Genomic DNA, 72,089 nt, shown 5'->3' on the forward strand with positions numbered 1-72,089 from the left:
CTTCAATAAGCATCCAATTTGTACCTGCATCATTAGTCATTTTGTTGGAAACCAGTTGGATTGAAATTTTGAGAGAAAGATTGGAGTGTGGTTGAAAGTGTTTATACCATATTTAGGGCCTCGTATTTAGACCTCGTATAAATACTCGAGGGACTTAAATGTAATTATGTGATAAAAGAAGGGGCAAATATGTAATAAGTAAGGAGTCCTTATTCTATAAAATGATCCATCACCCTCACAATTAGGGGAGGTCAACTCTTAGGCTTGAAACCCTCTCACATCCCCACTCATATTACAGAGGCTCTCTTCCTCACCTCTCAGATAAATACATAATCAGTGTGGACATAGCCCAAACCTTGGGGTGAACCACGATACATCTTGTGTTATTTACTTTACTTGCAGATTCACGGTTGGATTTACGTTGTTCCAAGACCTCCGGTTTGTGCATCAACATTTGGCGCCGTCTGTGGGAATCGATACGAAAAGTTGTGTCGGTTCTCTTTCATTTTTTCACATCTGCAGTGAATCTGCGAAATCACAGAAACCCAGGAACCATAGTCACTGCAAAACCCATATCTTAAAATGCAGAAATGAAAACTCTGAAACTCAACCACAGTTTTCTTTCTTTCTCTCTCTCTTGTTTCTGGGGTTGTGTGCTTTTTAGTCATTGAGATCTGGGTTGTCCTGTTTTCTCCCACCTCGCTAAAAAAAAAAAACAAAACAAAAAAAAAAGGGTAAGCCCAAAATAATGGGCTGCAATGTCATATGGAGGATGAATGCCCATAAGCCCAAAATAGCACCAACCAAGCGACCAAAAGTACGCCCAATACTACCAAAATTATTTGGCAACCTGCCGCTATTACCACCAACCAGGTGATCAAAAGTATGCCCAGTACTTTAAATTATACATGAGCATTACTCATGTCATTCATACATAAACATTCATGAGCATCACTCATGACAATCATACATAAACATTCATAACCATCATTCATGAGCATCACTCATGACAACATCCATGAGCATCACTCATGTCAAGCAACATAAACATTCAAGAGCATCACTCATGTCAATCAGCTTCAAAAGCTTCATTTACAGAGCTCTAGCTTCAAAAGCTTCATTTATAAAAGCTCCAGCTTCGAAAGCTTCATTTATAGAGCTCTAGCTTCAAAGCTTCACTTGTAAAGCTTCACCTACAAAGCTTTAATGCAGGGTATACAAATACAGCCTCCGAACAACCGCCACTTCGGCCCATACATAGATTCAATTTGAAGTCTATAGCCAACAGACTCTATTGACCGAAGACTTAGGGGACTACATTATGTACCATATATTGGGCCTCAACTGGGCCTCATAAAAAATACTTTGGGGACTCTAGCCCATCACTTATGTATTGAGGAACGAGCCCTTATTTTATTAAAAATGACTCCCTCACCATCATTAGAGAGCATCGCCGCCTACTGAGCAACCGCCTTGCCGCGAGCATCAACTCTAGCCCATATTTATGTATTGAGGAGCGAGCCTTTATACTATAAAAAGGACTCCCTCACCTTCAAACGCCACAAGCCGAGCCAACCAAGGCAACATAAGCCACGAGCCGAGCAGCCTCGTAGCGTGTGCTACTTCTAGTTGAGCGTCATTTTAGATTAAGCACTGCCTCATATCGAGCATCAGTTCAAGATAGCATCTAGTTACTTCGGCCCACACATGGACTGAATTTCAAGTCTCCAGCCAAAAGACTCTCTTGACTGAAGACTTGGGGGACTACTATTTATACCATATTTAGGGCCTCGTATTTGGAGCTCGTATAAATACTCGAGGGACTTAAATATAATTATGTGATAAAGGAATGGGCAAATATGTAATAAGTGAGGAGTCCTTATTCTATAAAAGGACCCCTCACCCTCCCAATTAGGGGAGGCCAACTCTTAGGCTTGAAACCCTCTCACATCCCCTCTTATATTACAGAGGCTCTCTCCCTCACCTCTCAGATAAATACATAATCAGTGTGAACGTAACACAAACCTTGGGGTGAACCACGATACATCTTGTGTTATTTACTTTACTTGCAGATTCACGGTTGGATTTACGTTGTTCCAAGACCTCCGGTTTTGTGCATCAACAGAAAGTATTTGAGAAAATATGAAATTATGGTGTAAGGTAGAAGATAATGAGAATGTATTTATAGAAAAGTAAAATCTTTTTATTTTTTTCGGATTTTTTATTAATTTTTAACATTTTTATTAACTTAATTTATTTATGCCGGTGGATTAAAAAAAATTTAAATCCAATCCTCCAGATGGTGCCACGTGGCACAATGGTAATATATCTGATTTTTTTTCCTTTTTAAAAAATTTTTAAAGGTGAATAACGTGGACCATTAATTTGAAATCCAACAACTGATATTATGTCACGTCATCTAGCCGTTTGGGGGAAGTTTGAATTTTTTTTTACCGTTGGAAATCCAACGGTCCATAAAAAGTATCCGTTGAAATCCAACGGACGAGAAGGTCTCACCTGCCCAAGGAAACAGTAACAATTCAGACACCATTCGCCGGAATGTTGACCGCCACCGATTTACAGCTACATCCAGGCTAGAGGTTCGATCGGACGGACGAGGAACTCGTGAACCACTATTTCTGCCGGAAATGAAGTCGCCGTTGACTTCTTTCCCGGTGATCGCCGCAATCGAACTCTACCATTACAAACCCTGGGATCACCCCGGTAAAATTTCCCCCAAATTTTCGTCAAAATCTAATTTCAAAATTAAAATTTGGGGTTGTACAGATTTCTTCATTTCTATGTATTTGTAAGCGATTTCTTGTAATTAAGTTGTTTTAATGATTAATTAATTTATAGATTTCTTACGATTCTTCCTCATTTCTTAATGTTTTAGGGATATCTTGTCTATTTAATTATGTTAATTTATTTGCGGTGCAGTTTTGACGCTAGACGGAGAGAAAGAGTGGTATTTCTTTACGCAAAGGAACCGGAGGTACAAGAACTGTTCGATGCCGAACAGGGCGGCCGGAAGTGGTTAGTGGTACGCGAGCGGATGCAAGAAGTTGATTGGGCATCCGAAATCGCTGGGGTCCAAAGGCCTTTGGTGTTCAAAATCGGAAAACGACCGGGAGGCGAAAAGACTAACTAGCTTATGGACGAGTACAGCCTCGCCGCCAGGAACCGCCCGACTGAGAAGAAGAAAGGCCAATGGGTACACTAACCTCTCTCTCTCTCTCTCTCTCTCTCTCTCTTTCTCTAAACAATTAGTCCATTGCAATTGCATGGCCGCGAGAGTTCAATTAGTCCATTGGAAAATTTACAATTAGTCCATTGCAATTGCATGGCCGCGAGAGTTCAATTAGTCCATTGGAAAATTGATTTAAATTTTGCAACGGGCACGAAGGGTATTAGCATAATTTAGCATTGATTGATCAAGATTTAATTCGTATTAGCTTAGTTTAAGGATTGATTGATCAAGATTTATAATTTCATATTGATGGGCACTTATTTTCTTAATTTAACATGGATGGACGGTCTGGATTTAGTAATTTATCTGAATTAACAGTTGTTTAATTTGATATGGCCGGATGGTGTGGATTTACTTAATTTTCTCAAGAGTAATATTACTTTTACCATTTATGTATACCGTTTTTCTAATAAAGGTGGAAGTGTCAATGCATGTAGATCTTATCTCTATTAGAAAAATGATACATATACACGATAAGCATAACATTTTTGTTTTCTTAATTAGCAAACGGAAGTGGTTCGGAATTTTTTCATTTATAATAGGATCGATCAATATTATATTGATGAACGGTCTGGATTCATTTAATTTTTATAATGAACAGTTGACTGATCAAATTGATATTGATGGACGGTCTGGATTTTGCAGCAGGACGACTGGGTTCTTTGCCTGTGCACAACAAGAAGGGCCGTGGCTGCGGAGCTTCAGCTGCGGCAGCAACAAACGAGGAGTCGTAACATGAGCAGGGGCTCGGAATTCCAGCAGTGGAGTCCGCAGAATCTGACGTGTCCTTTCTATCCGGCGGCGTCGAGCTTCTCGGAGAAGGTGGTGTTGCCGGAGCGCACGGGGGAGGTGGAGAAGGAGGACTTGTGGGATGAGTTGGAGAGGGGGCCGGGACTGTCGTATGATAATTACATGGATGCCACTGTTGGGAACGGGGTGCCGGAGAATCCGACATGTCCTCCCCCTCCGTTTACCTAAAATGGCTCATAGCCTTTGTATAAATCAATACCTTCTGTATCAGTTGAAATATACAATTCCACAAATTGTCAGGAAATTAGTAAATTTCAGCACCCAAACCAACACGTACAATCCCTTCAGAGAGAAAGTTAAGTCAAATTCTACATGATTCAGTACTTCACCTGGGAGGGTAAGATCTACCGTTGGTTAAGATATAATTAAGTCAAGGATTAATCATTAAAGCAAGGGGATAAAAGATAATCCCACAATACAAGGGGTGGTTTGGGAGTGAGGTGCTTAAAAAAAAAGCACCTATGAAAACAAGCTGTGAGGGTTTTAGGTGTTTGGTAAACTAAAAAAAAAGGGCTTATTTTAGAAGCTGCTGTGAGAATAAGCTGAAATCAAAGGAAAAAGCTGAAGCTGCTATTTGCAGCTTTGGAAAACTGGCTTTTTTTTCAAAGTACACAGAGCTACAGTTCTCCTTTAATGAAAAGATCCACTATCAGACTGTTTTTTTTTTCCAAAAGCACTTTTACAAAAAAGTTTACCAAACACTCTGCTAATTTATTTCACATCTGCTTATTCTCACAGTACAGCCGCTTATTCTCACATCAACTTTTTTTCATAACACAGTAATACCAAACCAGCCCAAAGAAGCCTAGAAGGACAGCTTTCCACATAAACTTGCAATTGTCTAAATTGCTTTCCGGGAATCATATCATTCACCACTAGTCACAAAAAAAGATGAATGAATGATGCTGCCCTTTTAGTGGTTTTAATGACCTTCACTTCCATCATTACTTCAACATATTTCTGGTTTTTAGTGGTATTAATCGACTCATCATTCCACTAATTGGGACTTTGCTCCCACTCAACATATAAAGATTCAACCACCGTAGAAAACCTTTTTCTTCTTCTTCTTAAAATTACATCGCTCATGAAATTACGACCCATTTAGTACTATGGTTTGGTGGTATTCACTTCACTTGTAAGTGAGAGGTTTTAGACTCGAATCTCGTACATGGCGAATTCGATAATAAATTAGGTTGTTTATTGTGTGGCTTAGCTTAACTCTCCCTTCTCTTAATGTAAAATATATCATTGTACTAAAAAAAATTACGACCCTCATAAAATTATTCGACTTTTTTATATTTTTAGTTTAAAGTTTAACATAAATAAGCTTATTACTCTTTTTTTTTTTAATACGTGCGGCATTTTATTTTAAATTAATTTTCTCATTTTCTCTCCCTACACTACACACTTTTGTTGTGTTTTGGCCTTGAACTGGATGAATCAAAAGAAAACCTACATACAAATGTGTAATAGAGATAAGGTGTGTGAAAAACACTTTTCTTTCATCATATGATTAACTACTATAAAAATGCAAGATAAAAACACGAGAGCTTCAACAGTGTATCACTACCATCACATTTTATTCAAAACGAGAGTCATCTTCATCAATAATTTATCTCATTTAATCATTCAACCAAAAATCATACATTTACAAAATTGTTCGTGCACTGGCAGAACCACCTTAAAGGCTACCATGGGCTATAGCTCAGGTAGCTTTCGGTGAAAAATATATTACAGTTTACAAACCATCTCTTTTTCTTAAATTATTTTTCTCAAATTATTTTTCTCATCACTTCTTGTACATATATATTTCAAGTTTGAATTTTAACACCTATTTGTTTAGTAATGAAAAGTTATTGACTCAACTTGTGAAAATTTTCTTAAACTAGCCAATACTGTAAAAAATACATTATCAAGTTTCTTTGGTTATAAAGATTTAAACGTTTAAGCTAGCTCACTGGATGACAAATTATTAACTCGGCTCTTGTGTCCGTAGAGACCAAATAATTACATGAACGACAAATGGAACTTTTTATTCTTTTACCTTAACGACTGTTTGGTCACGATGTTTCAAGAGATAGCAAGATTTGGCTGTTGAATAAACAAATTGTTTTGGTGGAATTAACTAATAATTATATTATATATATTGGAAGATCTGTGGTCAGCTTCCTTCCAACAACAACGTGTAATACTTCGTTGTATCAGGTTAATTAACCTCCCCTAGTAATTAACCATTAATTATCATGCAAAGCATGTCTGTTATGTCTTGTATTCCAGACTGATCTACCAGTCCACTCATAAATTCCAATTAAGGTCGATGCAGAAAAGTAATTTTGCTTGGACAATCATCTATATGCGCGGGTAGGGCAATCTTCAGCTGTTGATACGGAGCCAACAATTAATTAATGCAACTGCTTGCGCATCAGCGATTGTCTCTAACGTGAATGTAATTCTATCGTTTTAAGTGGGAATAAAATAGCTTACAATAGTAACTCGATGAAAGTACCACAAGATATTGGTCATTTGTGGCAACATGAGATTAAGACTACAATAGCAGTTCAACAACCAAACTTTTAAAGATTTCTTTTTTAACTAAAATAAATCTAATGGCAAATAATATCTATCTTATTGAAAAATTTAACATGTTATCAAATTGTTCATCTAAAGTATTGAAGAGATACATTTTTATTTATTAAAGGAAACTTTGAATGCAGTCCCTAGCTATAAATATTCTTTGATTGAAACTTTGTTGGTTTTCAATTTTTGATCGAAGTCTTTGAAATTAATGTGATAATTTATTTCTATGTACGTTACTATATTTTTAAATTAAAAATTAAAATTTTAGCTGTTTATGTAAATGAGATTTTAAATAAAAAACCATAATTTGTGGGATTAAAAATATTAAAATATAAATATACTATTGTGTGTGTGTGTATGTGTGTGTGTGTGTACATGAGTACATTCATCAAAATTAACCAAAAAATTATTGTACCAAAACATGGGTACATTCTTCAAAATCACAACAAAAAAAAAAGATATTAGGCTTAAAAATGGATTAGAAAAAAAATTTCTTTGATTAAACTTGACATGGATACATTTAAAAAAAAAAAAAAAGAATGTACCCATATAAGTTTAAAAATGGATTAGAAAAAAAAATTGAATAGATTACATATAAAAAAAAGGGTACATTTTACACATAACAAATTTGTATATTTAAGAATGAGTACATTTTAAGATTAAAAATTTGAAAAAATTACATGAATGGGTACATATAACTAGCATGGGTACATTTGGCAAAAAAAAAAAAAAAGGGAACAAATAAATTTAAAAAAAAAGGGTACAAATACAAATAAAACTTAAAAAATATGGGCACAAAAAGAATTTAATATATGGGTACAAATTAAATGTAACATCCCACATCGCACAGGGGAGTGATCCTTAAATGTATATTTTCATCCCTACCTAGCATGAGGCATTTTGGGAGCTCACTAGCTTCGAATTCCATCGGAACTCCGAAGTTAAGCGAGTAGCACGCGAGAGCACTCCCATGATGGGTGACCCACTGGGAAGTTGCTCGTGAGTTCCCAGAAACAAAACCGTGAGGACGTGGTCGGGGCCCAAAGTGGACAATATCGTGCTACGGTGGTGGAGCGGGCCCAGGAAGTGATCCGCCCAGGGCCGAGATGTGACAAATGGTATCAAAGCCAATCCCTAGCCGGAAGTGTGCCGACGAGGATGTCGAGCACCTAAGGGGGGTGGATTGTAACATCCCACATCTCCCAGAGGAGTGATCCTTAAATGTATATTCCTATCCCTATCTAGCACGAGGCATTTTGGGAGCTCACTGGCTTCGGGTTCCATCGGAACTCCGAAGTTAAGCGAGTAGCACGCGAGAGCACTCCCATGATGGGTGACCCACTGGGAAGTTGCTCGTGAGTTCCTAGAAACAAAACCGTGAGGGCGTCGTCAGGGCCCAAAGCGGACAATATCGTGCTACGGTGGTGGAGCGGGGCCGGGAAGGGATCCGCCCTGGGCTAGGATGTGACATTAAAACTGAAAAGAAAATTGGTATAAATTAAAAATGGGTACAAACTAAAACTAAAAATATATGATAAAAAATTTAGTCATAAATATAAATATACTAATTGTAACATTTTTAACATTAAATGAATATATTTAGAAATAAAAAATATTTTATTATTCAAATAATTAATGATGTTATTAATACTAAAGGACCCTGATAAAAAATTGAAAAGAAATAAGATTTTAATCAATGGAATAGCAAAAGGAAGGATGAGAACCTAATTTCTCCTTTAATAAATTATATAGAGCTCGTTTGGATGTGCTTTTAAAATGGCTAAAATCGCTTTTAGAGAAAATATTTTTTGGTTCCAAAAGCACTTAAAGTGCTTTTCCAAAATTTACTTGCATTTTTACTAAGAATTGATTCAAAAAACATTTTCACCAAAAGCGCTTTCAGTCATTTTAAAAATATATCCAAACAAGCACATAGTGTTGTTGTTGGAGATTGTAGCTCATGGGATGGTTGTTCAAGATTGTATTCTCCTTGGGTCACCTAATGCTTGACCAAATGGGTGATTAATATATCCACATTATTTTATATATTTTATTTATTAATTTATTTATTCTTAACGAATGTTTTATTTTCTAAATAGAATTTTATGAGCACCAAGTATCTTATTTACTACATCCTATTTATAATTATAACCATGTGTTGGCGTGTTTTATTAAGATGAGACCAATAAAAATTATAACTTACTATAATATAAAGTTTATTTCAATACACAATTGATTCTAAGTTGAAATCGAAATTTTTTATGAATTTAAAGAGGTTATTTCATTATAGAATATTATTTTAAAAGAGTTTTACTGTAATATATTATGTTACATCGCCAAGATTCATTCCCTATATATATATAACTGTTATTAATACGCTAAAAATCTCAATTTACATTCCTTACAACTGTATTTTTCTTTCTAATTATTGAACGTTTGGAGTGCAAAATAAGAGTTTTGGAGTGTCAATAATATTTCCCTATATATAACAATTACATATTTATAATATTAGATATTATTTTAGTAATTTTTATTAATCATATAGTAGATTCCGGACAATTTTATTATATTTATCATTGATCTCCAGGATTAGATTTGATCTTGTTGTGCTTAATGAAGGTTTAAGGCACTTGGCTAACACTATGAAACACCAATTAATTTGTTGTAAAGTGGAAAAGGAAACCCTTATTAATCAAACACTAACCTTTACTTGGATTAGCAATAACTTCCATCACACACAAGAAAACTAGACAACTCACAAACCATCCATCAAAGTGTTTTTTTTTTATAAACAAACGATAATATCTCCATTAAGGAGGTGGAAGAATGGTACAATAGGCTTGCCATAATAATGTGTTTCAACTTTACTTTTAGTGAGAATCGAACCTAAAACTCTCACCAAGTGAAGAAGAATAACACTAGACCGTGTGGATGCAAATTTCCGTCTTCTTCTTCTTGGACAAAATTGCACCTACAAAACAATTAACACCTTAGGGTCAAGGCCAAGAGCCTTACACACCCACGATAAATGGGGGAGTTTTGGACGAAGAATCTCCGATGCCAAAATTAGAATTTAGAGAAAAAAAGTGTTTAGAGAGTTTTTGAAGTTTTACAAGAGTGTCGGAGCTCCCTTTTGGGAGAGAATGGTGAGCTATATATAGGGATATGGCCGGCCCTATTAGGAGAATAGGGACCGGCCATTTAGGTATTTTTTGGGTGTAAATTGTGGTTAATTAGCAATTAATATATTGATTAGGAATATATATATATATATTAATTGGATAATTAGCATAATAAAGGAATGTTTTTGGGAGGTTATGTAATTTATAGCTTAATTGATTAGCTAAAAGAGGGAAAAAGAGGTAAAAGGGATTTGATGAGATAGGTTTTGGGAATTATCTTGTAAAAGGGATTTGATGAGACAGATTTTGAATTGTTACCTTTTTTGGGCATTTTTGACTTGGTTGAAGGATGATTGCCTGCTGTTCGCGCGTAGGAATCCCGATATGCCTCAAGGGTATTTTTGTTCTCTTTTATCCAAAATCCACGTGTCGCCTTGTGATTATTTTTGGCTTAAGAGACCGTAGTACTAAGTGACTCCATCAAAGTATTCTCAAACTCCTAACCATAACAAGTGATTCAGTGATAAGGACGCAGACTGCGGCTCCCCAATAAACCAAAAAAAAAAAAATTCATGATTTACCACAAATTGTTCCCTTTTTGAAAAGAAAAAGAAAAAAGTATTCTCAAACCCCTTACGTTTACCATTTTATCCTTGTCCCACGTAGGGAACATTTTACCATACCGGTAACTCAAAACAAAATTTCACTAGACGACAACAACATGGTAACTGAAAACAAAAGTATCCCCATCAGAATTAAAAGAAAAAAAAAATACAAACAAATTATTTAATTAGAAAAATCCAAGCTAGCACAAATTCCGAAGAGCAAACAATTGGCTTAACTTACCGGCTGAGCCCCTCACCCAATTGCTTTCTTTCTGTTCTAACCAACCTTCCTTTTTTATTTTCAAAAACTTCTAACCAAAACTTCTAACCAACCTTCCTATTACCAAAAGATCAAAACTTTAGTATGCACCCCTTTATAATATAAATTAATATTCAAGTGCCACATAATTTTTTTTCTCAAATAAGTCCTCAAATTTAAAAAAGAACTGTTATTAGCACTTTATAATTCTTATTTTGCACTCTTTTGAAGTGTGTGTGTGTATATATATATATTTTTTTAAAAGGAGGACAAGTGGTGTCAAACCACGATTATTCACCCATTTGGGCCCCGGAGAGGCTATGGGGAATTTTACCCTGTCCGTAGCAATATTTAAGTAGACTTACTAACTCGGGGTATCGAACCCAGACCTCCCACATTTTTTTGTTTATTGGGAACCTCCCACATTTTTTAAAGTATATTTTCTTTCTAAATATAAAAAATTTAAAATGCGAAATGAAAATTTTAGAGTACTAATAATAAATTCACATTAAAAAATAGTAACATTTTGTAAATTTAGAGACTCACTGTCCCACTTCTTTTTATTATCATAATTAGCCTTTCTCAACTTTTTTTTTCAAAGTTAAAATATTAAAAAAAGCTCACATGATGGAAAATAGTAAACAAATACTAAGATTTGTTGAATATGTTGGAGCAAAATTGTAACAAATTTTAGTTTTCAAATTGAAATTGGCATATGGTCCAACAAATTTGTATTTGTAGAAATTGTTGGAGATGATATAAAGGTTCGTTTACTTACTAGTAATGCGATGAAAAAAAGGAATAGGTTCCTTTCATGATTTTTCTTGTGTTTACTTGCATGTAATTGGATTACCTAAAACTCGTTATGAAAATAACCCAATTTCAAGAATTTGATTAGCTAGAGGGAGGTGTTTATCCAATTCCCTTTCTTTACTTTTTCTCATTTCGAAGATATTTGGTTTGTTAATTCCCCATTACTAATAAGTAAACGGGGCTTAAATTTTTAGCAGTTAAATATTCTCTGATTGCTAAATGTTAACGCATAATGAAATTTATAATAGAATGTATTGCACATTGGCATAATCTTATTGGGTATTGAATTCCACATATATTTCAGGAGACGACATATAAGTTTTAGGGAAAAAAGAAAGTCCACAAGTCAAAGTTAAACAAATTTTAAATTTCAAAAAATAAAATAATAATTTTTGAGTTTAATTAAAAAAATTTCAAAAAGTGTAGCTAAAAAAATAAAAAAAATAAAAAGGGTTTGAAGACTTTGAGTTTTAACGAAAATGACAAAATAAAAGGTAAAATGTATAGTACTGAGATTGATTTTTTAATGTAAAAATATAATTTTTCGTTAAAATAAACAATACCAAGATTTTTTCGTTAAAATTGTTTAAAAATAATCTATCTACAAATCGAAAAAAAATTGGGTAAAAAGACACAGGACAAAGAAAAAAATAAAAAACCAAAAATGCACACACATGGAAAGGAAACGAAAAGACTAAAGACTCTCTCTTACTCTGTCCTCCCACCATTTCCACACTCACTTTCTCTCCATCGGCTTCTTCTTCCTTCTTCGCGTAGCTCCCGCGTCCAGGTCGTTCGAGGGCACTGAATCTATTTCTAGGTATTTTTGTTTGGAGAATCACAATTTTACGCATTTTTGTTTCGAACAATTTGTGTAAAATTTGATTTGCAAATGGACGATTTTATTGCCCTAGATTCTGTGATGCTACTGTGATCTGATCTTGGAACTAGTCCTTAATTGTATTTAATTCTTGTGTTTCTGTAAATTTGCAATTAGTTACGTTGTTTGTACTGAATTTTAGTTAATCCAATTGGTAAATTTTGCTAACTGTGATTTGTGGGCATGAAGATCTGATCATTTGGTTCAATTTTGGATTGTTTTTTTGGTGTGCAGAGAGTTGGGTTCGATTTGGAGTGGGAAGTGAGTTTGCATTGTGTGGGGTTGCACTGTAGCATTGTACCTTTTTGAACAGTGTTAGTGTGTTTGTAAAGTAAATGTGTTTGTGTTGAAGGAGGGCTGGTATTGGATGGTGAGGTGATGATGTGATGCTACTTAGGCAGAGAAACTGGGTTTTAGGATTGTCGGAAGGAGGGGAGTTCTTCGACATTTGCATTATTGGTGGACTGAGGTATTTTTCTTTGATCTCCATAAGTTGTATTTGTTTCGTATTTATCTGGTTTTTGGAAATTTTCTTGTCGGGCAAAGTACCTTTTTTATAATTCGGTTGTGATCTTTAAGGGCCATGATGATTTTCTTTTTCGTGCTTTTCAATAGGGATAAAAATCAAAGAGAGGGAATAGAGATGAAAGGAAGGAGAGGAGAGGGAGCAAGAGAGCAAAAATATATATAGAATGAAACCAAAAACCTTATAGTTGTTTTTAATTTGTGTTAAAAGTCATTAGATGTATTTTCCTTATTAAAAAAAAAAAAACCATCACCATAGTTTTGATGAAATATTGTGAAGTATTTGCAGCTTCAGGTCACCCAATTTTAAGGTTGTTTCATTTGATGAACAATTAAAATATTTTAATTTTCAGGTGGGCAAGGAGAAATATGAAAGTGGCATACGGTGCAAATGTCAAAGTCTCCCTCCCCTAAACTGAGACCCATATCTTCTTCTACTTCACAGTCTAGGTTAGACATGTTCTATTTGCTTGGTCTCTTTAACTGTGGTGACAAATTGGTCTTTGATAGTTCAGAAAATGAATGATGCACTGATAAATTTACTTGAGTGCTCCTTAAGTTTTTTATTTTTTTTATTTTTATCCCAGTCTTTATAAATAAGCTGGAGAAACAAAATCGATTCTTCTTAAACTCTTTAGTTGCACAATTGTTGATTATTCCTTTGCAATATATTCAAATGGTTCATATTTCACCCAGGGTTTTAAAGGAACCAGCAATGGATGATGAAGAAGGTACAATGGCAAGAGTTGCTCAATTTGTCGAGCAACTACATGCCAGCATGTCTACACCGAAAGAAAAAGAACTTATTACAGCTCGATTGCTTGGTATTTCCAAAGCAAGAAAGGATGCAAGAGCAATTATTGGTTCGCATTCCCAGGCAATGCCATTGTTCATAAGCATTCTCAGGAATGGCACCCCTGCGGCAAAAGTTAATGTGGCTGCAACTTTGAGTGTCCTGTGTAAAGATGAAGACTTGCGTCTTAAAGTACTTCTAGGCGGATGCATCCCCGCTTTACTCTCACTTTTGAAGTCTGAATCAATTGAGGCTAGGAAGGCAGCAGCAGAAGCTATATACGAAGTTTCCTCTGGTGGGCTTTCAGATGATCATGTAGGCATAAAAATATTTATTACAGAAGGTGTAGTACCAAACTTGTGGAATCAACTCAATCCAAAGAGCAAGCAGGACAAAGTGGTTGAAGGTTTTGTGACAGGGGCTTTGAGAAATCTTTGTGGTGACAAGGATGGTTACTGGAGAGCAACACTTGAGGCTGGTGGAGTAGATATCATTGTGGGTCTTCTGTCTTCTGACAATGCTGCTGCCCAGTCCAATGCTGCCTCCCTTTTGGCCCGTCTTATGTTGGCTTTCAGTGATAGCATCCCCAAAGTAATAGATTCTGGAGCTGTCAAAGCTTTGCTTTGGCTTGTGGGTCAGGAAAATGATGTTTCTGTTCGTGCTAGTGCTGCTGATGCTTTGGAAGCCCTTTCTTCAAAGTCAACTGGGGCTAAAAAGGCTATTGTGAATGCAGATGGTCTTCGAGTTCTAATTGGGGCTATAGTTGCTCCATCTAAAGAATGTATGCAAGGTGAGTGTGGGCAGGCTCTTCAAGACCATGCCACACGGGCTTTAGCAAATATTTGTGGCGGGATGTCTGCTTTAATTTTGTATCTTGGAGAACTTTCACAGTCACCTCGCCTAGCTGCCCCGGTTGCTGATATTATTGGAGCTCTTGCATACACACTGATGGTCTTTGAGCACAATTCTGGTGTGGATCAGGATTCTGTTAATGTAACAAAGATAGAGGATATTCTTGTAATGCTGCTAAAGCCTCGGGACAATAAGCTTGTTCAAGAGCGTGTCCTTGAGGCCATGGCTAGTCTATATGGCAACAACTATCTCTCCAGTTGGCTCAATCATGCACAGGCAAAGAAGGTGCTCATTGGACTTATAACAATGGCTGCTGTTGACGTGCAAGAGTATCTTATACCCTCTTTGACAAGCTTATGCTGTGATGGTGTTGGAATATGGGAGTCCATTGGCAAGAGAGAAGGAATTCAGTTACTTATTTCACTGTTGGGGTTATCCAGTGAGCAGCATCAAGAATATGCTGTTCAGTTGCTGGCCATCTTAACTGACCAAGTCGATGACAGCAAGTGGGCTATTACTGCTGCCGGTGGGATTCCTCCTCTGGTACAGTTATTAGAGACGGGTTCTCAGAAGGCGAAAGAGGATGCCGCTCATGTGTTGTGGAATTTGTGCTGTCACAGTGAAGATATCCGTGCATGTGTTGAAAGTGCAGGAGCCATCCCAGCATTTTTATGGCTTCTGAAAAGTGGTGGGTCAAGAGGACAAGAAGCATCAGCCAAGGCACTCACAAAGCTTGTCCGGACAGCTGATTCTGCCACCATTAATCAGTTGTTAGTTTTGCTCCTCGGTGACTCTCCAAGCTCAAAGGCCCACACTATCAGGGTATTGGGTCATGCACTCATAATGGCCTCACACAAGGATCTTGTGCATAAATGTTCAGCAGCTAATAAAGGGCTGAGGTCTCTTGTCCAGGTTCTCAATTCATCAAATGAAGAAACTCAAGAGTATGCTGCTTCTGTCCTAGCTGATCTATTCAGCACAAGACAAGATATTTGTGATACTCTTGCTACTGATGAGATCGTGCATCCTTGCATGAAGCTATTGACCAGCAACACACAAGGTGTTGCAACACAATCAGCTCGAGCATTGGGTGCTCTGTCCCGTCCTATGAAGACCAAACCAAGAAGCAAGATGTCTTATATTGCAGAAGGTGATGTCAAGCCCCTTATCAGACTTGCTAAAACTTCTTCCATTGATGCTGTTGAAACTGCAGTTGCCGCACTTGCCAATCTTCTCTCTGATCCCCAGATTGCTGCAGAAGCCCTGGCAGAAGATGTTGTTTCAGCTTTGATAAGAGTACTGGATGATGGAACTTCAGAAGGTAAGAAGAATGCATCCCGTGCGCTTCATCAATTGCTGAAGCATTTTCCAATAGGTGATTTGCTCACAGGAAATGCTCAGTGTCGTTTTGCTATGCTTGCTATTGTTGATTCCTTAAATGCATTGGATATGGATGGGACTGATGCTGCGGATGCTTTAGAAGTAGTTTCCCTTTTGGCTAGAACAAAACAGGGCGTGAACTTCACTTACCCTCCATGGTCTGCCCTTGCTGAAGTTCCATCAAGCTTAGAACCTCTTGTTCGCTGCCTGGCTGAAGGGCCTCCCCCGCTTCAGGATAAGGCAATAGAAATTTTATCTAGGCTTTGCGGTGAGCAGCCACTTGTGCTTGGTGATCTATTGATTGAAAGATCAAGCTCTCTTGGTTCACTAGCTAACAGGGTAATGAACTCATCTAGTCTAGAAATCAGAGTTGGAGGAGCTGCATTACTTATTTGTGCAGCAAAAGAGCACAAACAGAAGGCACTCGAAGTACTTGATGTGTCAGGATATTTGGAACCATTAACGTATGCTTTAGTGGACATGGTGAAGCGAAAGTCTAGCTGCTCCTTTCCAGAAATTGAAGTCAGAACTCCTAGAGGTTTTATTGAAAGAACTGCATTCCACGAAGGTGATGAGTTTGATGTCCCTGATCCAGCCATTGTTTTGGGGGGTACTGTTGCCTTGTGGTTGCTATGCATAATTGGTTCCTTTCATGCCAAGAGCAAACTCACCATTATGGAAGCTGGTGGTCTTGAGGTTCTATCTGAAAAGCTTGCAGGTTACACTTCCAATCCACAGGTATTAACTAATTAGCTTCATAGTTGTAGTTCCATGTTTAGATACTTTTTGGTACAGATATTTGAAATATAAATTTTTGTAGCTTACTAGATTGGTCATCTTTATGAACAGGCAGAATATGAGGATACAGAAGGTATATGGATTAGTGCCCTGGTCCTGGCTATTCTGTTCGAAGATGCAAATGTTGTTCTGTCACCTGTAACAATGCGCATCATTCCTTCACTTGCTCTTCTTTTGAAATCGGATGAGATGATTGATAGGTTCTTTGCTGCCCAGTCAATGGCCAGTCTTGTTTCTAATGGTAGTAAAGGAATAATTCTTGCCCTTGCAAATTCGGGTGCTGTTGTTGGATTGATAACTCTTATTGGTTATGTAGAGTCCGACGTGCCTAACCTTGTTACTTTATCAGAAGAGTTTTCTCTGGTGCGAAATCCTGATCAAGTTGTTTTGGAGTGCCTTTTTGATTTTGAAGACATAAGAGTTGGATCAACAGCACGTAAATCTATACCTCTCTTAGTGGATCTCTTGAGACCAATGCCAGAACGGCCCGGTGCCCCTCCAATTGCTGTTAAACTCTTGACTCGTATCGCCAATGGAAGCGATACAAATAAGTTAATTGTGGGTGAAGCTGGAGCTCTGGATGCTCTGACAAAGTACCTGTCTCTGAGTCCACAAGACTCCACCGAAGCCACAATAACTGAATTATTCAGAATTTTATTTAGCAATCCTGATCTCATTCGATATGAAGCATCAGCTAGTTCGTTGAATCAACTCATAGCTGTTCTGCGACTGGGTTCAAGAAATGCAAGATATAGTGCTGCCAGAGCTCTTCATGAACTATTTGGTGCTGAGAACATTAGAGATTCTGATTTAGCCAGGCACTCAATTCAGCCATTGGTTGACATGCTTAATGCTGCATCAGAGAGTGAACAAGAGGCTGCCCTCATTGCGTTAATAAAGTTGACTTCAGGAAATTCTTCTAAAGCAGCTTTGCTGACTGATGTGGGGGGAAACCCAATGGAGAGTTTGTACAAAATACTGTCTTCTGCTTCATCCTTGGAATTAAAGAGAACAGCTGCACAACTCTGTTGTACTTTGTTTGTTAATACTGAAGTCAGAGGAAATCCAATTGCCTCAGAATGCATAGAGCCCCTTATATCACTGATGCATTCTGATGCTACTACAGCTGTAGAAGCTGGAGTTTGTGCTTTTGAAAAATTGTTGGATGATGAACACCGGGTGGAGCTTGCAATGGCCTATAATGTTGTGGATCTCCTTGTTGGATTAGTTTCTGGAACAAGCATGCAGCTCATTGAGGCCAGTGTCTGTTCTCTCATAAAGTTGGGGAAAGACCGGACCCCATGCAAATTGGATATGGTAAATGCTGGAATCATTGATAAATGTCTTGAACTACTACCTGTTGCACCCAGTTCATTATGCTCTTCCATAGCTGAATTGTTCCGCATTTTAACAAATAGTAATGCAATTGCTAGAAGTTTGGCTGCTGCACAAATTGTAGAACCTCTTTTTATAGTTTTACAACGTCCAGATTTCAATTTATGGGGACAGCACAGTGCATTACAAGCACTAGTAAATGTTTTGGAGAAGCCACAGAGCCTTGCAACGTTAAAGCTTACACCTAGCCAAGTGATCGAGCCTCTTATTTCATTTCTGGAATCCCCATCTCAAGCCATTCAGCAGCTTGGCACAGAATTGCTATCTCATCTTCTTGCACAAGAACATTTTCAGCTAGATATTACAACAAAAAATGCAGTTGTTCCACTCGTTCAGCTTGCTGGAATTGGAATATTAAACTTACAGCAGACAGCGGTAAAGGCATTGGAAATAATCTCCACAAGCTGGCCAAAGGCAGTTGCCGATGCTGGTGGTATATTTGAGCTTGGAAAGGTTATTATTCAAGATGACCCTCAGCCACCTCATGCCCTGTGGGAATCAGCTGCTTTAGTTCTCTCAAATGTTCTGCACTTCAATGCTGAATACTATTTTAAGGTTCCTGTGGTGGTTCTTGTTAAAATGTTGCATTCAACAGTGGACAGCACCATCACGGTGGCCCTCAATGCGTTGCTTGTTCATGAAAGGAGTGATAATTTAAGTGCTGAACAGATGACTGATGGTGGTGCTATAGAAGCCTTGTTGGACCTTTTACGGTCTCATCAATGCGAAGAAGCATCTGGAAGATTACTTGAAGCTCTATTTAACAATGTCAGGATACGACAAATGAAGGTCTCTAAGTATGCAATAGCACCGCTATCACAGTATCTGTTGGATCCACAAACCAAATCAGAGTCTGGAAAACTTCTTGCTGCTCTTGCTCTTGGAGACCTTTCCCAACATGAAGGGCTTGCAAGAGCCAGAGATTCCATTTCTGCATGTCGTGCATTGGTAAGCTTGCTTGAAGAACAGCCAACAGAAGAGATGAAAATGGTGTCAATTTGTGCATTGCAAAACTTCGTCATGAACAGCCGAACGAATAGGCGAGCTGTCGCAGAAGCAGGGGGCATACTGATTATTCAAGAACTACTACTGTCTCCCAATGCAGAAACTGCTGGGCAGGCAGCATTGCTTATCAAATTTTTGTTTTCTAATCACACACTCCAAGAGTATGTATCAAATGAACTTGTCAGATCTTTGACAGGTAATTAACGTTTGCATCATTATTTGGTTTCGAATGCTGATTTTTCCCCTATAAACTAAAAGACTGACATATGATATTCATCAACTTCCCTTTATTTCTTTCTTCTGTTGACTTTTTGGATCCCATGCCGTGTCTTGCAGCTGCATTGGAGAGAGAGTTGTGGTCCTCAGCAACTATTAATGAAGAGGTCTTGAGAGCCTTACATATGATATTCATCAACTTCCCAAAGCTCCATATTTCTGAAGCAGCCACTCTCTGCATTCCCAATTTGATCGGAGCTCTTAAATCTGGTAGCGACACAGCTCAGGATGTTGTTTTGGACACCCTTTCCCTGTTGAGACATTCTTGGTCAACCATGCCAATAGATATTGCAAAGTCTCAGGCTGTGATTGCTGCTGAAGCCATTCCCATCCTACAAATGCTCATGAGAACCTGTCCTCCAAGTTTCCATGAGAGAGCAGACAGCCTGTTGCATTGCTTACCAGGTTGTTTGACGGTTACAATTAAGCGGGGCAACAACCTTAAACAGGCCATGGGAGGCACAAATGCTTTTTGTCGATTGACAATAGGCAATGGCCCTCCTCGACAAACCAAGGTAATGGTTCCATAAACTAGTTATGTACAACATGAAAAAAAAGAAACTGTCTATTGCATAACCTACATGTATGGATTCAATCATTTTTCTTCTTTTCATTCTTTTCCTCCATTTACGAGGTACGGTTGAAGCCTCTTTAGAGCACCTGACAAATCTTAGGGGTACCCTTAATCCCATAAACACTGGATATTGGATATTTATACTATTGCTACTGCAATGACTTTGCAGCATCTAAAATCTGCAATAGAATTTTGATAACATAGCAATGCCTGCAGGTTCCCTACCGTATATTGGTTTTGTGAAAATTTACCGATTATTATTTTTATTTGAACCAAAATTTTATTTTATTGGTCTATTTATAAATAGAAAGAGTGAGCATAGTGCATTTGACTACAAATCTACTATTTCAAATCCTTTGATAAAGAAGTTTCATGTTGTGCATATAATTTGTGATGTTTTATTATCCTCTCTATGCTTACAGCTTTACGTTATACACAATGTTGTTTTGACACTAGGTAGTGAGCCACAGTACCTCTCCTGAGTGGAAAGAAGGCTTTACGTGGGCATTTGATGTGCCTCCAAAGGGACAGAAACTCCACATCATTTGCAAAAGCAAAAATACCTTCGGAAAGGTAATTACTTTTCTTTTTAGATTTGCAAATCGCAAGCAGGATGAGTTAATCATTCTATTTTGTTATTTAATTTTTAATTATCATGAATTGTTTGTGTTCGATCGATGAGAAAGAAGTTAAATGCTCTTGTTTCCTGTAAGGCTTTTGATTGTTGACCTATAGTTTTAATAGGGTGGGATTAAATCTCACCAAACAATAGTGAACGGGCGATAACTCTGGTTTAAATCTTACACATGATTAGTAAACTTTCCTGCCATTTTTGCTTTTCATTTCATGATAGTGGTTGGTGAGCCTTGTGTTTTTCTTTTGTTTCTCAGACAACTCTGGGAAGAGTGACGATCCAAATTGACAAAGTCGTTAGTGAAGGAGTATACAGTGGATTGTTCAGTCTAAATCATGACAGCAACAAAGATGGTTCTTCCCGTACACTAGAAATCGAGATTATCTGGTCAAACAGAATGGCTGATGAAGAAACATGAACGAGTACTGAGGTCTGGTGCGGCGCAGTCTCCTCATAAGGCCGGGAATGCCGGATTGATTATCCAAAAGGGGGAAAGGAGGCTGGCTTGCTTGTAATTAATTAGTTTTTGTGTTTTGAAGGTCCAGTTTTGTAGTTTGAAATATTTAAGCTGCTTCAGGTTATTGTAAATTAAATATGATATAGCTTGCGGATTTGATAAGAGTGGAAATGCATTCCCACGTTTTAAGGGAAGCTAGAAGTTGAATAGAAGTTTGTACAGGTCAGCCTGCAGGTGCTAGCAACTCAAAGATTTTAATAAGATTGGAGTTCGAATTTCAATGGTTTCCCAGGATTCTGCTCAAGTTTCAAAACTAGACACCAGGTTATATTACATCCTGACATCCGCCTGACGTTTGCATTAACGGAGTAATGGACCAAATGCCGGCATCTCGTAAGTACATTGGCAACATGAAGCAAAACCCGCAGATTAGACGAGCACAACTACTTGGCAGCAGCAACAAGTGCCGATCGAGCTTTTGTGAAAGTGGCTATCAGTGATCCGAGTTGCAACTTATCGTTGCACCCAAAGGTCAACCTGTACCTGCAAACGTATAAACACTGATTAGTGTAAATTCAGCTTATAGCCAGTTCCAGTTTTAAGTTTTAACAGTCAATTTGCAAGTTGAACAAAATTACAATCTTCGGTATCATATATTGGCAAATAATTTCCACAAAACGCATTATTTCCTTCTCCACTTTTCTGAACAAAACCGATGCACCCTATTGTTTATTATGTTGTGACCAAGTACGGCCAGTACCATGTTGCAATGAACTTGGCCGCCTAATTTGTAGAGTCCAGAACGAATAAGCAAATGAAAACAGTGCAAGACCAAAATACTTACTCTATGTCAGCTAAATCATTAATCAACTGAACGCGAACACCTGCTGGCATCTTAATCTTAAAAATGAACCTGTTCAAAGAAAGCAATGTAGGTGAGAGACGAAGCAAACAAAATGACATGAGAAAATGTAGAAAAATGTGTAACACTTACATGGTCACTTCTCTTACAATATCTATCAAAGCCAATCCTTTTCTTGCATTCATATCAGATATTGCTGCAATACATCAAGTGTGCAAAGTAAATACTAAATAACTTTTCCCAGTGACATACTGTTCCTGCCTTGAGAATAGAATTATAAGTACATAGATAAATAAGACGGTTGAATACTTTTGAAACTCCCAGCAAATGAATCGTTCAAAAGCCAGTAAGACATTTGCTCAATATCTTTGGGCAATGGATTTCCTGTGCAAAGATATACTGCTTCTTCAGTTATCTGCTGTGAAGCCATATGAGTTGACTGCATACATTGAAGTAGGAATGACGTCAAGATCTATTCGTGAATTTAAAAAAAAAAAAAAAAAAAAAAAAAAAAATCAAATCCATGTGACAGGTAATTTGAGTTTCTGCTCAAATATATATTTTACTTCTAGAGTCCTAATATTGGAGACCATTTACAATGCTCATCTGAAGGCATCAAGTAAAAAAGGGTTATTTCTCTATCCCGCCATTTTATGAATCAATACATTCAGATTTTAAACAGCGAAAGAGAAAGGGGAAAAGACAAATGTAACATCTGAGTAGAGATTATAACCTGCAAAATGTTCAAAGCCTTTCTCATGTCACCATTGCTAAGCCCTACAACTGCCGCTAAACCACTCGCAGGCACATCAAGCCTAGTCCAATCAATAAATGTCAACTTATCAATATATTTCTGACTGAAGCCAGACATCAAAAGCTACGACCATAATGTTTACCAGTGAACCACAGTTCTATAAGTTTATTCGCCTTGACTACCCAATGACATGTTTAGAATATTTCATTGTTCTTGAAGCATTTCAAACCAATATACAGGGAAAAAATGCGGGTAAGAGAACAGTGCTTACCCTTCAGCTTCTATAACATGTTTAAGTCTCTCTGAGACATGAAACTCCTCAAGTGGAGCAAATCGAAAACGAGTACATCTGGATTGTAATGCTGGAATAATCTTGTTGACATGATTGCAGATTAGTGAGAACCTAGTGTTCTTTGTGTATTTCTCAATCACTGCACCAAAACAAAAGTACAGAAGAGAAAAGTATCAGTGAAATAACTTCGAACTGAGAAAACCTACTGCATTAAAACAAGTTATACCTCTTCGCAAAGCAAATTGAGCATCCTTTGTCATAGCATCTGCCTCATCAAGCAAGACCATTTTGACAGATGACTTTGCACTCTCACCCCTAAACAGACATAGTCAGACTATAAGTTTTGATTACAAGGCTAATTGTTATACATGCTAACACACAGAAATTGGAATCAAATAAGATCACGATGCATAGCCATCTTTGGGGGTCTGAAGTCTTATAAGGGAGATATATTCATTAGAGCTGGAAAACAACCAGCAGGCCAAACCCAGATTTTTAAGTCCGGACACGAGGTCTGACTATTAAGGGCTGGTTTGGTATTGCTGTGCTTTGAAAAAAAGCTGCCGTGAGAATAAGCGGCTGTGCTGTGAGAATAAGCGGCTGTGAAATAAATCAGCAGAGCGTTTGGTAAACTTTTTTGTAAAAGTGCTTTTGGAAAAAAAAGCAGTCTGATAGTGGGTCTTTTCATTAAATGAGCACTATAGCCCCGTGTGCTTTGAAAAAAAGTCAGTTTTCCAAAGCTGCAAATAGCAGCTTCAGCTTTTTCCTTTGATTTCAGCTTATTCTCACAGCAGCTTCCAAAATAAGCCTTTTTTTTTCAGTTTACCAAACACCTAAAACCCTAACAGCTTTTTTTCATAGGTGCTTTTTTTTTAAGCACCTCACTCCCAAACTAGGTCTAAGTATGAATCATAGTTCTAATAGTAATCTATTTCATATATTACGTTCTCCAGATACTAGAATGAATTTCCGACGAAGTAAAACCATCTCTATCAAGATGACAGATCCATTCTCTGTACTATCCATAGGATCATTTATACCAAGTCACACACTCATTAAAATGGCCGTGATCTGTCATTACGTGCGACTATCTCCACTATAGAAATGAAAAAAAGGAAAGAAGGAACAAATTCGTTAATAAATACTAGAAACAAAGCGTAGGCTTTCTACATATGTATCGTTCAAAACAACGATTTTTATCAGCTGTAGCAAAGAAATAAACTTCATAAAAGTTGAAATATGAAGAAATAGGTATGCCTAGATACTTTATTCTATGCATAAAGGATCTAATTGATAGAAGAAGCTCCGTAAAGATCAATTCGTGAGGTTTTGGTCCGATACAATAAGAACTGCTTGCTTATGTCATGATATGAGATAAAAGTTAGGAATCCACTTATGTAATAGAGTTGATACCCTAAGGTATTGAGCAACGATGTAGCCTCAAATCCCAAAGATAGAAAGTCTTTTCCTTCTTATGAGGGAAGGTCTTTTTCAAAGATTCTATATCAATTTATCTATGAAACCGAGATAGTTACCTTTCAAAAAATTAGAATGATAGTGAAACATAGAAAAGCATAACACGAGTTATTTGGCATATTTTGATTCCTATATATCCACTCATGTGGTACAGTGGTACTTCATTATATGATATATATATATAAGAATTATACGATATATATATATATATCCATCTGTATAGATATCATCATCTACATCCAGAAAGCCGTATGCTTTGGAAGAACCTTGTACAGTTTGGGAAGGGGTTTTGATTGATCAAAAAGAAGAATCTACTTCAACCGATATGCCCCTAGGCACGGCCATACATAACATAGAAATCACACTTGGAAAGGGTGAACAATTAGCTAGAGCAGCATGTGCTGCAGTGAAACTGATTGCAAAAGAGGGGAGATTGGCCACATTAAAATTTGGAAGAAGCTTGTACAGTTTGGGAAGGGGTTTTGATTGATCAAAAAGAAGAATCTACTTCAACCGATATGCCCTTAGGCACGGCCATACATAACATAGAAATCACACTTGGAAAGGGTGGACAATTAGCTAGAGCAGCAGGTGCTGTAGCGAAACTGATTTCAAAAGAGGGGAAATCAGCCACATTAAAATTACCTTCTGGGGATGTCCGTTTGATATCCAAAAAACTGCTCAGCAACAATCAGACAAGTGGGAAATGTTGGGGTGAACCAGAAAAGTTTGGGTAAAGCCAGATCTAAATGTTGGCTGGAGAATTAGGCCAAAAATTAGGACAAATTCTTGGTAAAATAAAACTTCCATCGAGGAGAAGCAAATGAAAGGCTTTCATAAAAAATCTCGTAGAATCGAGAATGAAGTTTTCATTTTGTACATGCCAGATCATGAATTAGTAACTGCATCCAATCTCAAAAAAATCCCAATTCTTTCGAACTTTCTCTTTTTGGAATGGAATTTTTACGGAATCCCCATGAATAAGATCAAACCTTATTCCATGGTATTTACTTGAGATTCCTCTTTCTTATTCTTAAACAAGTCCCCGAGAGGGCTTAGTTGATCCACGATTTATGTTTCATCTTTCGTTTCCTTTTCATTTGTTTCGAGAAATATATCGATCAATTCCGATTCTTTCTTTTTCTATTGATTCTTTTCTGATCGAGATAGGCATTAACAAAATGATGATCACAAATTGAAGTCTTACCCAAACGAGAAACTCTGTGTGCTAGCAAAATCTTGAATCTGTTGTCGCACAACATCGATCCCCCTGTCATCGGATGCATTCAACTCCAAAATCATATTGTGGTACTGTGCTCCATACAGCTTGCGTGCCACAGCAAGTATCGTTGAAGTTTTGCCAGTTCCAGGAGGACCATACAATAGGAGGTGTGGCAATCGGTTCTCAGTAGTGAGCCTATCAACTATTCACCCCACCAAAAAAAACATATGAGTGAATGAATAACTTAACAATTAAAAATGAATGATAACTACATATAGCACTAAGATTATCGAATATGACAGACTCCCATAATTGCTGCAGCTCATGCCGAAAACCGAAACATTAGGAAAATCAAGCCGAAACCCTAGGCTCTCTTTACATTCATGGCAAGCAGGGGAAAATTAAAAAGGAAAGCGAGCTGCTTTTCTCTAATTTCTCCATCTCTGAAATATATTTATGCATACGAATGTATACACACAAATCAACATCTTTTATTCCCAGATTTTCTCGCCAACCAAACACTACAGTAACTAATTATAGTAGAGAGAAACCGAAAAAGCAAAATCAACATAAACCCTAAAAAGTTCCAACACTTGATACCAACAATCATGGGAAGTAGAATTGCTTACTGGTGTCGACAATGTCGCGGTGAGCAGCGACGTCCGCGAGGGAATGAGGGCGGTACTTCTCGACCCACGGCGTGGCTTTGCCGGGGGAAGGGGCAGCGACGGCGACGTTTTTGCCTTTGTTGTAGCTGGGTTTTAGAGATGAATTGTCATCTTCGTCGATGTCCATGAGAGTGATTGGCTCCGCCATGGTTGAGCGTGGAGTCACTGGTTAGCTGCTCTCCTCTCGCAGTCACTGTGAAGAGAATCGAGGGTTTCAGTGATCTCAGCAATGGCGCCAACTTGAATTTTTTTTCATATGGTGGGCGGGAAACCCTTTCTAGTTTCTACACTTTTTATATTTTTGTTTATTATTTATAAAAATTGTTATAAGGGAGGAGGTTAAATAGCGAAAATGGTATTGAGATTTGCATAACTCATCATTTTGATTCATGAGATTGTCTACGATCTATCATTTTGGTTATTCTGTTAAAAACTCGTTAAGTGTCTCAGAGCTCTTGGCCGGAAGTTTGGGCAATTTTCAAAGCTTCGTAACTCAATCGTTTCTTAACCAAATTCGACCCATAATATATCAAAATGAAGATAGGAAAGTGTAGAATAAGATTATATTTATTTGGAAGCCCAATGGTTGCTGAAGATGGCCGGTAAATAGTCTCAAAGTTGACTGGTCCGAGGAAAAACTAGAAAACTCGCCAGAAACTGGGTAAACTTTAAATATTCATAACTTCTTCAATACTCAACGAAATCAAGTGATTCAAAAACGAAAATCATACTTCTCGACGAGATGAAGAGAGTGGTACATTTTTGACGGCCAACTTGCCTTGATTTAGCCGGAAAACGGCTTGAAAGTATGTCTTGGTCTCGAGTTAGCCACTTTCGAAGATAATGGAACCCGAAGTCAGTAAGTCCTCAAAAGGCCTCGTGCTATAGGGAGGGGAGCATGTACATATAAGGCACATCACCCCTTCTTCGTTGGTCGATGTGGGATGTTACAATCTACCCCCCTTAGGGGCCCGACGTCCTCGTCGACACACTCACACAGAACGTCATAGTGGCTTTGATACCATTCTGTCACATTCCAGCTCGTCTCCGCCGTAACACGATATTGTCTGCTCTGGGCTTACCATTCCCTCATTTTTTTGTTTCTAGGAACTCACACGAGAACTTCCCAGTGGGTCACCCATCATGGGAATGCTCTTTGCTCGAACTTGCTTAACTTCAGAGTTCCGATAGAACCCGAAACCAGTGAGTCCTCAAAAGGCCTCGTGCTATAGGGAAAGGAGCATGTATATATAAGGCACATCACCCCATCTCCGTTGGTCGATGTAGGATGTTACATGAACTATCAACTCATCAAACATTTTCAAAAGTATTCTTTTATTTTTGGGAGTGAGAAGGTTCTTAACTACTATTGTGGCAGTTATATCATTGTTCATCGCAAAGTCTCCAATCATAAGAAGACCATTAAAAGATAAAAAGGATGAGCGCTATATATTATCCTAAGGAGGCACATCTGCATCTTTCGCAACATTCAAATCAAAACAATGGTCAGACGGGCAAGCCATTTTCAAAAAAAAAAAATGAAAGAAAAAGAAATCAGATAAATTGAAATCTCAGAAGTGCAACAGAGGCAATTGAAGGATTATTTTGTGAAAACATGTTCATTTAAGCAACATCATATAGCATGCAATTAACAATTAAAGGCGGAATCATGCTAGCATGCACTTAAAAACAAAACATTAACCAAGAAATTCAAAGCCTAGTAGATTGGTGAACCAAGACTCAACTCAAATCAAAGTGAGTTGAGAAATTTATACCTTTGAAGATTCCTCTTTGCATAAGCAAAGGCTAATCACCCAAAGAGAGGGCCTTCATTCCTTGCATCTTAAATCTATGGATTTGGATGGAAGAATAGGTTTCTCCAAGTTCCCAAAATAGGGAACCTCTAAGTCTCTTCACCAAGGAGAGATTGGAGAAGAAAATAGTGACCTTGGAGTAGTGGGATTGCAAGTTGCACCCCCCAAGGTGGCCGGCCTCTTTAGAGAGAAATGGAGAGACATGTTCTCTCCAATTTTCTCCAAAACAAACCCTTATGAATTTTAGGCTATAAAGTCATATTTATACCTTTATTCATTTGAGTGGCAAACTTGTAAATAAGTCCAAGTTCACTACCCTTAGCATCATGGCCGGCCCTAGGGTATTTTTGGGCTAATTAGGCCTTTGTGAATCATTATTCATTAAGTTGTCATACAACTTAAGTCAATGGGCTTGACATTCGAAGCCCATTGGGCCTTAATGTCCAAAACTATCCCGAGGTCTTTAACGAACTTATTCGTTTGATTAATTAACATATTAATTAATCCTTGCCATAAATAAATGATTAAACCATTTAATCATTCTTACTCATCTCCGTTTAATCTCCAATCTCCACCTCTTATGGTGTGCGATCCATTAGGTTCCTTTTAGCGAGGCAGTGGGCGATTAAAACCATTTCAAATCGATTGTGAATTGAAACTTACTTTCAATTCTCCCTTTAGTGATTACACACGTATAAGGCTTCCACAAACCATGAGTGACACCTTGCAGCATATCATGGTTACTCAAGCTAATCAGAAGAGGTAGAGAAAACCTATTCAGTTTGGGATTACAAATGCAATACGGTCTTTCTCTAATCTAATACTCTTGACCACATTGTTTGGTTTGATAGTTTATTTATTCATGTCTACTATCCAATGTGATTCGTGTGCTTATATGATTACCTTGAATGTGATTTGGAACGCATTCCTAAATCTCATTCATACTCTGGCCAGAGATTCTGAATCATATCATAGAGTATTCTCCCTCAAACAGTTTGAAGGTTAGAGATCCCTTGTTGCGCATTCACTTGCCTCCATGACTAAGTGGCTTAACCCCAACGATGCCGTGGACACCCCGATAGGGTGACTTTGACATAATCAAAGATTAAGGACTTAACCACAAGACAACTGTGATGCCTCAGGTCAAATGACTACTTTGCATTATCCCAACCATGAGTTCTCATGTGACATGAGTATGAGAACTCTTCGTTAATCGCGTTCAGTGAACTCATTCTCTACTGAGCACCTACGTACTTGTCTTGATGTCACACACACCAATGACTCGAGACTAATCACTCTCCCTGAGAGAAGACATAGCACGTACCGATCTTGACGGACTGTCAATGCCCAATTGGCAATCCTATGATCAGGAACATTTAGGATGTTTCTACGAAAGAATGGTCTCATGAATCTAACTTCATTAGATTGCATTCTCCCAATCACATATTCCTTGGACTTTATCGTTTAAGCATATAATATTTATATGAGACGGCTCAAACAATAATCTTTGCCCTTTATATTAAACTATATTAGTTTAACATGTGAAATGTCCGTAAAGTATCATCACATGATTGGTTTTAGGGCACATTTCCAACATCAATTTCCATAAGCAGCAACTTTTTGGGCATGCTTTTTTGATACAATAGATGCCTTTATATAAGAAGAGGCAACACGACTACTTGTTCAAAAATTGAAGAGACATCATTCTTCGAATTTCAAAAGTCGAATTTTCCTGAATGAAGTTCACTGGCATTTCTTGAACGCAATCTCAACTTTGCAGATATCAAGGAAACTATATTAAAATATCTCTAACAAAGTTGAAACACTTTTTACTTTTCCAACTACAACACTGTTGTTGACAAGCGTGAAGTAAATGGACCCAACAACATCACTACCTGTTATTGGGAAGCCCCTTTATATGTCGACCTTCGTCATCTATGGCAAAGTAGAGCTTCATTAATGTCTAACTCTTCTTCCTTACCGAGAATGCATCTTTAACCAAGCCTCTCAAAATACTCAGCTTTCCTCCTCTATGAGAATACCTTTTCAACCCAGTCCGTTTCTAGTTATCTTCTACATTTGGAACTAGACTTTGCGTTATAGCTCTGTTTTTTGTTCATCTTTTACATTTGAATTTAGACTATGCAATGCAGTGTTTGTTCCTAGTTCTACTTTTACATTTAGATTTAGATTTTCCAATGTAGTGTCTGTTTTTTGTTCTACTTTTATATTTGGATGCATACCCTGCAATGCATTGTCTATTTTTGTAGTTCTATTTTCCTATGGGTTGTCTTTAAGTTTCCACGAGATGCAAGCATTGCATTCCACCAATGCAAACATAATAGAATGTTACAGCTTAATTTTCATGTATTCCATAATTCTGAATATAAGTACATACAATCCTTGTTACATAAAGAAACAACAAAGGAAACAATAAAGGACACAAATATATCCTTCATAAAGCATAACTCTAATATTTACACAATATTTACATTCCCTTTCTCCAAAATATTGACTCATGCCAATACTCCCCCTCAAGTTGGTGCATAGATATCACACATGTCTAACTTGATAAGTGAGTCATCAAAGCTCCTACTACACACGACATGAGTAAGAACATCTGCAAGTTGCTCTTCAGAGTTCACGAATGGTATTGACACAATCTTCTTCTCAAGATTTTCTTTAATAAAATGTCGATCAACCTCAACATGCTTAGTCCTATCATGTTGTACTGGATTCTCTGCTATTTCTCTTGCTAACTTATTGTCACAATACAATTTCATCGCCTCTTTTTGCTTGAAATCGAGACCCCAAAGCAACTTTCGTAAACAAAGGATCTCACACACTCTATGCACTATGCCTCTGTATTCGGCTTCCGCGGAAGACCGTGACACCAACTTCTGTTTCTTATTTCGCCAAGTAACCAAATTACCTCCAACGAATGTAAAATACCCATACGTAGAACGCCTCTTAGTCACATCACTTGCCTAATCGGCATTAGTAAATCCCTCAATCCTCATATGTCCATGATGTTCATACAAAATCCCCTTCCCGGGAGCAGACCTTAAATACGCCAAAATTTGCATAACTGCAGCCATATGATCCACACTCAGTGAGTGCCTAAATTGACTCACCACACACACTGCATAGGCAAAATCCAAACGAGTGTGGGACAAATAAATTAGTCTCCCTACCAGTTTCTGATATTTGCCTTTGTCAACCGGTTTCTGATCTGGATAAATCCCTAAATAATGCTTCTCTACAATAGAAGTGTCCACAGGTTTACATCCAAGCATACATGTCTCCTTCAAATAAGTTCAAAACATATTTACATTGAGACAAGAAAATACCTTTAGACGAATGAGCTACTTCTACTCCAAGGAAATATTTTAAATCTCCCAAAATTTTCATCTCAAATTCGGCGGCAAGACTCTCTTCTAGTTTTACCATCTCTTTCGAATCATCACTTGTTATTATCATGTCATCCCCATAAATGCTTAAGGCAGTCACTTTACCACTTCTCCGTTTTACAAACAACATGTGGTCGAAGTGATTATGGTAATATCCATTCCTTCTCATGACTTGAGTAAATCTACCAAACCATGCATGAGGTGATTACTTAATAAAGAGACTTTCGCAACCTACACACTCCGGTTTTCCTTCCGGCATTATATGCCGGAGGAAAATCCATATACATTTCTTCTTCCAAATGCCCATGAAGAAAAGCATTTTTTTACATCACATTGTTTCAGTCGCCAATTTTAATTTGCAACTAATTAGATAAGAACAAGTACTGTCTTCATCTTGGCTACTGGGGAAAAAGTTTCTTGGTAATCAACACCATACGTTTAAGTATAACCTTTTGCTACTAACTTTGCTTTATACCTGTCTATTGATCCGTCGACCTTGTATTTAATTGTAAAGACCTATCTACACCCAACTGATTTTTTTCCCTTTTGGTAGTTCCATTACTTCGCATGTATCATTTTTATGTAGTGCCATCATCTCTTCATCCACTGCAACAGCCCCATTTAGGATCCTTCAAGGCCTCGTCAACTCAGGTTGGTACTTGGATTGTTTCCACACTCTTCACCCATGCTTGGCATTCAGGCACAAGGTTTTTGCATGACACATAATTTGCTATTGGATACTTACTTTTCCCTCGGGAGAAAACCTACCAAGAGGAACACCACAATTTTGCCTTGGCGGCAACTTATATATACTTACAAAATTATTTGGATTAGTTACATGAGCATTTATAGTACTTACCTTAGGGATATTAGAGAAGACACATTGGATGACACTATCGAGCTAGAGAGAGAGGGTGATGTGGGTTCGGCAGGAGGCAATTCTTCCCTTGATGTACTAAGTTCGACAATAGCCAGCTGCTGGACTGTTGTAGTTTCCTCGGCAGGACCTTGCCGATAACCTGCACCTGTCTCAGCAAGCAGCAGCTGAAGGCCTGTATCAATCTCGGCAGTTTCTTACTGACACTGTTGCCCTATTTTTATCATTTTCATCAACACATGCTCCCCCTGAACTACATATCACATCTTCTGGTATCTCTAACCACCCAAGATCACCCTGGTCACCACTAGTGTTCTCCCCCTGGTGATCTGAAGGTGATGGCATCGAAGAATAAAAATACTCTGATTCAGAAAAAGTAACATCCATGGTCACATACATATGTCGAGTTTCAGGATGATAACACTTATACCTTTTATGTTGGGAGGCAAACCCAGCAAAAACACACTAAAGGGCACATGGATCCAGTTTGTAACGATGAATCTTGTGAATATGAAGATACACTACACATCCAAACACACGAGGAGTAAGGGTATTGATGGATACTACGGGCCGTCAATACTTGAAGAGGTGAACGAAATTCCACAACCCAAGATGGCATACGGTTAATCACATACATGACATAGGTAATGGCATCAGGCCAAAGCCGTTTAGGTACAGACACACGAGCAGTTTCCAAGATATGACGATTCTTTCTCTCAACAACCCTATTTTGTTTCGGAGTATGGGGACAAGTAGTTTCATGGAGAATTCCTTGATCCCGAAGAAAAACGGACAATTCAGAACTAATATATTCACCTCAATTATTAGAATGGAGAATTTTAATAACAGAGGAATATTGTGTTGTGATCATTTGAGAGAAAGACCGAAACACCATACTAACATCACTTTTATTCTTCATCACATATATCCAAGTCATACGGGTACAATCATCAACAAAGGTAACAAACCATTTAATTTTGGAAAAAGTACTAACAGGAGAGGGACCCAAACATCAAAGTGCACAACATCAAATGATAATAATCTTTTATTCATACTAGGAGAAAACGAAACGTGATGACTCTTCACGAGAATACATACTTCACAATGTAAGTCTGATTCTTTTATTTCATGAAATAAATTAGGCAACATACGCCTTAAATAACCAAACGGAGCATGTCATAACCGACGATGTGATAACCAAACTTCTTGCAAATTATTGGTACGGGATGCTCGAACTTCATTAGCTCTGCCAAGAGCGACGTCATCCACATAATACAACCCCTTTCTCTTAGTACCATGCCTAATTATCTCCTTGGTCTGAATATCCTAAAGTAAACAAAAGAGTAGATACATAAGTACAACACAATTTAATTGCTCAGTAACTTGAGGAATAGATAACAAATTATGAGGACAACGATGGAACAAGCAAGCAATGATGAAAGGAGAGGGCGGTGTGAGGTCCACGGTACCGGCCCCAATAATCAGTGCAGTGGTGCCATTTGTCATTGCTACACACTTCCGATGAGTCGTTGTCATACAAGTAAACAAATTTTTATCAAAAGTCATATGGTCTATCGTACCAGAGTCCAGAATCCAACCTGTATGATGTTCAATGTCAAAGGCTAAAAGAACACACCCCATACTACCTGTATTGAACGGTGATTCACTAAGATTAGTCCTAATCAACAATCCTTGACTTGGATGTCCAGGGGTAGGCACGCTTCCTTGGTACTAAGTGCGGCAGTGGCAATGGATGCATGGCTCCCACTTGCTCCATTAGCAGCTCGCTCCTTTGCACGTAACTTTTCTTCAATTCAGGGACTCCATGCTTTTGGAAACAAGTATCCTTAGTATGACGGGTTTGATTGTAGAAAGTACACTTTAAATCATCTTTATTTTAAGGAGTAAAAGGACAAGAAGTTGTAGACGAAGGTGAGACATACAGCTAGCCAGCAGAGAATGGCCATGACACCATGGCTAAGGACAGTGTCAAGATTCCTCCTTGGCTGCCGACACTCCTTCCTCCCATCATGGTAGCATGACGTTGGGCTTCATGCCTAACAACAGAAAACACCTCATCGACAGATGGTAGGGGTTGAGTTCTCAAAATATCACTACGTACCTTATCAAATACGTCATCAAGTCCCGCTAGGAAGGCATAAATCTGGTCCAATTAGATCTCATCTTAAAGCGTCTTCAAGTCAATAACACACTCAATCTTAATCGGTATTGTTTGATCTAGTTCTTGCTGTTGGAAATATGCCCTGAAAGTCAATCTTTGGAAGAAACCTTTTAGGACAATAAATGGATGTATAGATGACTCTTATACATCAAATGGCAAAGATACTATTTAGGACTATCTATATAAACGATATATGTCCTAAATGATGAATCCATGGACAATGGATCGATTGAAGAAGTAATCTAATGATGTTAGACTACAGAGACCTTCTTCACATAACCATCATGTCCAAAAGGTTCCTGGTCATAAGATTGTCGGAGGGATACTGACAATGCATAGACTGGTACATACTATGTCCGCTTCAATTAGAAGGATGGAAAGTCTCATCCTATTCGTGTAGTGACACTAAGACAAGTATGTAGGTGCTCATTAAGGGAATGAGTTCACTGAACACAATCGAACGAGAGTACTTGCATGGAGGTCTACTCACATGTCAAGCAAGTAACTCTAATAGTTGGAATAGTGTAAGTAGTCCTTTGACCTGAGGCATCATCGTTGTCTTGTGGTTAAGTACTTGATCTTTGATTATATCAAAGTCACTCCATCCGCGGGTGTCCACGGCATAGTCGGGGTTAAGCCACTTAGTCATGAAGGCAAGTGAATGTTCAACAAGGAATCTCTAATCCTCGTTATGAGAGGATGAATACTCTAAGATATGATTCAGGAATCTTCGGCCGAAGTATCGAGCGTAATAAAGGAAAGCATTCCTGTACGACTCAATTGAATCATATAACATGGAATAATCACATTAGGGGTTTGACATATTATATCCATACCCTAGTGATGTGATTGAGAGTATTGTTTTAGAGAATGATCGAATTGCATTGTAATTCCAACTGAATAGGTTCTCCGAACAACTTCTACATTAGCTTGGGTAGCCATGATATATGGTTAGATGTCACTCATGGCTTGTGAGTTCTTCTAGATGATTAAATGTAGTCATCAAAGAAGAAGGTGAATTAAAAGTAAGTTTTAATTCATTAAGTGATTGGATTAAATATAATCAATTGGATTGGTGCCAATCACCTCACTGCCTTACTAATTAGAACCTAAAACGATTGTTCACCAATACACTCTTGTAGTGAGTAACTAATGGATGATGAAAATAATTAATTGGATTAATTAAGTGTTGTGATTAATTAGAAAGTCTAAAGAAATCATAAAAGCGATATAAGATCGTTTTGGGCTTAAAGAAACGTTCGGGTTTAATTGGGCCCATTGGGCCTAAACCCATTGGGCTTTTATTCAAGCATTGGATGACTTGAAATAAATAAAAGCCCAAAAGCCCAAACAACACTAAGGGGGCCGGCCATATAGAGTGAAAAGGAGAGATAGGAAGTCAAGTTGTTGGCTAGGTTTCTTTGTGTTATAAAAGGAACTTTATAGTGAAAAAGTTTATTAGGGTTTTGTGTGTTGTTTTTCACAAAAGAAGAAACCATCTCTCTCTCTCAAAAACTCACACAAGGCCGGCCACCATAGGGGTGATTTAGCTAATCATCTTCTCATCCTTTTGGTTATTCCTTCATCCTTCTCACTACACTAGTGGGTGAGGATCTTTAGAGGTTTTCAATTTTGGAAACTTGAAGAGAACCTAGGAGCACTCATTCTAAACAAAGTGGAGGAGGCAAGGAAGGAGGCTAGGCTCAAGGAGTTCAAGGAGCAAAGGTCTTGGAGGTGGTCCATCCTTGGTCTAAGATCTAGATCAAGAGGTATAAAACTACTCCTAAACTTTGTTCTTATATGTATAAATTTGTTTTTGATGCATCTTTCATAAACCTATGCATCTTGAAGGGGATTTGCATGACTATTGCTTTGATATTATTTGTTAACTTGCTTCCGTTGCTTTCGTATGTAAATTTTGAATTGTATATGCATGCTAGTCATTAGAAATCCCACATGAAACCTCATAGAATTCCCTTCAAGTGGTATCAGAGCCAAAGGTTTATGTAAGATATGTCCTTTTGGATTTTATGCATATGGGTTTTAATTTTATGTATGACCTATTATTGCTTCATTCAAAGTATGTTTATCTTTTGTTTTTCAATGGTTGAAAAATGTAAATCAATAGTTGAAAAGATATGCATGCAAAAGTGTTTTGGATGCATGAATGAAGATTGAGTTTAGAACTAAAATTTGGGGTTTTTATTCCAAATGGGAGGGCACGGTTTTGGGGGTGGTTTTGGGTTGTGTTTGTGTTTTATTGTAAACCACTCTCACATCCTTTTAAAGCTAGAAAGAAGAGTTCTTGTCACTTTTGTTTTTGGGTTTGAAAAATCATCAAGAATGTACAAATCTTGAAATTGTGTTCATGATTTTGTTCTTGGTGTTCATGGTTTTGGTTTTGGTGAAAATGGTTTTGTTTTGTGTTCATACATTGTTTTGAGGTTTTGGATGATGCACATACCATCCATAGCCTTCCCAAAAATTTAATTCAATCCTAGACTTGACTAGGTGAATTTCCATCACCATTTTCTTAGTCCTTAAAGCAAAACCAAGTGACAAGCAAAATTTAATTTTTTCTTCATAATGTTGAATTAATGCATGTTGTGTAAGAAACCTCCCATCCCCATTAAGTGGCCGGCCTCCCTAGTGGATTAGCCGGCCTCCCTAGTGGATTTATCCACTTGTGGGGCTATTTTGTAATCTTTGAAAAGTTGATCTTTACTTTCAAGTATTTACGGTTTGACCCCTAACTTTTCATATTTGCATAATAGGCCCCATCCATATAAAAAGTTAAAATATTTTATTTTAATTTTATTGGTTGTTTAAACTCATAATATTATTATGCCCATATGCACTAAATCTAATTGTTTATGTTGCATTCCATATGATTATTTAATGTGATTAAGTAGTTAGAAAAATGGATGACTATGGACTTATGCCTTAAACGATAATTGAGCTATGAGATAAGGCGCTAAACTCAAATTGTTTGAACCTTGGGAATGTGTTTTAATTACTGTTTCAATTGGACCTTGTCACCTTGGACATTAATCTATCTCTCCCACTTAGTATGTGTAATTTGTAGGAATTTGTGCAAATCGGTTTGTAATTCTTATTACTTCTTAATCTCTTTTAGTTAGTTGATTCCCTCAAGTGCTAGACTAGAGTTTCTTTAACTATTGGTTAGGAGACATAACTAAAAGAGGGTTTTGACATGAGATTAAAGATTAAATGGGTCCAACGCCCTAATTAGCAATGAATGATTGTCTTTCATTTCTAATGGCTCAATGAAAATGTTTTAATTGGATTGAAAAGCACGTAATTAAATTGACACAACCTCCCCGAGTTCTTATTCAACAATGTTGGCTCGTTGTTGCAATAACCCAATAAGTCCATGGTCATCCAAGAGCCTAAGATAACTATAAAGTCCAATTTCAAAGGAATACAAAAACCGTAGTAGTAGTAGTTACTTCCAATATTTGAAAAATTCGTTTTTGATATTGATTTGTTTTTCTTAAAACAAATAGTGGGAGTATCATACGCTACTAAACTATAATGAATACAATTAGTAGTTATATATATCTCCAATATTTTGAAAAATGTTTTGATATTGATTTGTTTTATGAAAACAAATAGTGGGGATATCATATGCTACTAATTTCATTAACTTTGGACTAATAGTTATAATAGGACAATTTATTTGAATATGATTAAATAAATAAATAAAAAAATTGATGAGACCTTAAAATCCCTCAACCAACATACAATATTAAGTTGAAAGCGTAAGAGTGCTTTGAACACTTTTTCGTGGCCTTCCACCATGGTAGGCTCCAATCGTTTATGACTTGTACACTGCCTTCACCCTATCATGGGGGAGTGCAAAGTGCATGCTTATACTCAGGAGGAGTTTATTTAAAACATTTGATGAGGTGAAGGTAGGCAACGAGTGTGGCCAACATCGTATCATCGTGAGGTCATACTTGAACCCCTATCTAAACCGGCATGGTGGGTCAAAACTTAACTAAGAGAAAAGGTGCCAACATCGTATCATCGTGAGGCATTTTTCTCTAGAGGCCAAAAAGATGGGTAATCACAAGAGGTTGTTGTGAATGGGTACTTGTACCCTCTCATTATTATTTTTGCTAGCCGACATCGTATCATCGTGAGGTGGGCTTGGTAATAGTGAGCCTCCCGTAACCCGCTAGGAGCTTTCTTTGAAATCTCTCGGATTCCATCTTGAGGGATATGGAATTTGCCAAAAATGGTGGGTGGTGTCATTCGGTTTAAAGACCCGAATCGTTTGACTTAATCAACAATCAAACTAATTATTTTATTGTTTATGTATTTAGATATGGTTGGGAGCACACTCGCGAAAATACTCGACAAACATTGCCTAGAGGGGCACAATTTCCCATCATGGTTTCGTAATGTCAAGATTCTCCTAACCTTGGAGAAGATTGTTTACGTGCTAAACAAGGCTCCACCTCACATACCTCTTGGCCTCGATGCCACTGAGGATGAACGTGCTAAGTATGACAAGCACGTTGAGGATGATACACAAGCCAAGTGCTATCTGTTGGCTTCCATGAATGAGGAGCTACAGAAACAGCACGAGGGCATGGACAGTGCATCTTCCATCATACTCCATCTTACGGAGTTATATGGTGAAGGGACGCGCAACCGTCGCTTTAGCACTGTCAGTGAACTTATGAAGACCAAGATGGTCAAAGGGGCTCCAGTATATCAACATGTACTGAAGATGATAGGACTCATTGAACAATTGGAGAACCTAGGGACTCCACTTGACGGGGAATTGGCCCAGGACTTCATATTGGCTTCTCTTTCTGATTCATTCTCACAGTTCGTAATGAACTACAATATGAATAAGATGGATAATACTCTCTTTGAGTTACTAAACATGTTAGTAACTGCCGAGAAGACTATGAAGAAAGATAACGTTGTAGGGACTGCTGCAGTAGCCTACAACAAGCCATCATCTTCTAAGGCTAAGCCGCAAGGCAAAGGCAAAGGGAAGGAGAAGAAGTCTCCCACTCCTAAGCAGCAAGGAGGAGTGAGGAAAAAGAAGGCAAAGGAGCCCAAGGGAACTTGCCACCACTGTGGAAAGGAGGGGCATTGGAAGAGGAATTGCAGGTTATACCTTGCAACTCTTAAGGACAAGCCACAAGGTATGGTTTATGTTCTTATTGTCAATTCTAATTGTTAGATCTTCTAAAATTTATATTTGATATAAAGGGCTAATCACTTGTATAATTGTATATAGGTGGAGGAGCCAAGTAGAAGAGGAACAAGCAAAGAAAAGTGTGGAGAAGGGTTCGGCCACCATGTTTTTGCTTACTACTTAGGAAGTTTGTTAGGCATTTAAAGATAGTCTTTAAACTTTCTTATTTTGTTAAGAACTTATTAAGTGGCTTCATATGATGGAAGACCACTATTAGTGCCTAAATGTATGAAGGTATTTAATTAGTCTCTAAATGTATAGAGCTAATTCTTTTTGTATTAAACATTATGAATGTTTGAATTATCATATTAATGTAATGTGATGAATGCCTTCTAATATATTATTTCCTTAAAGTAGTGTTATGAATTGAATATTGTCTTGTTGTATCCTAGTAGAGATACAAGATTTATATATCACTTTAGTAATGTGATAACCAAACTTTGCACTTATCAAATATGGATAGATCTCACATGTTGGACATAGAAGGTTACAATGAATCTTTAGATTTGGTTCCAATTGTCTACCTAAGAGTTCTATATGAATTGACAAAAGTCTAGAGATTCCTTTCTTGAAGAAAAGGAAGATCACATTATAATGATATAAGTGATAAGAAAAACGTTTCTTATATGGTTATCACTTAAACACAATAATCAAGATCACTCTTGATTCAATTACTAGTTTTGAACAACTAATTGGGCATTCTCTAAATTGTTTTAAAATGTCAATTGTGTTAGTGATTAAACCAAGAAAGAAGTGTCTAAATCTATAAAATGTTTAAAGACTTTAGTCACTTAATAACGAGACATTAACTTAGTGAAGATTGAAACAAATGAGCTTGAAAGGTTTTAAAGCTAATACACAATGTCCTCTACCCGTATACTCCACGTTTATACATTTTGAATGTATGAAGTGATTTCTCATTAAAGTCATGAGAAATAGTGGGAGGTGTGAAAATGGATATAAACTCAAATATGATTGGTTTATAGTTGTCTAAAGAATAATAGTACTTGACTATTATTAAGAGTTTGTAATTTTAATTGTTAAAGGACTCAAGCTCTTTAAACGTTAAAATTCTATGTTGTGTAACATTCTAAAGAATAGTCTTTGAATGTTGGTTTCGTCAACCTAACATAAAATGGTTATATGTTGGGAGTTGTCCATCATTCTCTTTTATGAGAACAAGCTAAATAACAAAGCCCATGGACAAATTTGATGAAACAAAAGGGAATAGTTTCAAAATGAGTCACAACATATAGTTTAACAACAAGACAATCCAAATTCAACATCTTATGTAACTATAACACTCTATGTAGTTTTGATAAAGAATTATATCAACCACCTAGAAGTAATGGTTGAGTTTCTATATCCTTAGTAGGAGCCATGCTTCCACTAAAGACTTGGATAATTCTTATATGACTACAATAAAGGTCTTAGTATGACTAAAACTTGTAGTATGGTGTATGACACCATATAATTTAAATGAATAGACTTGACAAAGCAAGTCACACATTTCAAAAGGAATTACTTGAGAAGAAATTCTTTTGTGTATGATTCGTTTAAATAACTTGTGTTAGCTAGAGTTGTTGATAGTCTCAAAATAGGTGAGACATCATCAATAAGCTAATGGATCTTAATGATTGTCAATAGATCCAAGACAAGTTAGTGGGAGCAATATGCATTCAAATCAAGAAAATATAATCGTTAAGTTTTTGAATGAATGCTAAGTTACAACAAGGCCAGTGGGAGTGATGTCATAATTTGGGCAACAAGATATGAATAAAGTCTATTTGATAGACTTGATAGAACATAGATGTTACTCGAAAATTGACAAAACATGACACGGTCAATTTTAAAGTATAGACTTGAAATTGGACTTATTGATATAGCAAGGCTATCTCAAGAATGTTTAATAGGGAAATTAAATCTCAAATGTTGAAGATTTGAGAAAGTATTTTCTTAGGGGTGTGCTATCCACACACCTCAAATTACTTCTCACACACCCTTATTAATTTTTATCCGTTGATCTTCTTCAATTTATCCGATCCGACGGTCGAAAATTAGAAGGGTGTGTGAGAAGTAAAATGGGGTGTGTGGATATCACACCCCTTTTCTTATATGATAGAAAATCACTTTCATAACCCTTATAACGATATGTGTCATAAAATCACAAAAGGGACACATGTATGGACTTGTGAGATGATATCCAAAGGTGAAAAACCACATGGGTTGTCACTTTAAGATATTACTATATCCCAGGATCAGAACCAAAGCAACTGATAGAGTATTATTGCCTTTAAGAAAGGAACATCAGAGTGGGACTCTGGAAGAGTGCATTCACTTAGGTTATTAACCAAAGTGAAAATAACCCATTTTAACAAATGGAACTTCATAATGGATGAAGTACTAATCATATGAATGTATTGATAGTATTGTACTACAATGGTCTCAAGGTTGGAGCAAAGTTTGTATAAAGTATACAAACGAAATATATGACGATATATTGTTTTAGAAACTGCTTCAAAAGGTGTTTTGAATGGAAGGGGTTCTTTTAGAACCAATGATTGAATCCAAACCATAAGGTCGTTAGTAGGATACTACGACGTAATGGGGCAATAGCTCAAGCTATGGAATCAAGGTCTCATCAAAGTATTCGAACACAAGAAAGAGACATCATCAAATGTTTTAGAAACATTTGATAAGTAAATCCCTTTTATAAATTAAAAGGATTAATACATAACCAAGTTAACCTACGAGCATAAGCTCTCTCAACTAGCATGTATAAGATACACTAGTGATTGACTTTAGTGCAAGTGGGAGATTGTTGGAAATATGCCCTAAAAGTCAATCTTTGGAAGAAACCTTTCAGGACAATAAATGGATGTATAGATGACTCTTATACATCAAATGGCAAAGATACTATTTAGGACTATCTATATAAACGATATATGTCCTAAATGATGAATCCATGGACAATGGATCGATTGAAGAAGTAATCTAATGATGTTAGACTACAGAGACCTTCTTCACATAACCATCATGTCCAAAAGGTTCCTGGTCATAAGATTGTCGGAGGGATACTGACAATGCATAGACTGGTACATACTATGTCCGCTTCAATTAGAAGGATGGAAAGTCTCATCCCATTCGTGTAGTGACACTAAGACAAGTATGTAGGTGCTCATTAAGGGAATGAGTTCACTGAACACAATCGAACGAGAGTACTTGCATGGAGGTCTACTCACATGTCAAGCAAGTAACTCTAATAGTTGGAATAGTGTAAGTAGTCCTTTGACCTGAGGCATCATCGTTGTCTTGTGGTTAAGTACTTGATCTTTGATTATGTCAAAGTCACTCCATCCGCGGGTGTCCACGGCATAGTCGGGGTTAAGCCACTTAGTCATGAAGGCAAGTGAATGTTCAACAAGGAATCTCTAATCCTCGTTATGAGAGGATGAATACTCTAAGATATGATTCAGGAATCTTCGGCCGAAGTATCGAGCGTAATAAAGGAAAGCGTTCCTATACGACTCAATTGAATCATATAACATGGAATAATCACATTAGGGGTTTGACATATTATATCCATACCCTAGTGATGTGATTGAGAGTATTGTTTTAGAGAAGGATCGAATTGCATTGTAATTCCAACTGAATAGGTTCTCCGAACAACTTCTACATTAGCTTGGGTAGCCATGATATATGGTTAGATGTCACTCATGGCTTGTGAGTTCTTCTAGATGATTAAATGTAGTCATCAAAGAAGAAGGTGAATTAAAAGTAAGTTTTAATTCACTAAGTGATTGGATTAAATATAATCAATTGGATTGGTGCCAATCACCTCACTGCCTTGCTAATTAGAACCTAAAACGATTGTTCACCAATACACTCTTGTAGTGAGTAACTAATGGATGATGAAAATAATTAATTGGATTAATTAAGTGTTGTGATTAATTAGAAAGTCTAAAGAAATCATAAAAGCGATATAAGATCGTTTTGGGCTTAAAGAAACGTTCGGGTTTAATTGGGCCCATTGGGCCTAAACCCATTGGGCTTTTATTCAAGCATTGGATGACTTGAAATAAATAAAAGCCCAAAAGCCCAAACAACACTAAGGGGGCCGGCCATATAGAGTGAAAAGGAGAGATAGGAAGTCAAGTTGTTGGCTAGGTTTCTTTGTGTTATAAAAGGAACTTTATAGTGAAAAAGTTTATTAGGGTTTTGTGTGTTGTTTTTTCACAAAAGAAGAAACCATCTCTCTCTCTAAAAAACTCACACAAGGCCGGCCACCATAGGGGTGATTTAGCTAATCATCTTCTCACACTTTTGGTTATTCCTTCATCCTTCTCACTACACTAGTGGGTGAGGATCTTTAGAGGTTTTCAATTTTGGAAACTTGAAGAGAACCTAGGAGCACTCATTCTAAACAAAGTGGAGGAGGCAAGGAAGGAGGCTAGGCTCAAGGAGTTCAAGGAGCAAAGGTCTTGGAGGTGGTCCATCCTTGGTCTAAGATCTAGATCAAGAGGTATAAAACTACTCCTAAACTTTGTTCTTATATGTATAAATTTGTTTTTGATGCATCTTACATAAACCTATGCATCTTGAAGGGGATATGCATGACTATTGCTTTGATATTATTTGTTAACTTGCTTCCGTTGCTTTCATATGTAAATTTTGAATTGTATATGCATGCTAGTCATTAGAAATCCCACATGAAATCTCATAGAATTCCCTTCACTTGCCATATTGCTTTGAGATCGGCATAGTACACACCAATAGGACGACCTTCCTGACGGAGTCGAAATGACTTTACCTTCAACTCATAAATCTGAGAAATATCAGAACCAGCATAACATGTCTGAGCAACTTCTTCCCATACTTCTTTAGTTGTACGAAGATGGATGAAAAACCTGATGATGGTAGGATCCATGGAATTAATCAACCACCTTTTCACAATTGCATTCCCAGTTTCCCTAGTCTCATACTCAACACTTTCTTCCTAGGGTTCCTTGATACTCCCTGTCACGAACCCCTTCTTATCACGCCTAATGATATGCATCTCCAATACTTTGGACCAAAGAGGATAATTTGATCCATTGAGTCTTATGGTATTCGGTACGTTTGAAGCATCATTATGTATCACTATAAGGCTCACAATTGAATTGTTGGTGGTCGTACGTGAATCACCCTCCAACTTCAGCCGTGGGTTTTCTTCGACACTAGCCATCGTGATAGCACACACAAGTAGCAAAGAACACAACAGTAATCTCGGCTTGCTGTAGGATGAAGCGAAGAACAAAAGACTTGCTGTTTTTTTGCACGACAGTAGCAACATGGTGGGAATTTTTTTCTAGGGTTACAACTCAGCTCGTATGCCAAATGGAATTTTACGGCTTAATTTTCATGTATTCCATAATTCTGAATGTAAGTACATACAATCCTTATTACATAAGGAAACAATAAAGGACACAAATATATCATTCCTAAAACATGACTCTAATATTTACATTCCCTTTCTCCTAAATATTGATTCACGCCAATAAATTCATATACAAAAGTAAATAGAAAAAAAGCCTAAAATCCAAAGCACGAATTTCATAGATTTGATCCACTTCATCAATTTCATCCTTGAGCTTCTTCCATGGCGTCTTCTAAACCTCATTGATACTCAGGCTCAACTTCTGCTAGCCTACCCTTAACAAACTTTGTTCTAGAAATTCTTTCTGGCAGCTCATGTGCAACCACTCCTTTCCGAACTCCGTCACTACCATCCACTTCACGATCTCATGAAGGCCGTTGATGGTTCTAAAAGGAATCGTGTCAATCACAATGTTATGGTCGCTGATCGATTGATTTGTTGGGCTCTGGTGCTACTCGCCATCACTAATGACCGCTTCTTCATTGGAGAGAAAAAGGGGAGATATGGGAGGAGAGAAGGACAAGAGAGAGTGAAGAGAGAGATGAAAGAAAGCCAGGAAAGAAGAGAGTATATAAGGAAGAGAGAGAGAGAGAGAGAGAGAGGCAAATGGAAGGAAAATAATAAATTGAAACGACAGAAGGATAAAATAATTACTTTTTGACTAACCTAACCCATGTGGCATGCTTTATTGACCTATGTATAATTATTATAAATTTTTTTATTATTATGTCGAAAATAAAGCCGGACAATTTTTATATCGCTAAATTATTAAAAATTATATTGACCTTTGGCTAAATAACCTTTATTATAGAGTAGTGTTATCCACACACCATTTTTACTTCTCGCACCTCTCTCAATTTTTAACCGTTAGATCAAATGAATTAAAGAAGATCAATAGGCAAAAATTAACAAGGATGTGTGAGAGGTAGAAATGAGTGTGAATAGCACTATCCTCATTACAATGGCACCGTTACTGTTGGTTGAAAACGTAAAACTCCATCTCGTATGATCCTTGTACTTATAAATACGGGATCAGAATGTGAAAGTTTGAGAAGAAGGTTCATATGCCGAAGAGTTGGCTGCAACAGCTGCAACAATTGAGCTTAGAAACTTGGTTGAACAAGTAACCAAGCCCCTTTATCAAATGCTGCTGCTAAGGAGGTTCAGTGCCGATCATATTGTCAGAGATCTACTTCATATGATTTCAAGAGAAATAGCTTAAATGGTCCTCGAGGCCAGGAAAGGCCAGATGTAGTTTTGGCTGCCCAAGAGATGCTTCTCTACGGAAAAAGAAGCGTCTGAGACAGATCAGACAACATGATTTACAGAAGAATGTTGGACAAAGTAAAACAACGTCGAGTTGATTTGGACAACGAGCTGACAAACATGAAATCGAGAAAATTCTGGAGATGTATCACTTGACATAATGGCTGGCGATTCAGACGTTATGTTCAAAGACGATGAAATCTGCAAAAACCTGAACGAGATGAGATGAGATAGGTACATTACAAGATTTAAACCAGCATCCTTCTCAAATCCAGGAAGAGCTTTGGAAACGATAGCAGACGAGATGCACCTTTCTTGTAACTCAAGATTCATGCAACTAGTTGTCAGTGGAGATGGATCAGGGGTGTAGCTATACATGAATAGAATCTATATAACGGATATCTGTATTATCGGGTACAAGGGCTACATCATGTAACTTTGTAGGTTCTACGACATACAAAACTAACCTCTCTTTTTCTTCTCTGCTGGAGTAACAGACAAAATAACTGTTGTAAAACTCCTAGGAGCATATAAGTTGTATGTATCGGCTACATGAACTTGTACAAAGCTATTTCCCTTTCTACGCTGTCAGTCTCTGGACTTGAAGCCTTCACTGTGTACCACCTTATTGATCAAAAGCAGGACAATGCTGTTCCAGGATACCCAAATTGGCTACAAAAGGCTGATAAATACCGTCACAAAGTTCACGATCCACTCTGAAAAAAGAGTTTTCCAATGAGAAAACCCTCACCACATACATTAAACGAAAAACAAATTTATTAAACAACAGGTCACGACTTTGAAAGTCTTTTGCAATTTGTAGGAGCCCATCCAATTCTCTGGTTCTCGTTATCATATATCACCATTTTATCTTGCATAGTAATATCTGTAAATAGGAAACAAAAGATAAGATGTTGAACGCAGAACAAAAAGAAAAGGCCAAATTGCACCAATACTCCGTGCAGTTTACTCGGATTTTCCAATTCGTCCCTATAGTATGTTTTGTTAATTTTTCATCTTTGGGGTTTCGTTTCAATTTCACTTTAGTCCAATCTGTCAACAAAATGGAAGGACTTTTGCCTCATTTGACGGATTGAACTTACGGTGGCGGCAAAATGAAACTACAAGGACAAAAATGCAACAAAAGAAACTACATGGATGAAAGTGGAAAAATCCAAATAAACTAAAGGGACCAATAGTAAAATTCAGCAAAAAAAAAAAAAAAAAAAGACAGAAGGTATTTGTTTTGTTAGTATTAGCTACCTCCAATGATATTCATACTTCCCAGTCCCACTTCAGTGCCATTCAAAATCCCCAAGCATACATTGCCATGTTTCTGATGACGAAGAAATTGTTAAATGTTCCATTTCAAGTAATTTTTTCTCAATTACTAAGCGAAAGAAAAAAAAAAAACAAAAGGAAAATAGGGTGCTCACTGTAACTATAAGATAAGCATCGGGGGATAACTGCAGCTGAACATTCTTAGCTTTAGTAAAGCTCTGTGCCAAGGGCTTGAAAAAGTTCTTTGCGTCGCCAACAGATTTGAAAGGTTTGCTACCTTTCCAGCAAATTGGGAGGGATTGATCCTCAGTTGCATACTTCAGAGGCTTCCCATTTAAATCATTTCGCACCTGATTGCATGAATTGATGGTTAGTTTTATGTAAGTCATTAACAAGTAACTAAACTAAGAACGGTCTCCTTTGTTTCTTTCTCACCAGATTAATGAGTGCCTTGTAAGCTTGTGAATTGAAATAAGTGTAAGAGCTCCCACTATCAAAAACCATGTTAAGGCCCTTTACACCGGTAGACTTTCCATTAAAGACAAGTTCCGCTGGTCCAGATGAGTAGTGATCTCTATGAAATTGACAAAGATGGATTATACACAAATTGAAATGGTATGTGATCATTCAAAAGAACGACTAATCCTATATGAGAAGGTAAATAGGATTTACTAAGAGCACTCACTGGAATGAATTGTGCAACATTGGTGTCCACATGACTCCAGAAGAAGGGACAAGATCATCCCCAAAGAAAAGAAATCCTCCGCCTTGCCCACTTAGACAGTGACCCACAACATTTCGCGTTAAACCTAGGTGACTTAGTTGTGATACAATGCTGGCCTTTCCATTAGCAAGGCCAATGACTCCTGAGGTGGCAGGTGTGTTTAAACCATTAATTTTTTGATCATATCCACACCTACGGACAACAGGAAAAAAAAACAGATTATAAGACCTTAACTCAGAAATACATAAGGTGCCAGTATAGTAGCAAGTAATTGACTTAACATGTTATAGGCATTCAATTTCAACCTTGACACATTAGATTTATTTATTTGGGCATTTCAACACCAAACAACCTGAAGTTTATAAATGGGATACATAACGAAATTTCAAAATTAAAATATATAAAGGAAAAAACATGATCATAACCAGAAGAAAATGTTCAGTATAAAAATTCTATAATAATGCTAATTGATATACAAATCAAGCACTGAATACGCACCCAAAGGCCAAACGAGGAATGAGTTGAGAGCCATTGGTGAATTTCAGGGGGAAGTAGTCATTGACCAGCACACCAAGAGATGACCCGTGATCAGCATATTCGACCTCATAGTCGCATTGATCATCTGGGGTCTTGCATGGGTAGCTTGCTGGAGAGTGGAATGCAACACAAAGAGGGTGTCCACATCCCAGAAGATTGTTGCTGGGTTTATAAAGATGCTCACGGGGCTGCAAATGCGCGCACATACACACAAACGCATGGTGAGAACAGTCATTAGAATGTTAGTCTCACGGTTTCAGTATCCAATAAAGTTTTACCTTGGTACAACCAGTACAAGGAGCATCACATTGGACCCAGGTAAGGTCACTGCCAGTATCAATATCGAGGTCGAAACGCTTGGCTGGGTGGCCTATGGTGATGGACACAGAGTAGTAACTGTGGAGTGAAAAGTACAATCAAATCTTGAAACCGTTCACACGCATCAAAAAAAAAAAAAAAAAAAAACAGATAAAAATGGAGGCAAAAGAAAACACAGAAAACCAATTCATGGCATCCAAGTCCAACAAATCTTACCCTAAGAGATTACTGTAAAGCATTAAATTAGGGAATTGTAATTGGCACTCCAAAAATCTCATTTTGCACTTCAAACTTTCTATAATAAGAAAGAAAAATAGACTTGTAAGGAGTGTAGAATGAGGTTTCTTGAGTCCTATTAACAGTTCCATTAATTGAACTTTTTTGAACAAAAGATACATGCAGGATGCAATAAGTGGAAGTAATAAAAGAGATTGAAAATTTTTAGTACAAAATTAGATAAAGAAAAGAAAATGAAAAGGGATTGGCAAATTTTCACCTTTTCTGCAATGATAACTTTAACTTTTGAGTGAGAGAGAAAGTTCAGGCAACAAAAACAACAAGTCAGAAATTGGAGAAAAGGGCATTCAAAGGACAAGCAGAGAGACTGAGTCAAAATATGAATCAGTAGATTATGCCAACGGCTCATCAAACCAAGAAAAACCCAAAAAAAACCCAATATCCAAATGGATAACATATATCCAAGAACTTGTAAGGATTTGAAAAATACAGAGTTAATAACCTACTTGGTGAATATATGAAGGATTAACCATTAATCCGAATTAATCAACCCCAACAACCAATAAGAGAAATTGAACCAACAAAACCAAGACAACCACACTAAAAATCTGATAAATGCAATGAATTAAATAACTAAAAAAGCTTAAAAGGAACAAGATTTGAAAGCCTAACAAGAAACAAACCAAACGAGGGTGCGAAAAACAAATCATACCCAAGAGGATAAACGTTTCCGTGAAGGGGAAATACAGCGGAAGAACCAAATTTCTGCAACTGGGCCGACTTTCTATAGGTTGGGGACTGATTGGCTGCCGAGAAAACACATGGAATAGTTGCGGACAGAACCAGAAGGAAGAAGACCGTCAATGGGAGCAGTCTGTTGGTTTTCTTCTCAGCACCCATCAGAATCTGTCCTCTTTCTCTTCCAATCGGTGGGTTACGATCGAAATTCCAGAAAAGGGTTCGAAGGTTTTGGATCAGAGAAACGCAGGAATTCAAGAAAAAAGGAAATGGCCCTTGAGAGCTTCGAGTCTCAGGTCTACAAGTCTTAAAGTCTACTGGCGTGTCAGCGTTGGAAATCGGGTGTTTGGAAGTTTCAGAGAGAGCGAGAGAGAGAAACACCCGCGTCGAAAACGCGGTAGATGCGAAAATGTCCAAGTTACCCATTACATGTTAATGTGACTCGTAGTTTCCAAAGGGCAAATTGGTCATTGGAATTTTTTTTGGTCAATATCCGAAGACTGTTAGTTTTTTTATGAGTTTCGACTCCATACCAAGTTGAAGGCGGAGATCCTAACCACGACGGGAAAATTCAACTTGTCTTTCCCTTTGTTTTAATTTGTCATTTGATATTTTAGTCTTTTAGTTATGAGATTGATGGAAAAAAAGAAGATAGGTCAGTGGGTATAACAGCTCTATATTAGATTCATTTACCTGTTGTCTGTTGATTTTCAGTTTGAGAATTGTTAGTAGCTGTTTAAAAGGTCATCAATATTTCTTTTTCTTTTTTTGTCTCTAGTGGATCGTGACTTTCTTACCGTGTTTTTATTTTAAATGTTGTTGAAAGTAATACTATTTAGACACAACCTGATTACATGGTTGATAATCTCGATAATATAGGTGAGTCTTACTTGTATTAGAGAATATTTCAACAATGTGATTAATTTTGTGTCTAAATAGCAGTATTTCTATGTAAAATATGGTTAAAAGTTGAAAGAGTCTTTAGATGAGATTTAAGGCAAGAGATTTAGATGTTTATTTCCCTTAATGTAGTCCCACTTTATAGTTCTAAAAGATTACTTAAATCAAAAGTTGGGTTAGGTTCTATATTAAGAAAAAAAAGTGTGGTCAACAATAAAAGGTGCACATTTTTTCTTCGGTTGTGTTGTTTTATGAACCAATTAAAATGTAGTGGTTAGAAAGTTTTGTAATTGCACCAAATGCCATGCCAATGAAACTTTCCTAGTTTTGCAACGGATCAGTAAAAAGGCTCCCATCCATTTTTCCCTTTTGCAAGGAGAGCAACACATAGTTAGTTTATCACTCCGTGACGTTCCAATTTAATAATACATTGTCATATGAAACAAAAAACTTGCATATAACAATGCATTATTGGACAAAAAACGCTAAATGACGATAGACCTATTTCATGTAAATCATTCTCCTATGCAAGATGGGGTGGATACTTGAATTCTTATCATACATGGCACACTATATCGGGCCATTTTGTATTGTAGGTAAAGACCAAATAATAAGTTTGACCTAAAACTAAAAGACCTAACAACATAGGCGATTCCTGTCACGTCCCGATTCCGAAATACATCCAGGATCGACACGTGACGTTACCAAATACCCGTATCACTCACATACCCCGCCTTCGGGATATGGACAATGCACAACTCAAGATTCGAATTTCATGATAATTTTTCCTTATACTTTATGGCTGCATCTAACCTCCTCGTTAGACTGCCTACATACTCTCAAAAGGGATCAAGCCATTCGTAGTTCACTTTCGCTATAACTCGGCATATAACACAGTCTGTTCACGCCAAAATGCATAACATTCCTCAATCAAACATTTGGACTTGAAGAGCATGAATTATTCGATTCAAACTACATAACAACCCGCATGACAATCAAGGTTTCTATTTCATCCATCACATAAATCATTATGTTTCACATAATACCGCAATTCATAGTATATAACATATCAAAGAACCAATGAAGCACAATATTATTCTCAATTCACAATGATCACTGATCTAATTGTATTAATAACAATCATATTCAACATCCTTCCACAATCATCTAAAGTAACCCATTCCATGATATCAAGGAGGCACGATATTAACATTTAATTATGTTAATATCAATTAGATCACACCTCAATGCACAAAATTAATAAAGGACTTCTATATAATTCCTTGCCTGGATTTCAAGTAATAACTTGATAATTCTAATTTATATTCACAAGATCTATTGTGCTTAATTCCCATTCACTCGAATCCAGGGTACAAGTCTAACTTATGGAAATGAGCAAGAGTAGGAATTCCAGACCACTCAATGGAATCCAAATCACATTGGGTTCCGGATCACTTAACGGAACCAAAATTATCAATCGGTTGCTCGCATGTAAAATTAGTGTCATCGATCACAATTCATAAACATCAAGTATAGAATCATGTTTTATGAAATTATAATCAAGTCACTGACAACTTCGAAGGAGTCACCCAGACATCCAACTACTTTTCTAATTCAAAGCACAAGATTCTCAAAATCCATCGTTCATATGTACATTAAAAACTAGGGCTAGAGGGACGCAGTTCGGCCGAAGCCTACATCTTTGAAGCCATCTCAATTCAAATTCAATAAATCCCAAGGTGAGTACGATCCTGGACCTTCACTCAACGGAATCGCGAAATATGAGGGATTCCGGACCATTTCTCAACGGAATCCAAGTGGATACGATTCCGGACTCTCACTCAACAGAATCGCTAAGTACAATACATAACAATAACTAAATGAAACCCAAGTTAGATACGATTCTGGAACATCACTCAACGGAGTCGCGAAGTAGGAAGGATTCCGAACCATCTCTCAACGGAATCCGAGTGGATATGATTCCAGATCATCACTCAACGGAATCGCGGAAGGCCAACAACCATATATACAACAGCTCATAGAAATGAGACAAGCATAAGTCTCAACCAAGGGAAATAAGGCACAAATACTAAATTTAGAACAAATAAACAAAGCGGGAGATGAAACCATACGACTAGTCCTCACATTTCATCACAACATATCAATCAAACCAATCAAACCATATTTCAATTTATACATGTCAAATCTCATTTCATAAACTTAAATCAATGGCTAAACATTAAAAATAACAATTCAATAGAAAACATATTTATAAAACCAAGTCATATCCACATAGGATAACAATTACGAAAACAGGGTAATCACCAATATTACATATTAAAGTCACTCACTTGAGGTCCACACTAACGCACTCTAGCATGGAATTCAAGGCATCAAGCTCTATCACCGCAAAAAACAAAGCACAAGTCCACATTTACATTTCTCTCAATAAATTCACATACCCAAAACTCCCATAAGTCTCCCACAACGACATTTAATGAGAATCGAACCGTCGATCAAATGTATGGTCCATGATCTTACATCACTTGCTCTGTAAGATCCAACCACTAGATTTTCACTAGTAAGTTCCTAAGGTCCAACAATTGATAACCAGGGTGCTCACAAAATTGTATGACGATCCAACAATCGGATTGTCGTCAATCATGCAAACAAATGGTGGTCCAATTTGATCACCACACCAAACAATTGAATTTCGGGAAACTGAGCTAGACATAGGTTTATAGGGTCACTAGAAGGTATTTGGTACTTAGACAACACTCGTGGACGGTCCCACGCACCGCCACACACGATGCTAGCCATGGTGAAGGGTTTGAAAACCCAAATTTTCAACATTAACTAGATGAGCTCAAATTTACATGGTAGCTAGAGCTCAACAAGGGAAACACTGTTCACAAATAAGCCGACGACCAATTCTAACGGAAGCCGTCCAAATTCACCGGAGAAAACGGGGTTTCTAGGGTTCTAAACACCCAACTCTAAAACGAATACGAAAGCACAAACCAAGCATACCAACTTGAAGATTATGAAGAGTAGATGAAGTTTCATACCTCACTCGAAGGAAATGATTGCCGGATTCACCGGAAAAAAGATAAAACCGCCAGAAACCCACGGAACTTTGCTGCCTCGAACTGGAAAAATGGATAAGAAAATGAGAAATCTAAAAATACAGAGATGTAGGGCTCGCCAAGAGCTTTCCATGGACACTAAGATCACCCAAAACGGAGCTCGGATGAAGGAGATATGAGTTGGTCAAGATGACGGGTTAATGGGTCGAAATCGCCCAAAAATGGGCTGAAATCAGCCATTCCCTTTTTTTTTTTCCAGAAACCTCCCCCTCTCTAATTGGTCTCTCCCTCTTTTATTAAACTCACTTAACCTTTAACCCACAATCTATAGCTCACAACTTCAAACGTCCATAACTATATCGTTATAACTCGGACTCGCAAACGGCTTTCGCCTATGCGCTCGTGGCTTCGAGACCTATTCGAAAACATTACTTGTGACCTCAAAAGGTCAATGAATTTTAAATAGTTATTTTCCAAACTTCACTCTTCGTAACTAGTTTAATTAAAATCTAATTCCAAACAATTTAAAATAAATTCTTGAGAAATAATATAAAATCTCAATAGTACAAATATGTAGATTATAACAGTGAAATCTGGGAACAAGATTTCACAATTCCAAAGGAGTTCTTGTGTGTGTGTGTGTGCGTGTGTGTAGTTATGTTCATCTAAAAAGTGATGACTTGGATGTAAGTAGAGAAGGCTAGTGATAAGCAAACAGAAGAAGAGATGAAAATAGGGGCAGTTTTTCTTCATGACTACATGCACCGAGTGCCGTTGCACAATTGATTCTTAGATTAATCTACCAGTTCAAAATTAATTATTGGTGATCGTCGTAATTGATTTAACAATTAAAAAGTATCGACACTCAGTGCTAGTAGATACAGAAAAAAAGGAAGTTTTAACGAAACACTCCCGGTACTGTTCACTTTTAACAAAAATGATATTTTTACTTTAAAAAATCGCTCATGTTACTATTCACTTACAATACATTTTTACCATTCTGATTAAAACTCAAAATTTTCAATTTTTTTTTATTAGTTTGCCTAAGAAAAATCCGCATAATGAGGCTTACCTATATTAAAAAATGAGAAGAAAGGTGCAAATCTAAAATGTCATGTCATTATGAAAGTTAGGTTCTTAGTGCAGTAAATCATTAGTTGCCATTGTGGTAGCCTTGGTGCCGGATATATACTAACTTATTTGGAATTCAAATAGTGTTTTTTCTGTCAAGTCTACTTATGGTCTCTTATTTAAAAGAGAGTCTTGGCATGAGGATACTTGGGATTTTATCTGGAAGATTAGTGTGCCTCCTAAGTTGAAATTTTTCTGTGGCTTGTTAGTACAGGTTAGTTAAGTTACTCTCTAATGAACAACGTGCTAGGAGGTGCTTAACCTCTAATTCTTCATGCAATTTTTGTTCTTGGCCTATTGAGTCTATTCTCCATATTCTCAAGGATTGTTAGAAGGCTAAAGGTATTTGAGAGCTTCTTGGTGTGCCGTCAAGTGAAAAACTTTTTGAACTGAACATTCAAGCTTGGTTGCTTGCGAATTTGAAGGTGCGTAATAAGGTGATCAATTAGAGTCATTGTTGCAATTTATTCCTCTTTACTTGTTGGCATATTTGGAAATGGAGAAATCAACCAATTTTTTATACTAATTTTTTTATTTTTTATTTTTTTATGCCAAGGGATCCTAAAGCTATTGTAGTAAGGGTTGCTTCTGAATGGGTAAATGCATCTTGGAAAGCTTTTGTGAAGCCAACTAGAATTCAAATCTTTCTTGCTTGGGAGCCTCTTGCTATTCGATGATGCAAGCTTAATGTTGATGATTTAAGAAGAATGACTTCTGGGAAAATTGGGGCTAGTGGAGTTCTTAGATATCATTGTGGTGATTGGTTAGAGGGATTTTCTGCTAATTTGGGGCAATGACAAGTTATGGAGTTAGAGATTTGGAGTTTGTATTTTTGGCCTTAAACTTTCTTTGAACAAAGGTGTATCTAGACTTATTATTGAAACGAATTCAGTAGGGTGTAGTCAATTTGATTAAGCAAACTATGACAGATGATTTTCATCCTCTTCATATAATATTGAGCAAATGCAGAAATATGATGGATTTGGAGCATCATCAGTTGATTCATATTTTGAGGGAGAACAATTATGTTGTTGATCAGTTAGCTAGTTGGAGCTATAACATGGATTTGGGGGTCTGCATTTTTCATGATCCTCCTACATGGATTGGGATGATGCTTATGAATGACTACTTAAGGATCTCCAAGGCTCGTTATGTCTGCTCAGATGTTGTTTCTCAGTTTTGGTTGGGGTTTTTGGCCCCTTTATTTTATTAAAAAAAATGGTCAGATTCTTAGGTAGTTGGAACTTTGTGCAAAAAAGCAATATTGATTTGAAATATAAGGAAAGAAGCAAGGACAACACACAAAACCCTAGCAAGTGTTTTAGATACCCAAGCAAATCAATTCAAATAAATCCTGATTAATCGACTTGTATGTGACACAAGCCGATCCGGATTGTCTACTTGGACTCTGAATCGAGCTGTGCTAGCCATGAAATATTCTGTTAAAGTTAACTGTTAACCCTTAGTTGACTTTTTTTTCGAAATTTTCTTGGAAACCTCATCGACTAATTTTGATGCCCCGAGTCCATTTTTGGCATCCATTTAGTGAAATTTCAAAGTTTTAACGTAGTTGACTGCCTCGGTGGCTCGGTTGACTTTTTACAAAAATTGTCCGGGGCCTTTCTTAGGTATTTCGACGCCCTGATTTCAAATCCGCCGTCCGTTTTTCCAAATTCAAACGTTTAAATTGAGTTTTACTAATGGGTCTCTATTATGCTTAGGTACAATTAGCATCGGTGATCCGTATTTACTCGTTTGAAAGGCTACACTTCGCAAGTAGTTGTGAGTGGGTCTTTTCTTTTATGTAGTATATATATTTGTTTAGTTTCCCCAGACATATTTAATAATAAATTTTCTACGTGATGCCAAAATTAAATTAATATCTATAAGAAAAGTCGAAATGTTGAGAATTATGAAATTATTCTGAATCCTATGGGATGCACATGTATGCGTACTATTATAGGATGCCTTAATTATATTTGCGGCCATGAATAGTGTTATGTTGACTAGAATTATCCATTTACCGTTGCATGATCATACTTATGTTATTAGCTCATCCTGTGCTACATTGGTGTTTGTACTCACCAGGGCCAGGACCGGGGCCAATCTTCACGCGTATGTTCACATCTCATCGTACACTCACTTTGAATCCATTGTAGGTGCTAGTCTTATCCTAGATTGCTATAGTCAATTAGGACTCGTATGTGATGCGCATAGCGCCAGTCTTCACGTGATCATAGTAATATAACGTAAATTATTTCTTTATACCCAGTCATGTTCATGTCAGAATACCTTTACATGAACTCGTGTGGCAGCATATGTCGATGAGTGATGAATCAATTTTAGCTATATATTTTACCCTAATCTTAGTATTAATTTATTGGTTATTTTGTGAGAATTTTGATACTTTGAATTATATTTCCAATGTAGGACATTTGACTTCCTCTTGAGCAAAAAAGTAATCAAATTGATGAAATTTGGAGTGATTCCAATTGGAGAATGTTCGTGAGTCTTTCAAGACGATTGTTTCAAAGTTTCAGATTTTTCTACTGAGTCGTTTGACCGTGGCAATGAAATAAAGGCCCTGCGCCCAGTTTTCCCATATTGACATTTTTGGACATTTCGGATATTTTGGAGGTCAAGATTTCATATTTTGAGGACGATTCCTTCTGAGGATTTATTGGAGATGGCTTAAGCTTTCAAAAGAGATATTTTGCAACTAAATCAGAGTTGATTTGGATGGTCAAAAGTTTGATTTTCTAAAAAGTCTTTAGTTCAAATAGGAAACCTTTTATTTGTTGTTAGGGGTGGGCAAACGGGCCCTAGAGGGTGGGCCAGTTCCATGCAGTTCCGGACGGGTCTAAAATTTGTAAAGACAAAACAAGGCGGACCAGGGTAGGTTCACAAAATTATTGGGGCAAGATGGGTGCAAAAGCCTGAGGAAATGAGGCCCTGGTTGGACCCATTTCTCCCAATTCTCACAAAATTATCAGAATATTTGTTGTGGTAGCTTAGGCTTTTCTACATTTAATAGTTACTATGCACCTGCATGTAAATCTAACACACCCACCTCAAAATGAGCTCATTTTCTCTGTCTCATCATCTGCTTCCACAAACCTCAGCTCTTTTTCTTTCTTTTTTGGCTCACTATTCCATTCTTTTATTCTTGTTCTTGTTTCTTTCCTTTTTCTTTTCTGTTTTTTATTTTGCTTGTTTTTTCCTGCACTTTCCGCATCACTTTTCCTCTTAATAAGCATGTTTTCACTCATCCTTCATGCTTTATGGCTTCAGATTTTATCATCCTTTGCCCTCCATCCTGATCATCCATTCCCCTCCAATTTCATCATTCCATTTCCTAACCTTCCCATCGGGCTCCTTCATTCCTTGACACCACATTAATCCGGATTTGTGGAGCAGACGATCAGTAGATGGGTTACAGTTTGGAGGATTTGCTTAAGGCGTTAGCAAAGACCCTGGGGAGGGGAACAAATAGGATGACGAAGACCAAACTTAGGCGTGAGTGAAGATTTGGACCCGTGGGGACCCGTAGGAACGGGCTGGGTTAGGTCTGGATCCCATTTTGAAAAATCCAAAACCCGCCTCGCCCCACCCCATTTTTATTTACAAATGGGTCATGTCCGGTTCCTTCAATTTTGGGCCTGGCCCGGCCCATGCCCACCCCTATTTGCTGTTTTAGTATTTTATTATGTTTCCTTGTTTTATTCTAAGACCTTTTCTAGGTAGGGTTTTATTTTGTAATAGTATAAATAAGGCTATTGACGTTTTGTATTTTAAGGTGTTTTCTATTCTTGTTTTTAATAATATTTTGTTTTATGATTGCTCATAACTAATTTCCCGTTGCTAGGGCGAGGCCACGAGCCTTAGCAAGAATATCTAGTTTTATTTTTTATTTTTTTATTAATTTACTTATGATATTATGCATGCAGATTTTGAATTATTAATCACTGGTTTAAACTATCTTCTTGTCTTAATGCTTGATCATCATTAGGATATTTAGAAAGTAATTTGATGCAATTTTGGTTGGAGGTCGGTCCCTGAAATTGATGAAGGCTTCTTGTGGTTAATATGTGCAAGTTCACTTAGGATGAATACCATGTTTTAAGGGTTGCATGATTTTTCAAAGGGAAATTTTTTGAAATATCATATGAACTTGTACACATTTTTCAATTTGTCATATAAACTAAAATTTTAAGTAGTTTGTTATACCAATTTTTTGAAATCATTAATTTGTCATCTTTCCCTAACTCCGTTAAGTTTTCCATCCAATATAAGTCATGTGCCTCGCACATGACTTGTGTTTAGAGTTATTTCGATCATTTTAATAACTTACTTTCCTTTTATTAAGTTGTATTTGACAAAAAACTGTAGGGTTTCTTAGGCAATGTATATGATAGGAATGTAATGATCAAGCAATGCACTATCTTCTGGTTATTCTAAATATGTAATGATACATAAGTGGGAGTTTGCATTTTAGCATATCATGAAGATAGAATTTCATATGGGCTCTATAAATGAGAAATAAGTTGACATTTTGTGCCATAAATGGAGTTGTAAATGCATATGCGCTTAAGAAAAGTAAAAAATTTAAGTGTTTGTACTAACGAAATATAAAAAACTTGTGAAATAATGTTAAAATGACCTATATAACCCTGAACACAAGTCATGTGCGGGGCACATGACTTATATTTGATAGAAAACTTAACGGAGTTAGGGTGAGATGACAAATTAATGATTTTGTAAAGTTGTTATGACAAATTGCTTAAAATTTTAGTTTATATGACAAATTGAAAAATATGAACAAGTTTATATGACATCTCAAAAAATTTCCCTTTTTCAAAAGGTTTCACAAAACTTAATGAGTCTTGTATGTTTAGATTTGATCTGAATACCACATACGGGTTACATGTTTAATATATGCTCTATATTGGGAGTCCAAGTAGGCATACTTTAGGAAAAACTAACCTTCAAAATATGCATGTGTAAGTCATAAGTAAATGGAAGAACTACGTAGGATTGTTAAGGTGACGGTGAAACCCTAGTGCTTTACAATTTAATTTCCAAAAGTTGTTTTCTTTTAGTTTAGTTTATTGTGCCGATTAGTTAATTATTTTTCTTAAATTCGTTTTTAATATTTTAGGTCATAAAATCAACCTTTTCTAAACTTTGTTTTTAAGTAATTAATTAAGATTTGATTTGACATAAATTATTCATCCAATCCCTTTGGAGACTTTGCTAGAACTTACTATACTACAATTACCTTGCTCTCTTGCAAGTATTTTTAAGTATTTTTATCTCTACTTTTGCAAGTGGTAAAAATCCTATCAATGAGCACTCGATATGATATTCGTTTATGCGAGATATTGTGGTTGCCGGATGTTATGGTTTATTTATGAAATATTGTGAAGTATTGCACTTTCGAGATATTATTGTTTACAGTAAATATTTTCATACTATACGCAGTATGCTATGTTTGGAAACTATACTTGTTTTACAGTGAGGGGTTATAACGTTTTCGAAAAGGCTTTACAAAGTTTTATTTTTTGGCTCACTCACCCTTGTTTTTTACCCCTCCAGGTTTAAGTGGCAGAGCTTCTGTGTCGACGATGACTCTTGGCAAATGTTGGTATAGGATAGTACCTTCAATGGTATAATTCTTATCCTACTTTTATTGTACTTTACTTATGCTCTGACATTAGGTGTGAAATGGGTTCAATCCCGCTCACATGCGCACTCTTGCATTTAGGCACTTATAGGTTTAAATTTACTCACATTTTCCACATCACTACACTTTATGGCTTCGTCACCCTCCTGGTGTCGGCTAGCACAGCTCGATTCAGAGTCCAAGTGGACACTCGGATCGGGATGTGTCATATGAGTGTATATGATTGAAACACACACACACATGTATATGTCCATGAATTTGAGTACCCAAAGCAGGGCCGGCTTATAGGGTGTGGGAGGTGTGTGACCGCACAGGGCCCCAATAAACGAAGGGCTTTCAGTTGCCGAAAATTAGAGGGAGTGGAAGGCTGTGCAGATGCTAGGAAGAATGAGATGTGTAGCTTACCCACACTTATCTTTATTTTTGTTTAATTATTAATTTGTACAAAAAGGGCCTATTCAGTAAAAAATGGGTCTTCATAACCTGGAAAAATCTTAATTCATGCTCTAGCCTTAATTAATAAAAGCTTTCACCACTTTACGCTTTAGGCCTTCAAAAAAATAATTTCCTTGTGCTTGCTTTGAGCATAGAAAGGCAATAGATATTTTCCTTCTTCATATTCTTCAAAATTATGTGCTATTTTTATTTCCTTCAGAAAAGCGAACCTCAATTTATTTGCTTGCACACGACCTTCAAAATCAATGGACCAGCCCTAACCAGAAAGTAATGAAAGTTATAATACTGATACTTTTTGTAGAAACCTTCCTCTATTCAGACACTGTTAACATCATAACAAGTAATCATAAAATTTTCACATGTAGAATGAGATCACCACTGCCATTGTTCATACTTTGGGTCCAAACCCCTAATATGTACAAATTCAACATAGATTACACTATCACACAAAATACCGAAACAACCCAGCCGCTAGATTTCACCATTTTCTTTAGCAAAATCCAAAGTAGAGGCCTCAGTATCAAAATAAAATTGCGATAGCATCAGCCAAAGCAAAGCCATAATCCCCTAGCTCAGCTGTGACTTAGTACTATTTGTAAAAAAACAAATTTTAACTGCTTGTATCATCTGGTTCAGATAGCAGCTGATAGCAGCTGTTCCAGTTCCTTATCAAAGTCGTCATTGTCATTGTCACTCATCAGCTATAGTTGTTGCTGATTTACCCTTGTTAGTTGATAAAGAATTCTCTTTGGGAGTCCCACTGCCCGACCATCTTCTCCTCTACATCTCCAACCAGTTCCTTATCTTCTGCAATGTGCTTAATATCTCCAACGTCCACAACCTTGCTTGCCTCTTTAATAAGGATTCAATTTGAAAGAGGGGAAATAAAGAAACGATGAAGTGGTTGAAAAGTAAAAACTACAACAATGTCAAAAAGCAAGTGATAAACTAGCGTTGGAGAAGGGTGCAAATGGATTTATATTACAGACAAATAGTGAAATAAATTGGTGGGGATGTTAGGGGGAAAAAAGATATTCGTAATTGCTATTTTCTTGGCCTCTCCATAGTCTGTTGACATTTTCTTTAAGTGTATTCATGTCAACTTCCATTCCCTGGTATATGTGACAACAAAATGGATATTAAACACCTGAAGCTATTGCAAAGGAACTTTAAATGAACTACAATTTGTGTTATGTAAATTATGTTATCTGTTTTTTTTTTTGGTACAGAGGAGGGCAAAGCCCGGCAAGCAAAACAAAAAAGCTAGGCAAGAACAGCCCTAGGAAGGGCCCTGCCAATAGAATCAAAAGTCAGAAAATTAGTAGAAGTGGTAGGAGGAGAAACAAAAACATGAAGGCCAAGGGATAGCCCATGACTCAAGTCAACCATGTGATCAGCTAAGGCATTCTTTTCTCTATAGATATGAGTGACTTCGAATCTCCAATTTTTTTCGATGGCTTCTTTGTAGTCAATAATGAGATTGTAGAAAGGCCCATTCAAGATAACAACATCCCAAGAATCACATTCAAGGATCACATCCCTGCAACCCTCTATAGAAAGGCCCATGAAAACACCCCAAAGCTCAGCTTCCATGATGGTTCCTCTGCTTAAATTAGCAGCAAATCCCTTAATCCAATCCCCTTCAGAATTGCGAATCAAATCTCCAGCATTTATGTGACTAAATGGGTCTTTACAACTCCATATGTATTGATTTTATATCCACCAATTGGCGGGCGTATCTAATGGATTGAGATGATTTGTCTAGGAGGCTTACTAGAAGAACACTTATTGGCATCATACCAATCCCTTGCAAATTGAAAAATAAACTTCTGGGGTGGGACATGCGGTTGTTGGCCATTATTGAAGACAAAATTGTTCATCCCTTTCTAGCAATACCATAGAGTTGAAGTTAGGATAAGGTTCCAAGGTAAACCATGTATGGTAGAACAGTGTGTCCTAAGGTTTATGGCCATCCAACTTTGGAAATCAAGAGCAAAGGAATGGGTAACTTCAGGAGGGATTCCAACACCATTCCAAAAGGAAAGAGAATACCTACAAGACCTGAAAATGTGATCCATTGCTTCCTCAACAGTAGGGCAGATTGGACAACACGGGTTATTGGTAAAACCTCTTCTAGCTCTTTACGCATTGGTGAGAATTTTCCCATGACCAATAGTCCAGAGAAAAGTCACTAATTTGGGTGGGAACTTGAGTTTCTAAATGAAATTCCATTTCCAGGGAATGATATCATCATCGCCAAAGAGAGAGATAGACAGTTTTCACGGAGAAGGTTCCAGAATTGGTGAGGCTCCAAATTACCTTATCTTCCCTATGATTCGCAATTCCAACTTGTAAACTAAAAATATGTTCCACAATATTAGGAGGAAGGCAGGAGTATAACAAATCTACATTCCAACCAGAATCAGTAAGGAAGTCTTCAACAGTCCATTCAAGCATGTCATCTAAATTTACATAGCGTTCAATTGTTCAAAGTAAAATGACCTACATACATACCAAGAGATATATAAATCTTTAAAGGAGGTTTGCACGGTTGAGTCTCATAGAGATACAAAAGGCAACAAAGTCCACCCACTCTGTGTGATAAAGAGAAGTTAGTCTCGAAAACAAAACAATAAAATAACAGATAATGCAAAACCCCATCTTGGAAATTTGAATTCACCAGTTGTCCAACAAGATCTGTGGCGTCTCATATGAGATGATATGAAGCATGGAATATGAAACTTACAATAGCTCATGTGGTAAAAGGGAAGAAAGGATTCTGAAGACTGAAACACAAAGTTCATACTTAGGAAATTTTAAGCTTGTGGGAAAGAATTAGATAATCAGGCACTTGTTATGAAATTTTCCAAAAACTTAAAAACCGATTAATGGAAGAGATGGGTAACTGATTCAATGTAACACGATGTTTGGTTATTATTGTTTCATCTTGCAGCAAGGATACCACCACTACTCGAACACCTCACTGGTTCACCCCAGGATTCGTATCTTAAGTATTTCGTCAACTTGAGGTTCAATCTCCAGATTTTCTTCAGACGTAAACACAACATTTACTGTAACTCACAACACTGCTGTATTCACCAGAACAACTTTCAACGGGAGTTAAAAGCTTGCATTTACAACATTCCAGCAACAAAATTAAATTATCCACGAGTTTAATCAATTAGTAAACCAAATTCAAAGGGGCAAGAGGGTACTGATTGAATGCACATACAATGACTGCATGAAGAAGGCCAAGTTGGTAGAAGGCCGCACCTCGTAAATGTAAGAAAAATATTGAGAAAGCCATATCATCTTCATATCAGCCAAACTCGTCGATTCAGCCTGTTAACTACCCAAAACCCACATTCACCGACAACAACAAAAAGCAATGAACAAAACCCAGAAACAAACTCCATGCAACAATTTGCAGATAACCCATTAAAGAATACAACAACAGAAAGGAAAAGGTGAAATGAAAAAGGAAGCTTTACCTTAGTAAATTCATCTATCAGCTCGTCAATGTCCGGCTTGAACGAAGTGAGATCCATTGCTTTCCATTGAAATGCTCTTTTGGCCTACGAAGCAGACCATCAGGAGGGCCATATCCTCTGCTGTCATCACAACCGCATGGGCAAGACAAGGAAGGAGGATTTTACCAAGATATTACTTGGTATTAGAGGGAAGGGAAGGTTCCAACTTCCAACTAGAAAGATTTTAAAACCAATCAAGCAGAGCAAAGGTCATAGGCAAATTTAATGGAAAAACCCCAGGGGGATGGATCGATGCCAAACAAATTCGTCCTCAACAGAACAAAGGTCATAGGCAAAGAAATAGCCAAAATTTTATTGACAACATCTACCGAACAATCCTTAGTAAAATGATTGAAGGCAAATTCTTTTTTAAATCAATCCTTAGTAAAAGTTTAAGTGGATTATGGAAAAACAATTAAAATGATTTTTGCAAGAAGCGCATGATGCTTCTTTCAAAAAGCAGTTGAAGTCCTTTTGGAACCCAAACTCAATTTTACTAAAAATGTTTTCAATTATTTTAAAAGTACTTTCAAACGAACCTTTAATTCATAGGAAAACTAATGAAAATGGCTTGAAAAATTTTAGTTTTAATAAAAAACCATGTTATAAGTTTCGTTTAATGATTAGTACAAGACCCATATTAAACCATATTAAAGTAGTCCAACTAAAAGTGGCCTAACTGTAATAAATTATGATTTGTCGATTTTGCTCCTAACTTTTTAGGTTAAGTTGTTTTAAATTTGTTCAGTTCGATTTTCTTGTTAAACTCTTTTTAGCCGGGGCTGGTTGAAGGCTTTGAGAACCAGAATTTCCAATTCTTATCAATTTGAACGTGATAGTCGTTTCAACATTTGAAGTGCTGATCAAATTGAATTTGAGCGTTCGTTTTTAATGGAGTTCATCGTTGTTTTGCAGACCTTCTTATTTTTATTTGAAACATAAATATAGATCCTCATGGTATTTAGTTTATTGTTTGTATTATTTTGTTGAAATGTGAGTCATTATTCATTGCGTGTTTGAGGTAAGGTGTTTCAATTTTTATTCGTCAGTGAAGTTAATCGGTTGTTTCTCCAGAAAATAAATTTGAGATCTGCATGTTATTCAATTTCGTATTTATTTCATTGATAATTATATATGAGTTGCAGAAGGTTTGTTCTCGTTTTGAAGATACAGTTTTAGCTTTTGGTTCAGTTTTTCCAGATATAGTGTTTTTTAAATTCTTTTTTCCATAAATAGTTTTAGTTTTTGTTCACTTTTTCCAGAAACATTATTATCTTTTGGTTCATGTTTCTAGAAACAGTTTTAAGTTTTCGTTCTTTTTCCATAAACAGTTTTAGTTTTGTTCAGTTGTAGAAACAATGTTATCTTTTGGTTCTGGTTTTCCAGAAACTGTTTATGTTTTGGTTCTTTTTCCATAAACAAGTTTAGTTTTTGTTCAATTGTTCCAGAAACAGTGTTATCTTTTGGTTTGAGTTTTCCAGAAACAGTTTTATGTTTTGGTTTGTTTTTTCTATAAATAGTTATAGTTTTTGTTCAGTTGTTCCAAAAATAGTGTTAGCTTTTGGTTCGGGTTTTCCAGAAATAATTTTATGTTTTGTTATTTATTTTCCATAAACAATTTTAGTTTTTGTTTAGTTGTTCCAGTAACAGTGTTATCTTTTGGTATGGGATTTCCAGAAACAGTTCTATGTTTTGGTTCTTTTTTCCATAAACAATTTTAATTTTTGTTCAGTTGTTCCAGAAACAATGTTATTTTGTTGTTCATTTTTCAGATACTGTGTTAATGTTATATATGTTCATTTAATATTTGGGTATTGATATTTTTTTTTTGTTTTATTTTGTGTTGTATAGTTATGGAGAATGGTAAACTAGTCCAGTTTACTTATGGTGGTTTATCCGTGATTAGTTATATTTCATCAACGTGTACATTCGATCAGATTTGTGTTGATCTTTGCTCTAGGTTTAAAGGTTTGAGACTGGGTTGTTTTGTGTTGAGATATTCTTTGAGTGAAGGTTCTATTTGTATATTGGATTGTGATGCCAATGAATAACAGTTTTATGTTTTTGGTTCTTTTTTCCATAAACAGTTTTAGTTTTTGTTCAGTTTTTCCAGAAACTATGTTATCTTTTGGTTCAGTTTTTCCAGAAACAGTTTTATGTTTTTGGTTCTTTTTTCCATAAGCAGTTTTAGTTTTTGTTCAGTTTTTCTAGAAACAGTGTTATTTTGTTGTTTTTTTAGATACAATGTTATTGTTATTTATGTTCATCTAATATTTGTGTATTGATTTTTTTTTTGTTTTATTTTGTGTTGTATAGTTATGGAGAATGATAAACTAGCTCAGTTTACTTATAGTGGTTTATCCGTCATTAGTTCTATTTCATCAACATGTACATTCAATCATATTTGTGTTTATCATTGCTCTACGTTTAAAGGTTTGAGACCAGGTTATTTTGAGTTGAGATATTCTTTGAGTGAAGGATCTACTTGTCTATTGGTTTGTGATGCCCATGTTAAGAACATGTTGTTGACTTGTATTAGGATTCCTACAATTGTGGGATTCCTACCATATTTGGTTTTCTAGTTTAGGATGTAATTATTCTTTCCTTTATTATGATAGGATTGTATATATACCTTTGAATGAGATGAATACAATATCATTGAAAATCATTCTTTCTTCTTTGTATTAGAGTCAGGTTAGAGAAAAAAAAGGAAAAAAAACCAAACCCTAACTGGGTTCATATCTGTCGTGCTTAGCACAGTTTCGCTGTGCTTCTGATCCGCTGTTTTATTTACCCGACCAATTGCAGCGAGCGACTTGTCGTTGCTGCCCAGTTTTTTGACCGACTGTTCTCTTATTCCAGATTCCACCACAAAGCTGTAGGTTAAGTTATACCGACAGCAAGACAGATGGCTAAAAATGGAAATTGATGTTTGGTTTATACCAATTTACTTCTTTCAGTGTTAGTTTGTTGTTCAGTTTTCCAGACACAGTGTTAGTTATTTGTTAATTGTTTCAGAAATAGTGTTCAACTTTGGTTCAATTTTTCATATACAGTGTTCGATTTTAGTTTCTTTTCCAGAACCAGTGTGTGCCACTATTTTATGCAAAGTTACCAAACAGTCACAGAGGTTGTTGGATCTAGTGTTGGTTTTTTGCTCTGTTTTATGACACAAAGTTATGTTTTGATTATTTTTTCCAAATACAGTGTAATGTATTGGTTCAGTTTTTCCAGCGACAATGTTGGTCTTTACACATCTGTAGAATACTGTTTCTTAAACCAAATCATAATAGGACATTTTAGCTTCCGAACAAGTGCCAAATAATCACATTTTTTTTCTGATCTAGTGTTAGTTTTTAAGAGACAGTGTGATGTTTTTGTTTTTTTTTTGTCCAGAAAGAGTGTTGGTATAATCACACTATCTTCATGATCAGTTTTAGTTTTTAGAGACATTGTTTTGTTTTTGGTTTTTTTTTTTTTTTTTTTTCAGAAACAGTGTTTTGTATTTGGTTTTTTTCTTTCAAAAACAGTGTTATGTTTTGGTTTTTTTTTTTTCCAGAGACATTGTTAGTTCTACTTTATGGGAGAAACTGTTTCTATTTTGAAATCATAAAATGAAGAAACTGTTTCCAGAGACTATATATATTGAGTAGCATCAAACATGTTTGACAAAAAATATTTGTTAACCAATAGTGAAAGTAAATCATGAACCTTAAGAAGTACATTCACTTGAGAATTACATATAATCTATATTATCTAATTTGATTCTAATGCCTAATGCTTGTCAGTTTCTATGAGATTGCTACGAAAGCTTCTTGTTCTTTTGTCCAGTTGATCTCATGGTTCATCAAATCCATGAGGATATCTTTCTGTGCTTTTAAAACTTGATAATCTCGGATATGTTCTTGAATTTTCTGATTCTTTGAGAGTTTGTCAATGAAGCTAACCATGTATAAGCCGCAATCCAATCTGATTTACAAACAAATTTAAGTTGTAATGAGCACGAGTATTAAAGGTAAACAAAGTATGTAAGAAATAAGAAGTTCAAAAAGCACATTGTTTCATGAAAATGCACAAAACATAAACTATATATTGAAGTAAAACTGGTTTAAATTTTTTCACGTACGCTACTGGTTTCTGTTGTGCACAGATTCTGTCTTCCTTGACTTGGAATTCAAAGTCACTTTTTATGGAATTGATTTTCTTTATTGTTTCTTGGTTTGAATTCGTAAGTTTTGAATGGCTTGTTGATTCCCTTACCTTATCAAGCCAATACTGAACAAAGTTTCCTTGCACAAAGTTATTATAGAATAATAAGAGACTTCTTTGCAATAAATAAGAAAGAGATTTGTGATTTTGGTTTTTTTTGCTTACCACTATTCTTGCATTTTCCCTGTAGCAATCACATTCCAGATCTTCATCTTTTGAGTTTTGGCGTGCTGAATTGTAATGAGTCATTTCTCTATTTTTGTGTCCAAAACTACCAATGAGAAATGGTTGTAATGGTACAATGGGAAGAAAATCTTCGACACTTTTCTATTAATGTCCATCAATTGGTTGTAGAGCCTTTCTTTATTTTGGACAGTTTCTTGAATGCTTTGTTCATTGATGCTGTTCTATTGGAAAAAAACCAAACGATAATACGACATACTGTTTCTGGAAAATAACCAACTAGAAACTAATATGGCATACTATTTCTGGATTCAAAGCAAAATTAGCACACTGGTTATAGATTGAAATCATAATAGGTTGCACTATTTCTGCAAAAGTACCACATAACCACACTGTTCATTGATACAGAATATGACAGGGCACAACATTTTGTTATTGTTACATGTATATATACACATATTCATAGAAATTAGTTGTCTTAAGTTTTTAACTTTATAAAACATGCAGTTAACAAAAAGTTTATATGATGCAAAACTAGTTATATACTTACAAGGATTGCTGTAGAGACGTAGAAGTTCTTTTATTTGTTGATGTTTTCTTTTTCTCTTTTTAGGTAGCAGAAAAAGTCAACAATCTGAGTTGATATAGGCCAATTTGACATCAAACTGTGCAGGTCTTCTTTCAACACCATTATTCTTGAATAGTTGAAATCTGTTATTTCAGCAACCCAATATTCATCGTTGCAGTAAATTGCATAATGTTTAGTTATGTTATATTTATTTAGTGCTTATAAAATTATGGGAGTCTATAATGAAGCATTAGTTAAGAATTTTTTTTGTAGAACTTACATGTCTGTCGAGTAGAATTGAATTATTTTCCTTCTTTCATTTGGTTGTAGCATCTTGTACACTTGAAGTTGTGTCCAGTTCACACCACTATATGTTTGATTTGTTGTTGGAAAGTCATCGGGCTGTGATGAATTCTCGTCTTTTAAATTCAGACTGAATGATGGAGTGCTTGGTAGGACTAAATTTTTGCATTTGGTTGTTGTGTTTCTAGATGTTTGCTTTTTGGATTGCACATCATTCTTCTTGAGAGCATCGTTGTGTTTCGGAGCTTGAATTTCCTCTTCTTGTTGTTTTTCTTTTGCCACTGATGAAAGAATTTTGTCCAGCAGTCCTGCAATGTTGTCATTATTCGACATATCTTCTTGAATTTGTACTTACGATTCTTCTCTTTGTTGTGCACAAGTCAAGCATCTTTCAATCTCTATTTTGAGGGTTTAGTCAGCTTTGAAATCCTTGTACAGTGCTTCTATTTTGTCCCTCTGTAAAAAAGTAAAAATTAATAATGAGATTTGACTTGTCTTTCTTACCATAGTAGAATAGTTTGTAATTGATTTAAGGTTTTTTTCTTACCACTTGCATAGCATGCTTAAAGTATATGTCTGTGTTGCCTTCTATCCTTGGTAGTTTGGAATTGTAGTGTGTCATTTTTCTATTTTTAATATCCCAAATTACAAGGTGAAGTGGAAGTAATGCTTTATTAACATGAAGACCTTTCCCACTTTGTCAACATTCTTTTCCAAGAGTCTCTTCAATGTTCGATCAATATGCTGCTGGTCACTCTCTGATTTTTTTTCTCCATGTCATTCTGAAACAATAACATAACCTTGTTTTACTGTTTATGAAATTGACAAACAGAATTTTGTTGTAAATAAACTTGTTTACACTTACAAAGATGAAGGAAGGAAGATATAGATTTTGCTCTTGTCCCACCTTTGTTTGATTTTCTGACATGATGAAGAAGGACGCATCAATTATATTTGAGTCAATTGTACCATCGATAAACAATGATGTCAAATCTGACTTCAGAACAACAAGCTCATGCACCATGTTCTATTTCTTTGGTTGCATAAAAAAATAATCCCTGTGTAAGAAATTAAAAGTGTTTATATATATATATATATATATATATATATATATATATAAGTTCACTGTTTATGGAATAAGCACGTTGTTTATGAATTTTAAGAAAATAAGAATACTATTTATGAAATATAAGTTAATAGTTAATGTTACAGAAAACTTACGTTTCATCTTGTTTGTAATATTCCTTGATTTTCTCTCGTCTCATTATCAAGGAACTTGTAAGCGTTTGTTGTCACAGGGAGGTAACTTTCTTTATTAGTCTTTGAGCCATTTGCAGGCTTCCTTTTTTGTTTCTTTTGCAATCGGCTTTGCTTTTACCACTTTTGGTTTCTCCTTTGTTTTGTCTACAATTGGCTTCACATTTTCTTTGTCAAGCACTTTCTTATTCTTTTGAGTTTCAACCATTGGCTTCTTCTTTTGAGTTTCGACCATTGGCTTCTTCTTTTTCAGTTTCTTGTTCTTCAAGTATCTGCTTCTCCTTCTCTTTTTCAATAATTGGTTCTAAATTATGCTCCGGCTGTGATATAACAATGGAAGGGCTTTCACTGTCACTAACAACATATATGCACTTGGCCTTCTTTTTTGGGTTTCTCTGGACGAGGACATAGTCAAACTCCAGAAGAACGTGTGCTTTACGATCGTCCCTGGTTCGAATATTTTTG

General features: G+C 36.6%; 4 protein-coding genes and 1 pseudogene across 8 annotated transcripts; 2 read left to right on the top strand and 3 right to left on the bottom strand.

The window, feature by feature from the left end:
• The first annotated feature begins 3,154 nt into the window (after positions 1 to 3,154).
• Positions 3,155 to 4,228, top strand: LOC139191932 (NAC domain-containing protein 2-like). The gene is made up of 2 exons (XM_070812963.1): positions 3,155 to 3,214; positions 3,896 to 4,228. The coding sequence occupies exons 1-2, from the start codon at positions 3,155 to 3,157 to the stop codon at positions 4,226 to 4,228; spliced, it is 393 nt and encodes a 130-aa protein (XP_070669064.1).
• A 7,847-nt stretch (positions 4,229 to 12,075) lies between these two features.
• On the top strand, positions 12,076 to 21,286 carry LOC103401716 (protein CELLULOSE SYNTHASE INTERACTIVE 3). Of its 3 annotated transcripts, none has more exons than XM_070813278.1 (8): positions 12,076 to 12,256; positions 12,551 to 12,785; positions 13,195 to 13,291; positions 13,538 to 16,604; positions 16,716 to 19,260; positions 19,401 to 19,855; positions 20,371 to 20,487; positions 20,805 to 21,286. In XM_070813278.1, exons 3-8 carry the CDS (start codon positions 13,233 to 13,235, stop codon positions 20,964 to 20,966), a joined length of 6,405 nt encoding a protein of 2,134 aa, XP_070669379.1. In that variant the 5' UTR covers positions 12,076 to 12,256; positions 12,551 to 12,785; positions 13,195 to 13,232; the 3' UTR covers positions 20,967 to 21,286. The 3 variants fall into 3 exon arrangements, with proteins under 3 accessions (XP_070669379.1, XP_070669380.1, XP_028949482.2); XM_070813279.1 differs by having other exon boundaries at positions 12,091 to 12,256; positions 12,932 to 13,291; XM_029093649.2 differs by lacking the exon at positions 13,195 to 13,291 and having other exon boundaries at positions 12,098 to 12,256.
• LOC103425218 (replication factor C subunit 3) lies at positions 21,241 to 26,586 on the bottom strand. Its single transcript, XM_029093652.2, has 9 exons — positions 26,241 to 26,586; positions 25,597 to 25,813; positions 23,140 to 23,228; positions 22,893 to 23,052; positions 22,601 to 22,682; positions 22,177 to 22,306; positions 22,000 to 22,063; positions 21,850 to 21,918; positions 21,241 to 21,548 (listed from the first exon to the last, which is right to left on the bottom strand). The coding sequence occupies exons 1-9, from the start codon at positions 26,425 to 26,427 to the stop codon at positions 21,449 to 21,451; spliced, it is 1,098 nt and encodes a 365-aa protein (XP_028949485.2). The 5' UTR covers positions 26,428 to 26,586; the 3' UTR covers positions 21,241 to 21,448.
• Positions 26,587 to 46,871: 20,285 nt separating this feature from the next.
• Positions 46,872 to 50,759, bottom strand: LOC114821390 (aspartic proteinase Asp1-like). Of its 3 annotated transcripts, XM_070813405.1 has the most exons (9): positions 50,293 to 50,759; positions 49,304 to 49,421; positions 48,987 to 49,213; positions 48,450 to 48,680; positions 48,200 to 48,338; positions 47,920 to 48,114; positions 47,747 to 47,819; positions 47,282 to 47,369; positions 46,872 to 47,199 (listed from the first exon to the last, which is right to left on the bottom strand). In XM_070813405.1, exons 1-9 carry the CDS (start codon positions 50,742 to 50,744, stop codon positions 47,109 to 47,111), a joined length of 1,614 nt encoding a protein of 537 aa, XP_070669506.1. In that variant the 5' UTR covers positions 50,745 to 50,759; the 3' UTR covers positions 46,872 to 47,108. The 3 variants fall into 3 exon arrangements, with proteins under 3 accessions (XP_070669506.1, XP_070669508.1, XP_070669507.1); XM_070813406.1 differs by having other exon boundaries at positions 47,174 to 47,369; XM_070813407.1 differs by lacking the exons at positions 48,987 to 49,213; positions 49,304 to 49,421.
• An 11,516-nt stretch (positions 50,760 to 62,275) lies between these two features.
• On the bottom strand, positions 62,276 to 65,122 carry LOC139191933 (uncharacterized; annotated as a pseudogene).
• Positions 65,123 to 72,089: the final 6,967 nt, after the last annotated feature.

This window comes from Malus domestica, chromosome 15 (genome assembly GCF_042453785.1).
Source record: "Malus domestica chromosome 15, GDT2T_hap1".
NCBI classification, from domain to species: Eukaryota; Viridiplantae; Streptophyta; class Magnoliopsida; order Rosales; family Rosaceae; genus Malus; species Malus domestica.

What these genes read in the sequence shown, in the direction of transcription:
- LOC139191932 (XM_070812963.1), top strand. Translation starts at nt 3,155, where the DNA reads ATGGACGAGTACAGCCTCGCCGCCAGGAACCGCCCGACTGAGAAGAAG. An exon ending in AGAAGAAGAAAGGCCAATGG is followed by an intron (nt 3,215 to 3,895) that starts GTACACTAACCT and finishes TGGATTTTGCAG; the next exon opens with CAGGACGACTGGGTTCTTTG.
- LOC103401716 (XM_029093649.2), top strand. Translation starts at nt 12,703, where the DNA reads ATGCTACTTAGGCAGAGAAACTGGGTTTTAGGATTGTCGGAAGGAGGG. An exon ending in GTTACACTTCCAATCCACAG is followed by an intron (nt 16,605 to 16,715) that starts GTATTAACTAAT and finishes CTTTATGAACAG; the next exon opens with GCAGAATATGAGGATACAGA. An exon ending in GCCCTCCTCGACAAACCAAG is followed by an intron (nt 19,856 to 20,370) that starts GTAATGGTTCCA and finishes TTTTGACACTAG; the next exon opens with GTAGTGAGCCACAGTACCTC.
- LOC103425218 (XM_029093652.2), bottom strand. Translation starts at nt 26,427, where the DNA reads ATGGCGGAGCCAATCACTCTCATGGACATCGACGAAGATGACAATTCA. An exon ending in CCGCGACATTGTCGACACCA is followed by an intron (nt 25,814 to 26,240) that starts GTAAGCAATTCT and finishes TGGGGTGAATAG; the next exon opens with TTGATAGGCTCACTACTGAG. An exon ending in AATGATTTAGCTGACATAGA is followed by an intron (nt 21,549 to 21,849) that starts GTAAGTATTTTG and finishes ATACGTTTGCAG; the next exon opens with GTACAGGTTGACCTTTGGGT.
- LOC114821390 (XM_070813405.1), bottom strand. Translation starts at nt 50,744, where the DNA reads ATGGGTAACTTGGACATTTTCGCATCTACCGCGTTTTCGACGCGGGTG. An exon ending in ATGTTGCACAATTCATTCCA is followed by an intron (nt 48,339 to 48,449) that starts GTGAGTGCTCTT and finishes TCAATTTCATAG; the next exon opens with AGATCACTACTCATCTGGAC. An exon ending in AATTGCAAAAGACTTTCAAA is followed by an intron (nt 47,200 to 47,281) that starts GTCGTGACCTGT and finishes CTCTTTTTTCAG; the next exon opens with AGTGGATCGTGAACTTTGTG.